This window comes from Diceros bicornis, chromosome 34, assembly GCF_020826845.1.
Source record: "Diceros bicornis minor isolate mBicDic1 chromosome 34, mDicBic1.mat.cur, whole genome shotgun sequence".
NCBI lineage: Eukaryota > Metazoa > Chordata > Mammalia > Perissodactyla > Rhinocerotidae > Diceros > Diceros bicornis.
The window spans coordinates 15,899,185-15,950,715 of NC_080773.1; the positions used below are offsets into that span (position 1 = coordinate 15,899,185).

The 51,531-nt window shown below is 45.9% G+C and overlaps 2 pseudogenes; both read left to right on the forward strand.

Annotated features, from left to right (window-relative positions):
- Positions 1–27,125: 27,125 nt before the first annotated feature.
- On the forward strand, positions 27,126–29,032 carry LOC131397990 (hormone-sensitive lipase-like; annotated as a pseudogene).
- Positions 29,033–37,509: 8,477 nt separating this feature from the next.
- LOC131397991 (carcinoembryonic antigen-related cell adhesion molecule 21-like) lies at positions 37,510–42,344 on the forward strand (annotated as a pseudogene).
- Positions 42,345–51,531: the final 9,187 nt, after the last annotated feature.

A 51,531-nucleotide genomic window follows, 5' to 3' on the forward strand; every position in this document is an offset into this window, starting at 1 on the left:
CCACCCCTCCTGCTACCAAAGAGAGCCCCAAAATAAGACCAGGCCACAAAGATCCACCCACTCCACTCTAGGTTAAAGGCCAGCCAACCGGGTACATGATACCTGGCAGTTGGTCCCCCCTGATACAGACATTAGGCAAATTTATTGTATCTGATGATGGATCCTTGGGCCCTGAAGGGATGATACAGATTTCAATGAAGAAGAGGAAAGACAATCCAGGGCCAGGGCATTCGAGCTGTAGGACTTGAGTTCATCGAGTCAACTCTCCCCATTGTGCAGCAGGCAAAGCTAAGGCCTAGAGAAACAAATCTACTCATTCACAATTCTGCTTCTTCTGCCATCAGGCCTAGAAGATTCTCCCAAGCACAGCTATCTGAGATTCCCACAACCTTCCCCTTTCCCTGGTCACAACTCAGGACCCCCTACCCCACCCACAAGCGTGCAGGTTCCTAGATGACCTGGAAGGAACAGAACCGGAAGGCTTGAGCTTTGGTACAAGTTCAGGGTGAAACTCCTGGGGCCAAACACAAGGGCCTTTGACCATAGAAAATAATAGGCCCATTGTCTGGTGGGTGGAACCAAACCACAGCAGGAGCAAGGAACCCAGCTTTGTGCCAGAGATCAGAACTTGGCCCTACAATATCAGGGGGAGAGGAGGAAGGGAGAAAGGAATACACACTTTAAGAAAATAGAGGCAATTACAATAGACCTTACCCTTGGTTTTTGGGTTTTTTGTTGCTGTTTTTCCCTCACCCGTTGCTCTGCATGGCCTCTGATTCCTCCAGGATCTAGGCGGGCCAGAAAAAGGCCTGGCTGCCTAGAGGGTGGAGGAATCAAGATAAGATTTAGATGGTTCCTTTATGAGATGATTAGTAGAGAAAGGAGCCACTCTATCCTTTCTCTAATTGTTGGGGAAAGAAAAAACAGAAAACAACAAAAAAGCCTAAGAGCTACACATCCACCCCTCAACAAAGGAAACAACGCTCCTGCAAAATACAGGGGCCTAGTGGGGGACCAGGGCCCTGCCCATCTCAGTACTGCAAGAAATGAAAGGAGGGAAAAAACAGAAAAGCCTGAGCCTTTACTTTTTTTATTTTTTATTTTTATTTATTTATTCATTTATTTATTCATTTATTTATTCATTTATTTTGTGAGGAAAATCAGCCCTGAGCTAACATCCATCCTAATCCTCTTCTTTTCCTCTTTTTGCTGAGGAAGACCGGCTCTGAGCTAACATCTATTGCCAATCCTCCTCCATTTTTTTCCCCAAAGCCCCAGTAGATAGTTGTATGTCATAGTTGCACATCCTTCTAGTTGCTGTATGTGGGACGCGGCCTCAGCATGGCCGGAGAAGCGGCGCGTCACTGTGCGCCCGGGATCCGAACCCGGGCCGCCAGTATCGGAGCTCACACTTAACCACTAAGCCACGGGGCGGGCCCAAGCCTGAGCCTTAAACAACAAATATTTCACGACAAGAACATTCTCCTCAGCCACCAAGTCCAAAGCTACTTGATATGTTTCTGAGTTGCCAAAAGGTCTTGGTTCACCCCATAAAAAGTCTCTGACCATATTCCTTGATGCCTAGAGATTCATTCCTTTGGGTTTGATGCACTGAAGTGATGGATCATTTAGATTTAAGGACAAAGTCTCATGCTTACCCTCAGGACAAAGTCTATTGTTTCTCCCTTCCTGACCTTGCACAAGCTGTTCCTCCAGCTGCAACATCCTTCCTTCTCCTGTCCTTCTCCTTAGCAAACTCAAATGGCATGCTCTCCAAGAGATCTCAAAGGGGCTCCCACAGGCAAATGAATGGTTCCCTCTCTGTGTTCCAACAGTAAACTGAACATACCCCTATTTATAACATCATGAAATAAGTATATTTAATTTTTTTATTTTGAAAATTAGGATAAAATATGAAAAAGAAAAATACCACCCATGTTCTATTTTCTACCTATAATCTAAACTTAATCATTGTTTAACATTTTGGCATATTTCTTCCAGTCTCTTTCTGGGTGGCACAGTAACCTTGCAGAATGCAAAGATTATATACTTTTTTTTTCCAGTTTTTACAGTTCTGGAGGTTAGAAGTCCAAAATGGGGGTCACTGGGCTAAAATCAAGGTGTTGGCAGGATTGTATTCCTTCTGCAGGTTCAAGACGCAAATCACTTCCTTACCTGATCCAGTTTCTAGAGGCCACCCACGCTCCTTGGAACACAGCCCCCTTCCATCTTCAAAGCCAGAAAGGGCCAGTGGAGTCTTTCTCAAGCAGCATCAATCTGACCCTGACTCTCCTGCTCCCCTCTTTTACTTATAAGGACCCTTTTGATTACATTGGTTCCACCTGGATCATCCAGGACACCCTTACCATCTCAAGATCCTTAACATCATCACGTCTGCCAAGTTCCTTTTGCCATATAAAGTAACATTCACAGGTTCTGGGGATTAGGATGTAGGCATTTTGGGGAGGCCATTACTCTACCTAACACAGGTACCCTTTCTAAATTTTACCCACAACAAAAACTTGGTTTGCCTTCTTTCTCTTTCATTTCTCTTCTGATACAGAGGCAAGAGCACAAGCTTTGAGGTGAAACACACTAGATCTGTCATTAACTGGCTGGATGACCCTGAACCAATCATTTCACCTCCCTTAGCCTCTTTTTTCTCATCTGTAACACAGGTTAACTCTTACTGCATTAGGAAATGACAGTAAAAGAGTAAGTCAAGATACAAAAGGCAGTAAACACAGTGCCTGGTATGTGATGAGTCCTCAGTAAACATTCTTTCTATCCTTTCCTTTTGCCATCCCATTTTCTCTCACTCTTGCCCATTTTCTCCTTCGTCTTCTTTCTCTTCAGTGACTTATTTTAACCTCAGTCTAACCATTTAGCAAAGAAGGCCATACTACCATCTCTTGTGATTCTGCTTCAATACTTCTTCGGATGGAGCCTGATATCTACTCAGGGCAGCCCACTATATTTATTTGGAGACCTCTGTTCTTTAAAAAGGTCCTTTTATGATCACTTACAACTTATATACACTTCCTCATAACTTAGATATGCCAGTCCCAATTCTGCACTGTTAATTTATACATTCATTTCCTTATTTCATCCTTCTTCAGTCTTTCTCTTTACATCTTATAAATAAGGATAATACAGAGACAAAAGTAAGGCCCAGGCCACAATAGGGAATTCCTTTGGCAAGATGAATGCTATTTGCAAGACATCCCTTGAAGCCTGTTTCTAGGTTTGGCTTTCAGCAAAACCATTTAACTCTAGAACACATTCCCAGACCCCAAGAGACAACTGTGACACAAGCCACGCATCCTCTTAGTCTTTCTGCCTTGGATTAAGACATTTTCCAGAATGTTGTTCATAAATTACTGCTACCCAACCCTTCCACTTCTGGAAGTTAAGCCTCCCCTATCATTTTCATCTTCAGCTGGCCTGCCAGGACACTGCCTAGAAAATGCCTTCCCACCATAGATGACCAGGGTGCCACCTTTGCCTAGTCCCAGGATTATAATAGCTCACACTTAGCACTCACTACATGCCAGGCAGTATCCTAGGGGCTTTATATGTAGCTACAGCCAAAAAAATCTCATGAGTGATATCATCCCCATTTTTACAGATAAAAAAAACTGAAACAGAGAAGTTAAGTAATTTACCCAACATCTCACAATTCCATAATTTAACCTCATCTCCCACACAAGTACATTTAATAATTTAATCTGGGCAGAGGGCACCCTAAGATTTCTAAGTTCTTCTGAATAAAATCCACCTTCCAGAATGCCGTTTGCCTCCTCCATTTTCAGGACTTGACAAACAGTCAGCATTTTCTTTTCTGTCTAGCACCTCTTCCCTAACACCACACTCACAATTACACATCCCTTCCTAAAAGTTTGCTTTTATGAACCTCGAACTCTTTGGGGAAGAAACAGGGTCAGGTACCTGGTCCCCAAGAATAGTTGTTTTTACTGAATTGTCAACTATTTGCACAGCTATTCTCTGGCCATAAAAGGGGTGCACTAGGGAAAGAAAGTGTAATGAGAAGGAAGCAGGAGGACGGAGAGTCCCTGCACTGGTCATAAAGGGGAGGAGATTCCAAAGGCAGAAACAGTCATAAGACACACCCAGACTTTGTGGCCTTTGCACAATGGCAGCCCCACCTGTCCCTTTCCATGGCTGTTGGCATCTGACTTCCTTCTCAGCCTGGCCCTCCTGGCCTTGCCTTCTTAGACAAACTAGAGGCCTGGGCCTGGGGCCAAACCACAGCACCTAGCAATGAACTGTGTGGGTGGAGGGAGCAGAGAATGGAGTAAAACGTTCAACTCTTAGGGGACCTGACTCACCTATGTACATATCCGTTGGCCAGGAAATGGATTAGTGAAGGGCTGCTCTGCAGGACTCATGGTTTAAGGAGTTTTACTGGGGAGTTACACTTTCTCAATGCTGTCTGACTGAGAGCAAAGGGCTGGGTGTGGGAGGCATCACAGCTTTCTCCCATTTGGATACCCATTGTCCCTCCGTCTCCCTCTGCTGGGTTACATTCCTTTATCCATAGAATACTTATTTACTAAGTTGGGTCCCAGGAAAAACATCTCAGTTGAATTCCTTAAAGCCCCAAGCACTCAATTCAGTTCAACAGTGTCTCTCATCTGAGTGAGGACCAGACACAAACATCTTTTAAAGGCTCTGCAGGAAATTTTGACAAGAGCCTTTGCACCACCCAAAATCCCTCTGGGGACCACTGAGCTACACACAAGAAGAGGACAGAACTTACTGTGTGCTGGGGACCTTTATGTTTGCACCTCACCTAATGCTCACAGTGACCCTTTGACACCAGGACTATTATCCCTATTTTGCAAAAGAAACCAAAACTCTAAGAAGTCAATTAACTTGTCTGGACCGAACCAGGATTCAGACTGACATATTTCTGAATCTAAAGCTCATGTTGTCACTCCACACCATCCTACCTACTAGAATTCAAAGAACAGAAAGATAACCGCTTCTAACAGAAATACTCATAAAAGGCTTCAATGAAGAGACAGGATCTGAATGGGCCTTAGGATGAAGAATAATTCAGGAGACTGAGCAAGAAGGCAAGGGTATTATAAAAAGAAGGAAAAGAATTGGAATCAATTCAGACATGAGAAAGTAAAATGTGGGTTCAGGTCTTACTATGTAAATCAAGGGAACAGACTGAGACCATGCTACAGGGTCTTTCAATGGCAGCCTAAGGAATTTGAACTTCATCCTGCAGATAGGAGTCACTAGAACACTTTGAGAAGGTCAGGAACAGGACAAAACAGCATTTTCAGGAAGATTAATCTGAAAGTATTAGGCAAGATGACTTAGGGAAGTGGTTCTCAACTCCGGCAATTCATTAATTACCTCAAGCTTCTTGCTTTTCTTGTTTTTTAACTTTTCATTTTAACATAATTTCAGACATTCAAAAATGTTCCAAAAAATAGTCAAAGTTCCCATATACCCTTCACTCAAGATCTCCAAATATTAGTGCTATAGATAACCTCAGTACAATTATCAAAATCAATAAATTATCATTGATAAAATAAAATGAATTAATCTACAGATCTCATTCAAATTCAATTGACCTTCCCACTAACGTCCTTTGTCTAAAGTAGGATCCAATCTAGGATCACACTTTGCATTTAGTTTTGTCTCTTCAGTCTCTGTAATATCGGCCAGTTCCTCAGAATTTCTTTTACCTTCATAATCTTAATATTTTTGAAGAGTATTGGCCATTTTGTATAATAACCCTCAGTTAGGACTTCTTGAATATTTCCTCTTGATTAAACTTAGGTTACGCACTTTTGGCAAGATACCACAGAAGTGATGCTGTGCATTCTCAGTCCATCATATCAGGCCCATGATATCGATATCTCTCCTTACTGGTGATGTTAACTTTGAACACTTGGTCAAGGTTTCTCCACTATAAAATGACTATTTTATGTGGAAGCTTTTTTAAACTGCCAATGCCTGGGCCACACCATAGACCAAAGAAATCAGACTCTCTGGGGATAAGGCACAGGCATTGGTAGATTCGAATGTGCTGCAGGTGATTTTAACCAGCATCTATGGTTGGAAACCACCAGCTTAGACAACGAAGATTAGAATCCTGGAAATCAGTAAGAAGCCATTTCTTGGGCCTCTCTTTTTCAAAGAACAGCCAGTTCCAGGCACAGATAAATATATCTGGACTTTGGCATGGACCCATGGCAGAGGAAAGGAAAGGCCAAAAATCCCCTGATTGAGAAAGTGAAGGGTGAGTAGACTGCTGTCCAATGAGAAGAGAAGGCAGGACACTCAGTGAAATGTCCAGCCCTCCTGGTCTATTTTCTCTTCAGACCTCAGAGAAACCTTTGCTGCAGTAAAAGCACACACCATATAATTTTACTGACATAAGCCTGACATGAGCTCCTAATTGCCACTGAGGGAGGGAATTATGGATCATGTGATATAAATATAGCACCACACATGCAAACATGAACACTTCCGGGTACCGTTGAATGAATAATTCACAGAATCTAGGTCAGAGTACAAGGCCTGCCTTTATCAACCTTGCCCTCCCAACTTGGTCTTTTGCCCCTAATCTCTTCTGAAGTAACAGAGTAACGACCCTGTTGTAAATTTCAAGAACTAGCAAAGTGTACACATCTCCTGTCACCTGGCTGTTCAAGCAATGATACTGTGCTCAACCTCATTAGTGTTATTATCTTGGGGTTTCCACAAAGAGATTTCAACAACTCCTCTCTTGGATGGGCCATCTGATAAAATGCAAAGGGAAACACAAATTTAACAAAAATCCAGAAGCAGGAAGGACGCTGATGAGAGCTAGCCCTAGAGTGTTCACAAAATACCAGGATCTAGTGCTGCTGGTGCAGAGGAACTACTGCTAGTCCCTAAGTGACAAAACAGAAGGCAGCTCAAACATCCATGGAGTACTAACAAAGAATTAACTCAATTATCCCTCAATGATTACGCAGCCAATCAGCCCTCAAGCCTCTCTATGGGGTGTCACTGAGAAGGCTGGCACATAATTAAATGCTAACACATAGGTGAAATAATTTCTAGAAGGGTGGGATCAACTAGGTCAGGAATGGTTGGGAAAGGTTTCAGAAAGAGGCAGGATTCAGACCCTTGAATAGTTAATTCTTAGGCAAACAGGGACAAGGAGAAACACAAGCACAGGGAACCAGGTGTCAGGCACCACTGTAGATGCTAGTTTTGAAGGAGATTTCAGGAATGTGAGTGGGTTTGCATATGCTATTTTATTTATTCCTCTCAACTACCATACGGGGTTATTTCAGATGAGGATGCTGAGCCTCAGAAAGGTGAATTAACTTGCCAAGGGTGATGGTGGATCTGGGATTAGAAAGTAGCTATGTCTAACTTCAAAGCCCACGCCAATACCATTACTGCTGAGAGAGGACTGAACACAGTATGTTTAGGGAAAAGGCAGAGGCAGGGAGGGCTGCAGCAGAAAGATAAGGTTAAGACACAGGAAAGTTAAGTAAGCTGGCTAACGTGGGAGCATGTGTTGTACAGCCATGAACACTAGACCAGAGACAACTGAACTTGGTCTTGTGGTTACAAAAGAGCCACTGAAAGTTTTGACTAAGGGAGTAACCAAAGTGACACCTTTGGGCAAAGACCAAATGGGATGGTGGTGAAAATGGGAGTTCTGGGTTCCTAAGCTAAAGAGATCGACAACAGTAAAGGAGGGCCACACAATATAGTGGAGTGAGAACTGGACTAAGAGTCAGACGCTTGGGTTTAAAAACCTAAATGAAAAGTTAGATGATAAAGTTATGGCTACATCAGGCAAGTCACATTCTCTCTCTGGACTTCTATTTCTCTTCATCCACAAATCGGTTGAAGTGAAAATTAATCTCTAAATGACCTCTAAAGCTTTGCTACTCAAAGTGTGGTCCACCAACCAGCAGCAAGGCATTGTCCAAAACCTTATGAGAAATGCAGAATCTCAGGCCCCATCAGAAGAATTAGATCTGTATTTAAACAAGATCCTCAGGTGATCTGTAAGCACAATAAAGTTTGAGACACTTCTCTAAAATTTTCAGACTCACCTCAACTCTGTCACTTCACAGGAAAAAACAAAAACAAAACACAAAACGTTCCCCTTTTCATTACATCTGTGCCCTTCTCCCACCTAACCTCCCCTCAGATTTGCCCACATCCAGGTCAAGGTCTTGGGAACACCAGCGGGATAGCGCCGCCCCCTTGTGGCCAAGATCAGCAAATGTACTTAATCTTACCACTCTCACCAGTAAAGGAGGGGGAGGGTTGGCGGAGGGGGTGAAGTCCAAGTCAGATTAGATAAGAGAATCACAACCACCCACAATGACCAGAAGCAACTGTCAGACAGAGCTCAGCCTGCATCATACCGTCACATTTCAAAGACCAGTTTTTATAAGCCCTAATAAAATGTGGTCTTAGTGGGAAACCTGGGCTCCATGCCAAGCTCTGCCCTTGTAACCTTCAAAAGAACTCACTCTGGCAGTTATTTTCAGACATTCAGCCCTTGCCTGAACTCTGCCAGCAAATTTGCAGTTTTCTAAGGAAACATTTTACTGTGTCAGTTCTTTCTCCTCCTGAGCCAAAATGTGTCTGATGCATACTCACCAATCCTCAACCTACTCTGTAGGCACTGAAATAAGATTAATACCTTTTCACACAACAGACCTTCAAACACTTGTGAACAACCACCATGCACCCCTGCCATCTTCCCTCAGCCATTTCCCAAATGACATATTCTGAAGTCCCTGCACCTCCTGTCACTTTCCGGTGGGCAAGTGAAGTGTGTCAACCACAGCAGAAACTCCAAATTCTAGGAGTGTTCTAACCAGAGCAGCAGAGCCACAGGACCACCCACCTCCCCATTCTGGGCCCTACACCTATATGCAGAAAGCCAAAGACCACCTCAGCTGATGTGAGGATACTGCTTTTCCTACTTATGTTGCTGCTCAGGCATCCCATACCTGTGTAGGCATATACTTCTTATTCAGTTTTATTTTTTAAGAAATATTTATTAGAGCCTGCTATGTCCTATGCACTGGAGAGCCAAAGATGAACCTGACCTGGTCCTGCCCTCACTGAGCTCTGGGTTATGGAGGGAACCCAATTCAAAGCCACCCATTACAGTCACTGAGAAACACCTTGATAGAGGTAAACAAAGACTTTTTTGGCCCATCTCATCAACCCCATGAAAATCTTCAACTCTCGGTTTTCTGGGCTCAGTTTTCCTCATTTCAAGCTCCAAGTGAAAAAACAAAAAAAGGAAAATATCTAAATGGTCCTTTTTGCAGTCCCAGTTGGATTGGACATTTCCTTCTGGCAAACCCAAGGTGCTGGAGGCTCCCACTTCATTCTGAATGTCCTCTCTCTCCAATTAGTGCTCACCACATGTGCACATGCAGCAGCCAAGCAGCTGCACACTAACAGAAATTCTAGCAAGTCAGGAAACTTGAGTTTTAGTCCTGTGGCTCTGAGGCTAACTGACTGTGTGATGTTGAACAAATCATATAATTTCCCTGAGCTGTAATTTCCACACGCATAAAATGGAGCAGTTGGATTAGATCTCCATGGGTCTATGTGTACAGCGAGAGCTCCTCAGAGACAGCATCACCCCTTACTCCTCTCGGGAGCCACCACCTGGCAAATACCAGGCACACACTAGGTGCTCAAATGTTCACTGAATGCGTGTATGAATAAATGATGATTATTAGAGCAACATGAATCATGGAATCGATCGACAAATATTTCTGAATGTCTGCTAAGTACACTGTAGAGTGGGGAGGCCAAATAACTGTGGCAGAATGGTATTTTCTCCCAACTTTCCCCTTACCTCGTTCCTGGAGGGGGTGGTCTTGGTAAATCAGATGGACTGTGCTGGCACAAAAAATGTTCTGGACATGAGCTCTAGTAGTTGTCCATATTAAGAGGAAAGTCTGCTTGTCTTGGGGTTGTTTTATATCAACGGACCTGAGGGACCAAAAGCCCCCTCCCATGGTACAGAGGACCCGACACCCCACCCCAAGTCCATGGAGGGGAAAACCAGACAGAGTGAATGGATAGGGAGCTGGGACTTGGAGAGAGCAGAGAAGTAAACAGACTGGGAGACCTGGAGGAAGGTCTGAGGAGTTCCCTGATCCTGAGCAGCCTCAGAGTGGACTAATGGCAATTCAATGGAAAAAGTAAAGCACCCCCATCAGGTTCCATGTGTACGTGTGATCATTTATAAGTAAAATCTTCTTTCTGGTAATGGACTGCATTTTCACAGGCTTTCTAACACATTAGGCCTAGTTAAAGCATTACAAAAATGTCATTCCATTCAACAAACATTTATAAAGTACTCCCAAGTACCAGGCCCTACGTAAGTTCAGGAACACAAAAAAGAACAAAAACCAGCCCATGCCCTCAATGATACCCCACAATTAGCTCCATGCTCCTTCTCTGCACTGCCCTCTTCTCTGCCTTCCACCAACCCAAACCTACCCCACCCTCGAGTCCCAGCCCAAGTTCCACTGACCCAGAGTCCCTTGAGTTACTCTGAGTCCACAGTGAACTCCTGTCACTTCTGAAATTTAGTTCCACTTACATTTCAAGATTTTATGAGGGATATGTCATCTTCCAAGTTACTCTTGAGCCTCCTGAGGACAGAGACCATTGCTAGAATTTTCCAGAGAGATGTCACACCAGTGGTTTGTATCAGACCAAGCTCACAACAAACTCAAGTCTCCAACTCCAGGACAATCTCGACTGCTGAGCACAGTGCCTGGCCCCCTGCAGTGCTTTATAAACCTTGTGTAACAAAGTCTACAATCACCTCTCTAATGTGTCAACAGGCAGGGATAATCCGAACATTGAGAGTTTAAGAAGGACCTAATAAAAATCAAAAAGGGTGTGATCATGCCTTGCCTCTTCCCCCCTCTTAGGTGAAACAAAGTCACACCACCTCTTCTCACTGCCTGCAGGCTGCTGGGGAGGACTTCCTTGTTAACTGTCCCCTCCGTCCCAACAAATATCACCCAGCACTCAAATGCAGCTCTTGTATTTCCTTAAGCATGTTTCCTAAAGTCTCTGGAATATAAGTAGAATTGAGTAAGTGCTGATGTTCTGTAATCTTAATGTCCACTCTAAGTCGTATTACCTCCTTCTTTTGCCCTGGGCTATTTCCAAACAAGGTCTGGAGCTAGGAGCCCCAGCAGCCTGGGCAAACGCTCTGAAAGGGCACCTTCCCTCCTGTGGTTCCTGTTTCTCAAACCCTGTCTCTTAGACCTGATGCTCTGGAGATCTTCCACCAACTCAGTTCCCTGTCCTTTAGGCTGGAGCAGCTAAGCCACAGGCCCCTCCTGACGAACAACAAGGAGGCCTGATGTGACCCACTGCTCCAGGGGCAGTGTTTTGGGCAAGAGAGAATAGCCTCTCCTCCTTTATCCTCTCTGCTTCCCACCTCATGTGGCCAGAGAATTGGATAATATTGTCAACAGAGTGAGGATAGGGCCACTTCCCAAACAACACTACTATTGCCGATATTGTGCCAAGGATGGGAGTGGGGAGGACAAAGAGGAAACAGATCATGTCGTCCTCTCTTTTGCCAACACTTATACTCACTTTCCTGCCAGACATTAAGCTAGAAAGTGTCACTACAAGGTATAAGGAAATCCAAGCACGCAAAAAGACTTGGGGAAGAAATCATAACACAATATGGGGTAGGGAGGCGGGAAGCAGGAGGGGAGGGAACAAGTGTCGCTGCCAGGTTATCAGTCACCTTCTTATGTTCTTAAGAATGCTTCATTTCTGTTGTTTGGCCAGTTGCACCTCCCAGATTCCTGTAAAGCACATGGTCCAACGTATTACTTAACAAGGCTATAGTCACTTCAGTATTCTCCCCTCTAATGGGAATACCGGCCTGGGATTAAAGCACAGACCACCAATCCAAGTACGGAGGCCTGAGCCATCCCAAGAAGTGGGCAGCCTCAAACTGGGAAGCTTCCACACACTCTTCAAGCAACTTAGAGCAGCACCAACAGTCACCATGAAAGTTCTAATCTCTTCCCTCCTTCTGTTGCTGCCACTAATGCTGACATAGGTGCTCTCTAGCAGCCAAGTCTAGGTAAATAAGGTTAATTTTCTATAAACGGGAAGAAGGAGGGAGAAAAGATGGCAAAAAACATGCATTGAAATGTAGCCTCTTTTAGCTACAGGGATTTGGGGCACACTAGCCTATCTCAGTACTCATTTCCTCATTTACTAAAAGGAGAAAACTGTACTTACATCAAAGAGTGTTGTGAGAGTTAAATGAGATAGTGTATATGAAAATGTCTGAAACTGTAGCTGGCAAAAATAAAATACTGGCTTAACAAAGATTTACTCCCTTACCCTATCCCCAATCCCTTTTCCGGAAGAGTAATGAATTTCCCCAAGACCCACCTTGGTGGTGGTGGTGTAAAGCTGTTGAAAGCAATCATACCTTCCTAGAAGATAAGGAAGTCCTTGCTTTTATTCCTTATAGGTCACCAGCATGCCACCCACAATTTTTAATGCTATTTAATGATTAAGTAAGAACTAGAAAAATGCTAGTTTTCCATATTTGAAGCTTTAGCCATACTAAGCTCAGTTGTAACAGCTCACCTTTTGGGAAGTTGACCTTTGGTTAGGGGTTCCCAATGGGCTCCAGTTTCAGTACAGCTCAAGTGGCCCAGCCCTTAGCAGAACAACCAAGCAGAAGAGACCTCATCCCCATGTACGTATGGTACTTGACAGAACCATCTCCTCAAGGGCTACTTTGAGGTGAAATAGCTTTATTACATCCTCAGCATTAATTCAGTGCTTAAAATCAGAGGTTCACCATACTCCAACTCAATATCAAACCTCCTCTCCCTTGTAGAGAAGAGCTCTCTGGAAGCTGCTGGGCCCCAGAGCCCTAGGGTCTAGACCACTTTTCCAGAAAGGAAAGCTTTTCCATCACCATGACAGACACCAAGGCTAGAGTCCTCAGCCTGGATTCAAAGCTCTAACCATACTCTGCCTTTCCAGTCCACCTCCTCCACTCACTAACCAATGCTCTATGCTTCACCTAAACCAGACTGTTGGCTCTTCCCTGAACAGGTCTTGTGTTTTCCCACCAGCTCTACTTTGTTCACACACCCAGCTCAAAGCCACCTCCTCTCCACAGCCTCCCTTGATTCCTCCCACAACCAAATGTGAGCTCTCCCTCGTGTAGAAGTGCTTAGCCCTAACTTGACTCTCTCTCTGCACTTACCATAATCTGAGGTACTTACATACCTTATACTGAAGGCTTTGCTGTGCCCCTCCTACCTCCACCCCCTGCCCTTCTACACTGTAATCTCCTTGGTGGCACAATCTGGTGTATGGTTTCCATATCCCTCACATTATCCAGCACAGCACACAGTAAAATTTGCTAAGTGAAAGAATATATCCTCAGGTTTCTAAGTTCAAAATGTTGCCCTTGGAAAACTCTATACCCAGGATTGATAGCAGCTCTATTGACATTTCGGGCTGGATAACTCTTTGCTGTTGAGTGCTGTTCTGTGCATTGCAAGACGTTTAGCAGCATCTGCATGGTCTTTACTCACGGGATGCCAATAGCAGCCTCTCCGTGCCCCACCCTCCACCCGTTAGGAGAGCCAAAAATACCTCCAGACATCGCCAAATGTCCCCTGGAGGGGGAAACCGCTCCGCTGTTGACAACCACTGCCTTATATCAATAGTTCTCAAACTTGGCTACACGTTCAGATTTATCTAAACTGTTAGACTCAGCCTTGAAATCAGGGGAACTGAGATCCAAATCTGGCCTCTACCTCTTACTCTGCAGCCCTGGAGAAGCTGCTTAACATTTGGAGCCTCAGTTTTATCATCTTAAGATGAATAAAATACCACTTAGCACACAGAATTGTTGTAAAGATTAAATGGTCTATCATGTGCACCTAGTAGGGCTTAAATAAACAGACTGAGTAGCATTTCTCAGCAGATCCTAGAGCACAAGGACAATAGACTGGGGAAAGCTCGCCGTGCTGCCAGGTGGCGCGATTGCAAACCACATGGGATCCCAGGTGCCTGTTCAATTCTTGCAACATCCACTAAGTCTGGCTAGAGGAAATGACACCCCCATCTACTCCCAAAAACTAAAATTTGATCTACTTCATCTCTTAAAATAAATATATATTGCTCAATATGCTGTTCCCAGGAGAGAGGGGAAAAAATAGATGACAATACATGAGAATGTTAGGAAATAAATCACTTATAATAAGAGATTACTCCTTACTTATAATATTACTTATTAATTATACAATATCTTATAATAAAAGATGACATGTGTTACGCTATCCTATGTGGCAGGCACTGTTCTAAGCACTTCACACGTATTACCTCATTCTGTCCTCACAGAAATCTAATGTATTTTTCAATTTTTAAGTTTTCATTTTACAGACTTAAAAAATGTTGTAATATAATCAGAGTTCCAACATATACTTCATTTAGTTTTTTTCAAATAACATCTTACACGACCATAATACGATTATCAAAACCAGGAAATTAGTACTGATATGATACTATTAACTAATGTAGAAGTATTCAAATTTTGCTAATCATCCCATTAATGTCCTTTTTCTGGTCCAGAATTCAATCCAGGATCCTACACTGAATAAAGTTATGTCTCCTTGGTCTCCTCCAATCTAGGGTAGTTTCTCAGCCTTCCTTGTCTTTCATTACATTGACACTTTTGAAAAGAACTGGTCAGTTATTTTGTAGAATGTCCCTCAGTTTGGGTTTGTCTGATGTTTCCTCATGATTAAGTTCAGATTATGAATTTTTGGCAAAAATAGCACAGAAGTGATGTGTGCCTTCTTGGTGCCTTATCAAAAGGCTCATGAGATCAATAACTCTCATTACCAGTGATGTTAACTTTGAACGCTTGGTTAAGGTGCTGTCTGCCAGGTTTCTCTACTGCAAAGTTACTATTTTTCCCATGGTAACTAACAAGTATCTCGTGGAGAGATATTCTGAGACTATGCAAATAGCCTGTTTCTTCTCATCGTATTTTTGCCCATTGATTTTTAAAGTCCATTGATGGGGGCCAACCCGGTGGCACAGCAGTTAAGTGCACACATTCCGCTTCGGTGGCCTGGGGTTTGCCAGCTCAGATCCTGGGCGCAGACCTACTCACCACTCATCAAGCCATGCTGAGGTGGCATCCCACATAGAGGAACTAGAAGAACCAACAACTAGGATATGTAACTATGTACTGGGGCTTTGGGGAGAAAAAAGAAAATGAGGAATATTGGCAACAGATGTTAGCTCAAGGCCAATCTTCCTCAAAAAAAATAAAACAAAAAAAATGAAGTCCGTTGATGATTCTTGCCTACAACAAGTATTACTATGGTATTAGCCAAATGGTGATTTTCTATTTCCATTATTCCTTCTATATTTATCAATTGGGATTCTAATATAAGAAAAAGTTCTTCCTTCTCTCCCATTTATTTATTCAATTATTTATTTATAGAAGTAAAGGTTCATAAATATTTGTGGATGATTATCCATTACTATCATTATTTATTATGCTGCCCATATTGTCTCAAAATTGGCCAGTGAGAGCTCCTCCAAGTTGGCTTCTGTGTCACTTTGACATATCACTTGCATAGCAGTTCCTGACTTTCTGACACCACAAGAAGTTCCAGGCTCATCTTGTACAAAATTTACTGCCCCAGCCCTGGAATCAGACATTTCTCCAAGCAACTCTGGTTCCTTTCATGGGACAATGGTATTCACAAACCATAACACTAGGTATTGCCCATTGCTACTAGGTGCTATTGCGTCTAGGCCTTCTAGTGGACAGAGCTAGGAAACAGATGTATGCGTACACACACTAACGCGCTACATTAGCCCTGTTTTACAAATCAGGTAAATGAGGCATAGAAAGGTTAAGCAACTTGTCCAAAATCACAAAGCTAATATGTAGAGGAACTGGGAAGTCAAAACAATGATAGATCTACCACAAGTCCTAATAAGTGGATCGAACTTCTTTACACATACAAGTCAGCAGAAAGCAAGAAGCCTAACATTCCAGCATAGACCCTTTCTTTGGGAAAAAACTAGAAGTCTGCAAAATAACCACAAAAACCATCATGTACTGAATACTTACTTGGGCACTGAGCACCAGGGCACTCACAGTAGCTCATTTACTCCTAACTCTGCAAAGTGGATACTATTACCCTCATTTTATAAATCAGAGAACCAAAGACCAAAGAAGCTAAGTGACTTGTCCAAGACTACAGAGTTAAGCGACAGAAAAAGTAGTTGAGCCCAAGTCTGTCTGGATATAAAGTCCATGCTTATTCCACTGTATCAGTATTTTCCAAATTTGATTTTAGGTAGAACACAAATTAGCTTTTACTTTAATAGTTATATGTTTATTTGAAGGCATGTTAAAAAAAAATCTAACCATATATCAAACCCCTAATCTCACAGATAATATTGCATAAGATAGGCTGTTTAGTAAATTAAATTTAAAGAAAAAGTATTAAGTAAATAATAGTAGAAGTGGTACAAGCTATCGTAAAAATCATAAAGGTGGTCCTTAATGCCCGAGGGTTGGGAGACATTAGACTGTAGTAACGTGCAGCTTCATTGTCAGTTACACCATGAAACTAGGGTTATCAGAGCTGCAGAAAGAAAAACAGACTAAGAATCTTGGACCTGGGTTTTAGCTCCAGATGTGTCACCATTACCTTTGTGAACTTGGGCATTTCATTTACTCTGTCTGGGCCTCAGTTTCCTCATCTGAAAAAAAAAAAGAGATTGTGAATTAGTTAATTGGCACAACCCTTTTAAAAGCAATTTTGTAACGATATCAAGAAACATAAAGCTGTTCTTAACTCTTGACCCATTAATTTCACTTTGGGAATCTTGCCCAAGACAATTAATCCAACATTTGGAAAACAGTTCTAAGCACAAAGAAATTTATCAATATCCAAAAATAAAACAATCTAAATATTCGGCAATGGGAGAATAGTTAAATAATGTGGAGCACATATACTTGTTGGGAGTGTTATGCAGTCATGAAAAATGTTATGAAGGTCACATAGTAATATGCTTATAAAGTGAACAAAAAGAAATTTGTTCACGTGCCATGATTATCACCATATACAGAAAATCATATGCAGGAAATAGGCCAAAATACCAACAGTTGGTAAGAGTAAAGATTTCTTTATTTGTATTTTCCAAATTTTCCCTAAAATCATTAGATTACATTTAGAACGAAAAAAAACTTCTCAGTGAAGGAATTCAACTAAATAATCTCCAAGATTCCTTCTGGCCCTAATATTCTACAGCTTTCCTCTGGAACTAGAAGAGGTCAGGTGAGAGTAAACTATTAGAACAGTTGGGATGGCAGAGGCTATGTATGCCTGTTTAAACTACATTAACAGCACTCAAAACGGCACATGAGAACATTTGGAAACTAGCACTCAGGGAAATGATGCAACGCCCTCCATCTGTGCAGAAAGAGCACGAGTCTGGGAAATAGGAGACTGGGATTGGACCAGACAAACTATGAGGGCCCTCTCTAGACAACTTGTCCGTCCGCTTACTGAACAAACATTTACCAAGTACCTACCATGGGTCAGGAACCACGTAGCTGAATGACTACTGAGCCACTGGTTCAGTGTCTAATGAGGCAGAAAGATTTTTAGCTTGCCAGCGCTGCTATAACAGAATACCACAGACTGGGTGGCTTAAAGAACAGAAATTTATTTTCTCACAGTTCTGGAGGCCAAAAGTCCAAGATCAAGGTGTTGGCCATTTGGTTTCTTCTGAGGCCTCTCTCCTTGGCTTGCAGATGGCCACCTTCTTGCTATAGTCTCACAAAGGATTTTTCGTGTGTGCACATACATCCCTGGCGTCCCTGGCGTCTCTTTGTGTGTCCAAATCTCTTCTTCTTATAAGGACTCCAGTCAGATAAGGTCAGGGCCCACCATAACAGCCTCATTTTTGTGTGTGTGTGTGAGGAAGATCAGCCCTGAGATAACATCTGTTGCCAATCCTCCTCTTTTTCGCCAAGGAAGATTGGCCCTGGGCTAACATCCATGCCCATCTTCCTCTATTTTACATGGGATGCCACCACAACACGGCTTGACAAGTGGTATACTGGTGCGCACCCGGGATCCGAACCCGTGAACCCCAGGCCGCCGAAGCAGAGTGCACGAACTTAACCACTACACCACTGAGCCAGCCCGCTAACAGCCTCATTTTAACTCAATCACCTCTTTAAAGGCTCTCTCACCAAATACAGTGATTCTGAAGTACTGAGTGTTAGGGCATCAACATAATTTTGTAGGGACATAATTCAGTCCACAACAGATTTCAAACAACAAACCATAACTGTGCAATAACACAGCTGCATTCAAATACAATGAGGAACCATGTGAAGGCTGACAGGAAATATCAGAAACTACTCTACAGAGGAAGCATCATCTGGGCCTAGATCTAGCTCCAGACTCTCAAGTCTATAAACCATCATCCTTGATTGTCATAAAATATTTTAGGTACAACAAAATGGGAATAAGACAGCATCAGGTGATAAGACAGACCTGAATAGAAGCCAGAAGAGAAATGGATTTGTTCCAGAGGAACAAAGGTAAATACCATCCTCTTATACTTGAACTGGGATTATCAATTCAAATACAGCAAACTTGGAGGTCAGGTGAAGACTCTGACTAGTTTATGGGATAATCTGCTCCTTGCTCTCATTCCTTAAGTGATGAAGATTTTAATGTGTGTGTTGGGGGGTGGTGGTGGTGAGGTCTTGATTGACCCACACCTTTTGCCCTCTCTTCCATCCAGAAGCCATTGTCTCCACCTACCTCCAGCTAAGTTTTTCTTTAGGCCAGATTTAAACCTCAATTCCTTATCCATTTAAAATACTCCTCTCTTGAAATACCCTAAATCTCAAAACAAAAACAGAAGAGAAATGGAACTGCAGTGACCTAGGTAGCACAACGCTAGGGGACCATTTCTGTTGGTCCCTAACTTTCCCAGTGTCTAGAAGTGACCTGTTTCCTTCCAACAGGGGTCGCCAGAGACAACAGGGGCCCAGACCAGGCTTCTGGGAGGTGGCTCCAGGCAGGTGGCCAAGAATGTGAGTGCAAAGGCCACTAACTCAGCATCAACAACAGCAATGCACCATCATGATCCCAACACTCTCCCTTGAGTCCCTCTGAGACCAGTGCAGATGTCATCTGAGCTGACCTCACCCCTGCCCCTCTCCACCAGCCCACCACATGCAGCACCAATGCTTGTTTTCTTCCTGAGTCTCAGGCAAGCGCTGGACTCCTCCAAGGTCCAGGGGAGAGCTGGCTGAATCTCCGGCCGCCCCCTCCCCCGGATCTTTTTCCCCAAGAACTCAGAGCTGCCTTCCAAAAGCTTCCTGGATCTTATTCTCAATCTTATTTTACTCACACCTGAGACTGAAATCAGAGAGGAAAAATGGCTTACCAGAGGTAAAGCAGGCACTAAAAGGCAGACACCTAGGTCTTATTTCTCATTTTCTGGTCCCCCTAATGATATCTGATGCCCCCTCCAAATCTGCCCCCAAATTCTTACCAATACAGGTCAGGCAAAACAACTCAGAACTCCTGGGGCTCATATAACTGGGTATCTCCACTGCTCTGTGTTGCCCCTTTTCCCCACCCCACAGCAATAGGAAACAACAAAGGAAGGCAAGGAAGATGGCAAGTAAAGCTCTGCCCTACTCCCTACTCCCAAACATATTAACCCTCCGGTCTAACCAATAACCCCATTATTTCAGATTGGTTCCTGAGAGCCCCTAAAAGAAAACTCATGACAGTGCCTGGGCTGCCACAGAAGCAGTGTCCCTGTGATCATTTCAAGGGCAATGTGAAGAAAACCAGTAAGTTTCAAAAGAATGGCCTTCCCTAAACCAGAGTCCCTCTGTGGAATCAACCAGAGATGAAGCAGGGGTTGAGAACAGACAAGAGAAGTGAAATGAAGACCAGGAGAAGCACACATCTCAGCCTTTTCTACTCAATGTCCACTCCTGGGGAAACAGGAAGAGGAAGAAAAGCAGGACACGATTCTCCTAACATAAGAAAGGGTTAACCAAGTTCTTAGATTTTAGAGCACCATTGTTTATCAAAGTGCAGGGAGATGGGGCTGTGGGGGACCTGGTCATTGATCTCTGAAGATGACACCAGTGTCAGTGTCAAACAGAATTTGATTCTTCCCTAGACTACCAGTTTTTAAATGTCATATAAAAAGTAAATTGGCAAATGTTAAACTGATTCATATTATGATATTATCAAGAATGGGATAAATCAGGATCCCTATCACTGTTGATGGAAGTAAAATACAATTTGGTAGTACCTATCAAAAATTTAAATGCGTGTACCCTTTAACCCAGTAATCTCACTTCAAGAAATTTTTAGTATAGAATACTTGCATGGATACTCAAAGATATATCTACAAGAATATTAACTATAGCAGTATTTGTATTGACAAACAAATGGAAATAAACAATGTTCATCAAAAGCAAATTGGGCAATTGTACAGTTGTCAAAAATAATGAGGTATATCACTATGTGTTGATCAGAAAGATAGTCACAACATATTCAGTGAAAAAAAGATACAGACCCCTTCTTCACACGCTTCACTAAAATAAATTTCAAGTGGGTTAAAGATCTAAATTTGAAAGATAAATTTATAAGGGAATATAGGAGAATATATTCAAGACCTTGGGGTATGAAAGGATTTCCTAAATAAGATACAAAAAGTAAAAGCCATAAAAGAAAAGATTAACAAATCTGACTTCACTGAAATTACGAATTTTTGTCATCAAAAGAATAAAATGACAATCTAAAAGTAGGAGAGGATATCTGAAACTTATATAATTGAAAAAGGATTAATATTCAGAATATAGAAAGAATTCCTACAGATCAATGAAAGGAAGGCAGACAACACAACAGACAAATAGTCAAAAGACTTGAATAGGCACTTCAGAGACAAGGAAATCCAAACAGCTAACCAACATATGCAATGGCACTCAACCTTACCAGTAAGTGGGAAAATGTGATTTAAAACCAAACAGATATCACTATACATCATCATATTGGCAAAAATTTTAAAGTCTGACAGTACCAAATATTGGCAAAGAGTAGAACAGAGAAACTCTCGTATCCTGCTAATGGGAGTGTAAATTGGTAAATCACTTTGAAAAAATGCTGGCAGTTATCTATTCAAGTTTAAGCTTTGTGACCAAGAAATTCCACTCATATATTTTGAGGTATATACTCAAAAGCAATGCAGGCTGATGTATGCCAGGAGACATGTACAAAAATTTCATAGCAGCATTGCCCATAACTACCCCAAACTGAAAACTGAGCAATGAATGAATAAATGGTGGTGCATTTGAATATTATATCTCAAGGAGAATGAACAAACACTTAACATTGTAAATGAATTTTACAAACATAATGTTGAGTAAAAAAAAACCAAGACATGAGAGAATAGCTAGAGTATGATTTCGTATACGTCAAGTTCAAAAACAGGCTAAATTTAACTAAATTATTTAGGAATACATAAGTAGGTGGTAAAAAAATCAAGAAAAAAATTAAATGCTTACTATAAGAGTCAGGATTACCTGTGTGAGGGGGAGAGGGAGGATAGTGATCAGAAAAGGAGGGGGGTGGCTGGCAACATTCCATTTCTAGGTCTGAGTAGTCACTTCTTGAATATCTGCTTTATAACTATTTATTGAACTTCACATATGAGTTTTTATGGACTGCTGTAGATGTATAATATTTTGCAATAATGAAAGATTTGTTAAAGGTGCAGAGCACAGCAATATATATAGTATAATCTCATTTTTGTTTTTTAAAGTAAACAATTATGTTTACATACAAAAATATATGGAAGACTATGCAGCAAACTATTAACAGTAGTTAGCTCTGGGGAATGGGGAGTGGAATGGGGAATGGGGTGGGAGAACGTCCTGTTCCTTTTTCCTGGATGTATTTTTTTATTTTAATTTTTTTCCACTGAATGAGTCTTACTTTCATATTTTAAAAGCTCTCATAAAAATTAAATTTCTAAAATGTTTTTAACACTAATCTCTCCCCTTTATTTTCACCCTAGGGCACCAAAGGCACCACAGGAAGTCAAACAAGCACTCCAGAGGCTGCCAGAAATTTCTCAAACAATGTCAGCTAGCAAGCTTTGCTCTGTCTTTATAGGAGCTCTGAGAGCCCACTCTCCCAATGAAACATTCTCAGTCAAGAAGGCAGTGAGCACACCTAGAGGACGCTCTTCTCCCACCTCTAGGTCCCCTTCCCTGTCTCCACTCCAGTGGCCTCAAAAAGCATTTTCCCCAAGATTATTGCTCCCTCTAGTGACTTCTCTCCTCAGTCTTTTCCTGTGCCCTCCCCTTACCCAGGCTCAAGCTTAATTACCTGAAAGAAACCGGGAAACTACAGTTTCCTAGTTGGTCCCAACTGACCTAAAATACAAACAGGCAAGCATCAAACAGAAGTCAACATATATTTTTAAATGTAAATAGTCCAAATCATTTCTTTCCAATGGAGTCTGGCAACTCACACTCAATCCAGATGATCCACTTTACCCTCTTCACTCTAAACCCTACCCAGATTCTACACACAATTCTCCCCACACCACCCTCACTCTCTCTCCCTCCACTGCCCAACTATTTATTCTTTCACTCATTCAACAAACCTTTCTGGGGTAAGATCTAGGTGGGCAAAGAAAGCAGGTATAGCAATGAATCAGACACGGTCTTATAAAAGATAATATAGGTTAAAAAACAAACAAACAAACAATGACAACAACAACATGGCACAGTTTCCTGGCACATAGAATGCCTTTAGTATTTATGATTATCACCATCATCATCATTAATGGTCATTGTACTCTGTGAGTTTCCAATGTAGTAGAGAGGACATATATGCAGAACCATAGGTCAAGGCTAGAGAGATGGTGTGGAAGATCTCAAATGCCACTGAAAAGGGCTTCAAGCTGTAAAAATGGGAGGACTTCATGTTTTTTTTAACATGAGAGTGAAATGATCAAAGCAATAATATAAGGAAACTAAACTGGCCACCATTTGAAAGAATGAATAAAGAAGAAAAGATTATTACAACAGTTTAGAGACTGCCTCCCCCTTGGACCCTGTCATCAAACATCAGAAGGGGAGAAAACAAAAGGAACACTCATCCAGAATCTGGCTTCTGTCATCCCAAATGAAACAGAGGACTAAGTTGGGATGTTTGCCTTAGGAGACAAAACATTTTAACTGAGTGATGAGTGGGGCAGGCCCCTATTTATGACACAAGAGGACAAGCCCCTACCCTCTGGTAGGAGAGTGCTGGGCACACAGCCTGCCCCTAATGCAAGCCCTTTTATCAGTTCCCCTACATTTAAACCCAGCATATATGGGGTTAAAACCAAAAGCACTCATGCCCTTTCCCTGCTTCTTTAAGTTACATTCATATGTAAATATCAGTTTTTTAAATCTTTGTATGGTGAACTTCACAAGGCAGATAGAAGTTAAAAATTGTTAAAAACCCAGGTGGCCTCATGCTGGACTCATACTGAAGTTTTAGCTAACTATCAGTTCTTGAAGATTGTTATAGGGAAACTGATATCCAGAGACTATCAGGAAGCTGAAGCTTCTCAGACTCCAACTCCTTAGCTTCCTGGCACCAGAATCCACCCTCCACCACAGAGACAGACAACCAAGGACACCCACCTGCGGATTCCTTTATCTTGCCATCCTGCTCCCTGCAAACAGCCTCACAAGGCCAAATGCAGGCTGGTGTGAAAGCGCCAACCTGCAAAGCCACAGGCTCCCCCTCCCTACAAGCAGCTGCACTCCTCACAACCTTTAAAACTCCTTGCCTCCCAACTTTTGGGGAGACTGGACGAATTTGAGGGCTCATTCTCTTCTCCCGGCTGACATCACCTGAAATAAAAACCCTTTCCTTGCCATAAGCTTGGCGTTCCAGTTTTATATGGCCCCTCTTGTGTGGTGGGTAAAGAACCTTTGTTTGTGTCTGGTAACACTCCTATTCCTAATCCCTCCTCCCACAGCAGGAGGCACAGAGTGCATCACTTGGCACAGGAGTGGGGGCCAGCAGTGGTTGGCCCACTTGCCAACTGCCTTAAAAAGGAAGACCAGGGACCTCCAAACGGAGGTGCCATCATGAGAAATCAATGAAGGATCTGTGACAAAAGGGGCGAGGGGGAGGAGAGTCAAAAGGATGAAGCCCAGGAGGTCAACATCTCCCTTAAGGGAAATAACAACAGTGGAGCCAGGTGCTGAGTCAGTATCTAGCCCTGACTGGGAACCTGAGCCACACCAGACACCAATCACCCAGCCAGAGCCTGGGCCAGAAAAGGCCCCCACAGCCCAGCCAGCATCTAAGACTCAATACTCAACAGCAGCCTGCACCACAGCAATCAGCTCCCACCCAAAGGGGGCCCTTCACTCAACAGAAAGCTGCCTCACAGCAGAGACCTGGGCCAGGAATAGAATCTAGAAGTCAACAGGAACCAGATTTGAGAGAGGGACCTGTAGCCCAGCCAGGACCTGGCCCAGGGGAGCCATCTCTAGCTCAACAAGAGGGCGGATCAACACCTCCACCCCAGCCTAGACTTGGGCCCCAAAAAGGACCACCTGCCCAGATAGAATCTATGTCCCAAGAGAGACCAGGACAGTCAGACTCTACTGCCCAGCAAACAGCTCCAGCCCAGGGAGCCAAATCCCAGCACGGATCTTTGACCGAGTGCAGATTTCTATCAGAACTGCAGCAGCGGTCCTCATAGCGACCGGCCTCAGAGTGGAAGACATGTTTTGAGTGGATCACAGATCTGGACTCAGAATCAGATGGAGGTCTCCACTAAGGACCGATCACCAGCCATGACGGGTGGGACAGTGGCCAAGGGAATGAAGCTGGCCTTCAAGGGCAAGCCTGGTTATGGAGTGACGTCAGGACATGGTGGGACATAGCACACGGGAAGAACAGCCAGCCAGAATCACAGACACTACCAGGACACAGGTGAGTCTGAGCCTGGGGGACCAGGAGCCTCCCAGGGACGGTCATTCATTCAGTCAGGGGTACTAAGGACCTCCAGTATGTCAGTTAGCTCGGGTGAGCTTAGCCCTGCCAGACAAAGATCCCCAGCCCCATTTGATGGATGAGGAAGCTGAGGCCTAGAGAAGAAGAGGCTGTGCCCGAGGCCAGGAAGTTAAGGAGCAGCGAGCCAGGATCCCAGCCAGGGTCGGACATCTTCCCCTGCACCAGGCTGCCCTCCATGGAGGATCGGGGGGAAATCACAGAGAAGTGGGAAAGGGCTCTGGGCTAGGGGCCAGGAAACCGGGGAAGCTGCCCTCCTGCCAGTATTCATCCACCCGTCCCCAAACCACCCAGCACAGCCCTGTGGCAGACAGTGCCACAGGCACCAGCAACACCAGGCTGACGTGGACCTTTACCATCGGGGGTTCCATCCGGACTGTGCAATCCTGAGCTCCCAGGAAAGACACTTGCTCCCCGCCAGGCTGCCCCCTCAGGGGAGTCCCAGGCCAGCCAGGCCTCATGGCTTTGGGGGTGTTCTCAAGAAGGGGAGCCTGGGAGAGGGGCTGTGGGGTCCGCCAAAGTCCCGGGCAAGGTGGGGGCTGGATGGAGAGTTGGGGGAGCGGAAGGGGAGGGTGACGGGCCCAAGACTCCGCGGGCCGCCAGCACTCCCCCCCCCTCCTCCGCAGCAGGCCGTGGGCCCCGGGGTGCAGCTCCAGCTCCGCTCAGGCCCCGACCCTCCTTCTCTAGACTCACAAGCCCCGCCATGCAGAGGGCAGGCGCCCGAGTTTCATCCGCGGAATGAGGGGTCCCTGTTGAAGGGGCCTGAGGGAAAACAGTGCAGCCCAATCCAGAAGCTGCGGGCGCTGTAGGGCCGCTCATCCGCAGGCCGGCAACGCTGGTCTCGGCCGAGGCCTGTGCCTCCCGGAAGGGCTGGGCGTCTCTCTCGGGGCTGAGGAGAAGACGGGAGCGGGTGTCTCTCTGGGCTGGTCGCCCGCTTTGGGAGGGCAGGGAGGAGCGTCGGGATGGAAAGAGAGGGTCCCAGGTCTGCTTTTTCCGGCGCTGAGGATGAAGAGCTGTTTCTCTAGGTTTCCAGAACCCAGTCTCAGGGGACACCCTCACCACAGCGCCGCGGCACCTGAGGCCGCCTCTCCTCAGGAGCCTGAGGCAGTTGACTGTGTGCGCATGCGCGAGCCTCCAGCCTCTTCTGTTTCCCGCCTTTTTCCAGGCACGCGCCCTCCCTCTACCTCAGTTCCTCCCTGCGTCCGGCCCAGGGCTTGGGGCTAGTGCGCTGGCGCCGACCATTCTCCCTCCCCTCCCTTCCATTCTCGAGGGAGGGAGAGGGCAGAGAAAAGAACTCTGAGAAAAAGCAATAGAACTAGGAGACCAGGGGCAGGGAGAAGGCGGGGCTTCCTCCTCCAATGGCTTGCAGGCAGAGCCGCGCCTCCAGTGCTGGCGCCCCGCTCTGGCTTTGAATCGCCCCAGGACTTGGCCTCCCTCTCCCCCACCCCTTGCCCCCAAGCAGAGGCTCAGCGGCGCCCTCCACGCCCCCTCCAGAGGGCGGGCGCAGTCGCGTTCTAGGGAATCCCTTCCTGGGAAGGTGAGTGGGAAGGCGAGGCTGAGAGCCAACACGTGAGAACATCTAGGCTTCCCGGCTGGGGTGACACAGCGAGACTCCCTACTAATCCTGCCAGAAGGACGCTTTTCGCTGTTTCCAGGGCTGCATTTTCGTTGGTCGCGGGCCCTTTAATGCCTTGAGTGGGCGGGGCCAGGCCGTAGGCCCTAGCGGTTGAGGGTGGGGCCCGGAGGTGGAGTGAGGCCCGGATTGCTCAGGGGGCGGGACCCAGAGAGGAGCGAGCCCAGGATTGGGTGGTGTGGTGACCCGGCGGTGGTGTGTAGCAAGGACTGGCCCTCGGGGCGGGGCCTGGCGGCTGGAATTGGCCCCCGCGCGGACACCGCGGAGAGTTGATGGAGTCCCACCGGGAAACGGGGCCCCACCTTCTGTTTCTCCAAGCACATCCACAGTGTGGAGTGAGGTCCAGTCATGCTGGCCGAGCCTCACCCGCCTCCTTCTCCCTCACCCCCCAGAACAGTGAGATGCTCAGCGGCCTGGCGAAGTCCGAGGGTCCGCGGAGCCTGGAGCTGAGCCACGCCTCCAGCAGGCACCCCACTCCCGGTCCCTGGTGGTGCATATCCACGGCGGCGGCTTCGTGGCCAGACCTCCAAATCCCGCGAGACCTACCTCAAGAGCTGGGCCCAGGAGCTGGGCGGCCCCATCCTCTCCATCGACTGCTCTCAGGCCGCCGCGGGCCCCTTACCCTGCGGGCTGCAGGTGTGCTTCTACCCCTAATGCTGGGCCATCAAGCACTACCCTCTCCGTGGAGAGCCCCACCCAGCCTCTTATTGCCACCCACTCCCGGTTCCTGCCCCAGCCTGTTTCAGCCCTCACCCCGTACTGCAGGGGGAGTGAGCCATCCAGTGGCTCAAGCCTCAGTGTCGCACACCAGCCTCCCCTTCCATCTCCTACCACCCAGCTCTCTGCCACCTTTTCGCCTCCCACCACCCATCCCACTCCTCCATCTCTGCCTCAGCGCTTTCCCCCACTGCCCCACTGCTCACTCCACCTTCTCTCTCAACCACTTCCTCCTTCTGCCTCCTGCTCCCCTACTTTAGCCCTGATGCTCCATCCCCTCCACCTCTCCCTCTCCTCTGACCTTTTCTTTCCTCCTCCTCTTTCTCCACCCCCTGCTGTCCTGCTCTGGCCCAGCTCCAGCCCATTCTTCCAGCTCCTCTGACCTCCCATTTCCACATCTTGGGAGTCACAGAGCACAATGGGGCCACACCTCAGGGCACAGGGCCTGTGGCCCTTCTGTGCTGTCAGCCTGATCCCTGGCCTTCCATCTCAAGGCCTCAGATGCCCCTCCCTCCTGAAATGGGCCCTTGGTCTCTCCTTTCCCATGCCTGTCCTCCTTGCTTCTAAGTTCCACCCTCCCAAGCTTCCGCAGAGCTTCCTGATCTCCAGGCCTCTCCATGTCCTAAGTCAGCCTGATCCTCTGACCACTGTCCTTCAAATGGGTCCAAATCCTTGCCTCAGTTTAGCAGTCTGTAAAATCAGTTGGCTAGACCTTGGGTTTGGGGCACCCATGCCCCACGTCTGAGAGCCCAGGGCTCCTGGCCCAGAGCTCAAGATCCTCCCTGCAAGGTGTGACCAAGCCCCCCTCCAAACCAGGCTCAACAGGTAAGGGGATATGCCTCTCAGGGGACAGTGTAGGCAGGAACCTCTGCTTCACTGTGTCCCTTTGGGCTGCAGCCTATGGGGTGCGGGTGCCAGATGGCATCATGGCAACCTACCCAGCCACAATGCTGCTGTATACTGCCTCTCCCTCACGCCTTCTGAGCCTCATGGACCCCCTGTTGCCCCTCAGCATGCTCTCCAAGTGTGTCAGCGCCTATGCTGGTAAGGCCTACACCCACAGAGCTGGGTCCTGGGGGTGCTTGGATGCCTGGGTCCTGCAGGGACAGGGGCTACAGCCCTGGCTTCTGGGTCTGAGGGAGGAGAGGCTGAGGAGAGGAATCTGAGACTCCTGCTGAAGCCATCAGATATTCTTGGGTCCCTAGGGACACAGATGCCTAAAGTTCTGGGTGTTGAGAAGGGGCCCAAAAAGAGAAGAGACCAACTCAAAGCCCCACATACACTCCACAGGTGGGGAGACAGAGGACCACTCTGACTCAGACAAGAGGGTGATGGGGCATGACGGGGCTGATGCAGTGGGACACAGCCCTGCTCTTCTAAGACCTCCGCCTGGGTGCCTTCTCTTGGCTCATCTCTTCCTGGAGCTGCACAGGCACAAGACCCACACCAGCTCGGTGCCCATGGCAGGTGAGTGAAGCCCTCCCCTCACGCACCCATCCAGAGTGGCCAGGAGGGACAGCCTGACACACCAGAAGTCCTGGGGGAAGAAAGGGTCTGTGCCCTGGGCACCCAAGGAAGCAGAGATCACCTTCCAGGTTCTGCCCCGTATCTATCCCTGGTCCCTACCACAAAGCCTTGATTTGCCACCACAGTCCACATCTGGAAACTCCAGGACTTCTGGCCCCCCAGGTCATCTCAGACTCCCAGGAACTATATGATTTAGCTTTCCAAACAGCCTCTCCCAGAAAAGCACCCTGGGAAATACTCAGATGGCCTGCCACATGTCCTAATTCTCAGTCCTCAGAATCCGGGCCAAATCCCTTGGACCCTCAGGTGGGAGTCCAGCCCTCCTAGATTCTCTCCAGACTTTTAACTGAGACCCATGAGGGTAATACTCCCCTCCATGGGTGGCCTAGGAGCTTGGGGTGGGAAGCTCAGTAGACTGGACAGACCTCGGGACATAGAGGAGGTTCCCAGCCTTGGGTGGGTAGCAGGACTCTCAGACAGATGAAAATCACACCCATCCAGGGATCCATTTTTTTCCCACCTTTTTCTAACATTTTAAGAACTTTAAAGCACAATGAACTCAACTTATTTTCTATCTGTAGCAAATCAACACTATTTTCTGTTAATAGGATTGTATGTTCAGAAGTAGATGCAGTTCCTATTCTTCAGAAAATTATTCCAATTGGATATGTTTTATTTAATTCAAGTTTTTAATTTTAGGATATTTAAATGGATGCAAATAAATAAACACAAAAACAAGTAAAAGGAAATTGAATTTTAGGCATGTGGACCATTGAGCACTGGGGATTTCCTTGTAGGATAAGGTGACAAGTGCAGCCTCTAGAGGCACACACGTCAGTCTAGCTCCTTACAGCACCAGGTACTCACTAGTTGCTGGGTGATGTGGGCAAATATCGGTATCTGTGAGCCTTGCTTTGCTCCTCTGTGAAATGGGTACAATAAGAGTACCTGCCTCATAAGGATGTTGTAAGGACTGTGTATACCTCTTTGTGTCAAGCACCCGGCACAATATCTAGTACACAGTAGGTGCTCTTAGAGCCCTGTGACTCTTGTCAACAGTTCTGTCCCAGTGACCCTCTGGGTCATGGTGCACTTATGTAGTTCTTCTCATATCATCTTGCATTTTACCTCCATGGATTTATGAAGACAAGTGAAAAAACTGAAAATGTAGGGTCCTGGCTCTAGTGGTAAGCAGCGTGGGTCTGATAAAATTAGTTTGTATCCCAACTGGAGCAAGAAGAACAGCTGTGCAATATGCAAAGAGAATCCTCCCAAGATGCACGTCCAGGTGAGAATCTGCAGCTGAGAGTTCTGGCAGGTGACCCTTTAGTTCATCACTCTCCAAGGTGGGAGCCACTGCCTACATGTGGCTACTGAGCACTTGAAATGGGACAAGTCCAAGTTGACATGGGCTGAAGTGTAAAACACACACTGGATTTCAAAGACTTAGAATGAAAAAAAGAGTGTAAAATATCTAATTAATAGTTTTGTGTTGGTTACATGTTGAAATTATAATATTTTGGATCAAATTAAATTAAATTCATCTGTTTATTTTTACTTTTTAAGTGTAGGGTATTAGTTTGCTACGGCCGCCATAACAAAGTCTCACTAACTGGGTGTCTTAGAACAAACAGTAATTTATTGTCTTACAGTCCTGGAGGCTGGACATCTGAGATCAGGGTGTCTACAGGGTCGGTTCCTTCTGAGGGCTGTGAGGAAACATCTTTCACCTCTAGAAAACAAATCAAACAACAAATACACAAACTCTTCAGTGACCTCCTACCACGCTCAGTCTAAAGCACAGACTCTTCATGTGGCCCCCAAGGCCCTACAGGATCTGGCCCCCAGGCTTCAGGCACACTGGCTGCTCCCAGTTTAGAGGGGAGGTGGTGTGGGTGTGAGTAGGGAGGGTGGGTCTCCAGGTCCTTTCAGTCCTTGGACTACATCCCCATTTCCATTAATTTTGTTGTAAGGTCATGAAGACTAAAATCTCCTGAGCATTTTCTCCAGTAAGACTCCTTTTGGTGTAACTATTTACACACACCAGCCCTGCCCAGGATCATTAGCAGGGACTGTTCCAACAGCTTGAAGAACTGGTTCCTAACTTTAGTCCAAAACAGAGCTGTCGATCTGGCTGCCCCAAAGAGTGTCAGAGTCTGTGATACATGCTTGTCTGAAATCCCCAGTGTGGGAGAATGGGGAATAGTAACTTAACTATGATCTTTTTCTGCTATTTTTTGAGGGAGTTCAGAGCTTCAGGTGATATTTTTACCTCCTAAGATTCCAGGAATTTCTACATAATTGATTACATAATACTTGAGTATTTTGGTTTAGTTTTATAGATTAGGATAAGGAGACCCGAACTGCAAATTGCCTGTAACCTACAATATGACCTATCCTAGTGGTAGAATCTCTCAACTTACTCTGTTTAGGAGGGCCGGCAGGTGCGTCAGAGGGGTGGGGGGCCAGCTGGGAGGAGGGAGGGCACCAGGGAGCTGGGTGCTGATGTCGAGGAAGGCAGTCTATACCCAACAGAGAACACATCTCTCTGCAGCAGCTGCACATACAGAGGGTTCTCTGGCCAGGCTGCCAGTGCCTTGGCCCTAATACCAACCTGTTCCGGCGTGTGTAATTTGCAGTCTGTGCCCCAAATGGGTGGCATTGAGGTTGATGGTGACATGAAGGGAAACCTATAATTCCAAACTCAAAGCCTGTCCTACAAAATAAGAAAATACCCACGCATTCTCTATTAAGACCCCAGAGCACACACTGCCCACATCTAAATTACCAGGAAGTTCTCTTATTTCCTGGGTTCCTCCCCCACAGGTCCACTTGCAGACACAAAGGGTGGCTCACAATTGTCCCTGCATCTCTCCTTTGTTCAGCTACTGCCACCTCCTGGCAGATGATTGATAATTAGGATGATGGAACTTGAGAGCCTTGTCCCTCAGCTGACCAGGAAGGCAGGACTCGGCCTCCAGACTGGTGGGGACTCGGGGGGGGGGGGCGGGCACTGACCATTCTGAAGACAGGGTATCGGGAAAGTTGGGCAGTCAAACAGAGCTGCCTAAGTGTGATGGGGACAGAGAGTTGATGTAGGACAGGGTCAGGGAAAAGAACTGAGGGGCCTCAGCCAGAAGATCTGAACTGGGAAGTACTTGAAACTTTGCAGGGAAAAGTCTGGATTCTCCAGAGGAAATGACTTAACTGCAGCAGCTAGAGGGCTGTACACTCCTGTCTGCCCACCATCTACTGCTCCTCTGTCCAGGAGTAATGACCTCTCCTCAAGTCCACTTGCCCAAACTCACCTGTGCCCCTTCACTGTCCAACTCTACATGAAGGGAGTCTGGGGTCCCTTTCCTGCGCTGCAGGGGTGGGGAAGGGAGGCCCAGTTCCCCACAGACAGCCTAGCAATGGTGTCCTGAGAGGTGGGGTCGGGCTGGACCTCACACTCCCCACTTCCTGGGTCCTGATCTGGAGTTGATGGTGAAGCCCAGACACCACCGGCTCCCTCAGGCCCTGAGAGAGGCTGTGCCACAGTGAATGATGCATCTTTCCTAATTCTTCTGGGGAAGAATCAGGCTCTTGAAATACCTGGGAGGATCCATCTCCTGCTGCAGCAGGCCCTGTCTGTAATATTCCATAGCAGCCCACCAAGGCCCACATGCACAAATCCTAAGAGACATGGCATTTGGAGCCGCAGGCTCATGGCCATTTCCCCCAGTGCCACACCAGGACAGGATCATCTGGGACCTGAGTGTCCAGCCTACACTACCCACTATGCCGGGAACCATCTCCCATACCAAAGACTTGGGCCCTGAGGTTGGTTCCAGGTCACCAGCCTATGCTGCCACATCCTCCAGTGGGAGGTTCTGCCCTGGGGACAATGATGTCTGTCCCAGGAGCTTCACTCAAAGCAAATCTAAAGAGTATTTGAGGGCCGGGGGTTGTGGCAGTAGAAACAACTGCACTTGTCTCAGGTGATGGAAAAGGTCCCCAGGAGCTCAAGGAGGAGCGTGAGTGCCCTCTAGTGGATGGTTCCTGCTGGAAGAAGAGCAAAAAGGGGCAGAGAGCAGACCTTGGACCTTGGGCTAAGGGCAGGTTCAGGTTCAGAAAGAGGCATATTTCGGGGTGATTATCTTATGGTTGCTTGTAGTTCACCATCTGGAAGACTGTGGTTTTTCAAAGGGTGTAACCACAAGTCAGAATGACACCACTGGGTCATACTGCAAAGTCAGATGATGAAAATTCTGTAGACATTGAAAAGGAAAAATACGTGATAACAAATCTATGTACAATGTCATTAGACAGTCTACTCTGATGTGCTTCCCATCTTAAGGAGCATCTTAGCAATAAATGCAAAGTCATTTTATCATTAGGAAAAAACATTAAGAAGACAATTATATCATAGGAGTTTATTTTCGGATTCGTACCTTGGCATCATTCCTTAAGTATGAATCTACACCCAAAGAATGGACTTCATCAGAGACTGTCCAGTGTCGAGGTCTCATTCCCAGCACCTGTGGGCTGAGAGTGCCCTGCCCCCAACCCGGGGACCCTCTCTGAAGCACAGGAGCCGTTGATGCTCCCTTGTTGGGGTGGGTGAGGGAGTCTCTTTAGTTCTTCACCATTCATCCACCCACTCACACACTCTGGGCAGAGTCCCTTTTCTATCTTTGATTTGATATTTTAATTACCAACCTCTATTTCTGTCTGTCATCCATCCAAACGTTGTGACAGGCCAAGAGGTGCCTTCTGCTGATGATTGTGAGGAAAAAGTTCTCAAAAACAGTTTCCTTCACCTACCTTAAACAACCTCCACTTCAGTGCCAAAATCGTTACCTAGAAGGATTTGGGCACTTTTTTTTGGTTTCAGATGCTTTCCAGCTCTTAGGGGAAAATGTGACTCTGTCCACAGGATGACCAGTAGAAATGGACAAAGACAAATCACATTAGTGTTCACAGAAGATCTATAGGAACTCATGAGAGCTTAAAATCCTACGAAAGCCAGAAAGAGAAAGACAAACAGTGCATGATTTCATTCATATGTGGAAGATAAACCAACGCACGGACAGATAGAACTGTTTGATGGTTACCAGGGGCTAGGGGGCTGGGGGGTGGGCACAAGGGGTAGAGGGATGCACTTATATGGTGACTAATAAACAATAATGTACAACAAAAATTTCACAATAAAAAAAAATTCCTATGAGAGTTCACACAAAATCGACAGTCCTGTGCTGAAACGTGGATCCTGGTCAGCTTTCACCATTTCCCTAAGTGATAAACTACAAAAGTGTTATTAACAATGAACTAGAAGAATAAAGCATCACAGTTATCGATAAAACTAAAATAGTTATTTGTTTTTCCTTAAAAGAGCATTCCAGTACATTATGTTCCTTTTCACAATGATGTAAGTTCCCTTCTGTCAACAGGCTACCTACAATTTTGTGACCTGGTAGAAATGACTACCCTTTTCCCTTTAAATCGCAAATACAGAACTAGAGGTGGCTCCTGGGCCCTCTCACAGATCCCACCATCTGTGACCAGCAGCAGGACAAACTGGGCTCGGCTTCCCTGGTCCTCAAGACAGTGGGGGTGCCCTGGGCTGTCCCTGCGCCCTGATGTCACCATATCCCCAGACACTGATGGTCGGTGCGGGGCCCACGGCCAGAGAGTCCAGTGCTCTCTTTGTGGCTCCATGCCAACCATCTCTAGAACCCTGCGCTCTTCACCACCAGCTGTGTCCACAGACATCAGGAAGTTCTGGAAGCGCATTACCTACTGGAAAGCACCAACCTCATGCGCAGCTCTCACAGGCAGCTCTTGGGCATGCCGAGACCCTGCAACCACTTGCCAAGATGCCACCAGACAGACCTGCCAGTGCCCACAGCTGGTGGTCCCTGAGGCTTGGAGGCACTTTCTCTGGAGCCAACGCAATCCTATCACCTGATGCTTCTCTCCGATGCCGGGAGCATCATGTGAGGTGAAGGGTTTGGTCGGCTGAACACCCGAGAGAGTCCAGACACCAGGGAGAGGGTGCTAGGATGGGAGGAGGACGTTGGACAAGAAACCAGAAGCGTGAGCAGGAGGCAGAGTCAGGACACAAGCCGCCATGAATAATCCCTGATAAGTGATGTGGACATCGAGTCCCTTCCTTGTGCTCAGGGGGGACTGAACAGAAGCCTCCACTCTGGCGACCATGTATGTGAGGATAAGATGGAAGCCAAGCCAAATATCCAGCCATCCCTGTCTGCACCCAGTAACAGAAGCTTAAGAAATACTCATTAAATGGATGAGGGAAACCACACAATGGAAGATTGTCACTCCTGAGTGACATTTGGGGATCAGAGCATGTTCCGTGTAGACACAGGGACACTGACGTCAGCATGGGAGGAGGCCAGCAAGTGCTCACGGTTGTCCTGGAGAGGCGTCTTTACTCCTTGTAGTGTCAGGAGGGAGGACAGGGCCTCCTAACACTGAGGGGTCAGATCCCCAGCCATCCCAGGAAATCACACTCCCTCCCCATCTCTACCTTGTGAGTGACTTCTCTCCCCAGACTCCCTGGGCCAGCTGCCTGTGGCCTTCTTCTTCTCACAGAGACCTGTCCTGGCACAAACTCTGGATCCTCCACCCCAAGTAAAGTTACCACCAGGGGAAAAGGGAGCCTAGCCATGACCTCAAAAGAATCATGGGGCAATTCCTCACCCCGAGGTTCGCCAGTCTGTGGAGACATCTGGCTCTGGTCCCCTGAAGACATCTCAGCAGCCCAAGGCATCTCAGTGAATGAGGGAAACTTCCCATGCAGGATGGGACAGGAGAACCAGGATTTGCATTAGCTTCCTTCTCAGAGGGACTGAGGGTCCCATGGGTGCCTCCTCTTTCCTAATAGAGGAAGCCACAGGATCCCCTGTTTGAGTCTCCACTGGAGCTGCTCTAGCTCCTGGGCCCTGTGGGGAGGCCTAGAGCAGAAGACAGACAGGAACACAGATGACTCAGATGCAATGCCCCAGTGCTGTGATGGGAGAAACCCAGACCATTCTGGGGACCAGCCCCCCAGGCCAGTTCCCTCTCCCAAAAGCAACAAGAGACCCCTCACTAGGTCCTTCCTTTGCAACCTCAGGGACAGAAAGCTCCTCTGAGGCAGCACATCCACCAGGCAGCACAGGACACTGGATCAGGATTCCTCTGGACATCGCCTGTCCTCTCCCTGGGCTCACCCAGCACTGGGTTGGAGTCAGGCAGCCTGGGGACCTGCAGTGACCAGGATCCAGTCTGACTGGCTCCTGCAACCCAGAGGTCAGAGCAAACCTCTGTCCAGGGCTCAGGACCAGCTCACACCTTTTGGAGCCTGGTCAACATCCCTGGTGCCTCCCCTGACATTGGCCGCAGGTCTCTTCATGCCCTCCAGGGGGCGATATCAAGACACACAGACAACACATGAAATTAACACATGAAAGTGGCTTTGGCTAAGGATGTGGAGAAGGAGCCTGCCTTTCATCCCTTGCTCAAACAGACCCTTCTGGTTCCTTCCTATCTTCCTGGAATGCCCCACCCATTCCTTCTAGGGGCATCAGAGCACCCTACTCTGTCAGGAGTCCCTTTGCAGCTCCCCACTCCCTGCCTGGCACCACCCATGGGGAAGGCAGAGTGACCACAGGAAAGGCAACCATGCAGAGCACGGAGGCCCCAGGATGGTCAAGGAGCACATGGACAGGCTCTGAGCCACAACTCAGCCAACAGACATGCAGAGGGGAGTGGTGTCCCTGAAAGCTTCCCCTGAGGACCAGGGAGCCCACAGCCACCTGACCTCCCACCACCCCGGTCCTCTCACCCAGGACACACAGGAAACCGCCCACTTCACACCTGGGAACTGCAGCTCCTTCTGACACACCCATACTGGCTGTCTGTCCCTGGAAGCAGAGGTCAGGTTGATGACACTGGAGATGGACGGCGGGTCCCCTCACCAGCGATCACTCAGCTTGCTCCTTTCTCACCCAAGAGTCGTCTCTGTGACCTTCCCGTTAAGAGTAAATCCAACCTTTCCAGAGCATTTGAAGACACTGGGAAGACCCTGGTGCCCAGATGGGTTTCTGTGTCACAAGCGGAAATAATCCCCCCAGGTTTGAGGATTCCTGGGTCTCTGTGTGGTGCTGACACACCCCCAGGCCAGGACACAGCAGAGGCCAATGCTGGGGTGAGTGGATCATCCTCTCAGGGAACAGGGTTCCCCATCAGCCTTGCTATTGAAAGTGTGCTCTGCAGGTCAGTGTGTTCAACATCACCTGAGAACTTGTTAGAGGCAGACTATTGGGTCCACCCTACATTTCTTGGGTCAGAATTCGCATTTTAACAGCATCTACAGACCGTTCCTGTGCACAGGAGATGAGGAGAGGCTGCCCCATCCCTCCCATCATGGGGTCTCAGCCTGGTAAGGCATTCATGTTACCAGGGCAGCTGCTAAAGTAGCATTTCTAAGGTGTCACCTGGGCATTCACAATCTTTATAAAGTTCCCCAGGTGATTCCGATGCACAGCAGGGGTGACATCCCTGTGATAAGAGTTCCTGATGTGGCCCCTGGCTCCTCCTCTGAATGGAAAAGCCAGAAGTGGATGAGAGAGGGGGAGTCCGACTGTGCACACCAATCAAGAATATGGGGATTGCCCAGGACAAGACACCCCAGGCTTGTGCTAGTCCAAACAAAGGGGTGTGTGTGTGTGTGTATGTGTGTGTGTGTTGACAGAGACCTCAGCAGTTCCCAGGAAACAGAAATACATGTAGAAGGGAAAGAGGAAGAAGAGGATAAGATGGCAGGAATGAGGGGAGGGAGAGGGAGGTCCTGGGCAGAGAACCTGCCCCCAGCCCCTGTGACTTGGAGAGGCACCCCTCCCCCTGGAAGGGGATCAGGAAGAGGGAGGAAGGACAGCAGAGCTGAAGCATCTGGGCAGCAGTGCCTGTGAGCATTTCTGGAATAGAAGCTCTTCTCACAGAGGGACACACAGAGCAGGCAGCAGACACCATGGAGCCCTCCTCAGTCCCTCCCACAGAGGGTACATCCCTTGGCAGGGGTTCCTGCTGGCAGGTGAGAGGGGGATATCCTATGAGGGCAGGCAGGAGATGGGAGAACAGAGACTGGCTGAGGTTCCTGGGGAGGACATGGTTCTGAGAGGAGACAGAGGACTTCTGTTTGGCCTTGAGGGGAGCAGACACAGGAGAAGGGTAAGATGGGGGAAGGGGACTCAGCCACAGGAACTTCTCATGATCTGGAAGTGGGGAGGGGCAGGAATATCTCAGTTGCTGTACCTTTCCAAGTTAGTCATCACACAATGATTTTTGAAAATTGATGATAATAATAATTTATTTGAGGATGACACTTGAGCCGGGCAGATGCTTGGGGAAGAGTATCGGGAACAGAGGAAATAATAAGTTCAGAGGGGCTGAAGTAATGGTGGTCATGCTGCTGACCTTGGCCAGTAGGACACACACACACACACACACACACACACACACACACACACACACAGACTCAGACTCCAAGTCTAAGAGATGAAGAGACCTGCTCAGAACCCAGGGCCTTATCTTTCCATCCCAATACATAGGTACAAATATTGATCTCTCTCTCTTCCCTCTTAGTCTCACTCTTAACCTTCTGGAACCTGCCCACCACTGCGCAACTCACTATTGAGTCGGTGTCGTCCAATACTGCTGCAGGGAAAGATATTCTTCTACTTCTCCACAATCTGCCTGGGAATCTCGCAGGCTATGTCTGGTACAACGGGACTACAGTCAAAACATCACATTTGCATTATATGTAATAGACATACAAGAAATAACCCCCGGGCCTGTATACAGTGGTTGAGAGATAATGTACCCCAACGGATCCCTGCTGTTCCAGAAGGTCACCCAGAAGGATACAGATTACTACACCCTACAGGTTATAAAGAAAAGTTTTCAAAATGTAGTACGAATTGTACAGCTCCACGTATATAGTGAGGGATTCCTCTCTGACCTCTGGGTGTTGGGTGGAGTGAATTCTACTTCACATACACAGGATTGAACAGGCCTGCACTGTGCTTACATCCCTGTCTGCACTATGTCTCATGTTGGGGTTTGAGCATTTAGGGCAGGACACAGACAGTGGAGACTTCATTTGTTTCCTGATGTGCTGGGGTCACTCCCACTGGAGTGTAAAGGAAGGACTTTGCCTTCTCACCCCCCACTCTACACGTGCAGCCAGCACATACTGACACTTGAGAAAGTCTGTGCTTTTTCCAGACATAGAGCAGGCAGCCTTAAGTTATCTGAGTGCTCTGATCCTCGTGTATTTCTCTTGAGATACACAAAGCTGCCTTATTCTTTTAAGGACTTGGGTTGGTTGAGAAGTGAGAGATGCCAACTCTGATTCAAGATTCGTGGGAGGAATCAAGGTACCACACAGGGCAATGTTCTCTGCTACCTGCACAGAGGAGTTACCCACAGCCGTCATCACAACTAGCAGCTCCAATGTCGTGGAGCACAAGGATCATATAGTGTTAATGTGAACCTGAGACTCAGAACACCACCTACATGTGGTCAATCAACAGTGAGAGCCTGGAAGTAATAGGTCATATGGTATTTCTGTGTTAAATGTTCTTAATAATCACCATACCATTTTCCACAGTAGCTGCACCATTTTACCTTCTTGTCAACAATGCACAAGGATTCCAGTTACTCCATATCCTCTCCAGCACCTGTTTTCTGTTTTTTGACAGTAGCCATTCTAATAGATATGAGTGGGTATGTCATTGTAGTGTTGATTTGAATGTCTATTCAAGGGCTTTGCCCACTTTTCAATCAAGTTATTTGGTTTTGTTGTTGTTGTTGAGTTTAGGAGTTCTTTGTGTATTCTGCATATTAACCCCTTATTGATATATAACTTGCAAATTATTTTCTCCCATTCCATAGGTCAACTTTCACTCTGTTGATTGTATCCTTTGATGAACAGAAGTTTTTTATTTTGACAAAGTCCAATTTATCTATTTTTTCTTTTTTTGCCTGTGTTCTTAGTCTCATATTCAAGAAATCGTTGCCAAATCCAATGTCATGAAGTGTTCCTCCTATATTTTCTTCTAAGAATTTTATAGTTTTATGTCTTACTTTCGGCTTTGATCCGTTTTCAGTTAATTTTTGTATATTGTGTAAGGTAATGGTCCAGCTTCATTCTTCTGCATATGGATATCCAGCTTTTCAACACTATTTGTCAAAAAGACTATCCTTTCTCCATTGAATGGTCTTGGCTCCCTTGTTGAAATCATCTGATCATATAATCGAAGCTTTATTTCTGGATTTCTCTTGTATTCCATGATGTATAAGTCTGTCATTATACCAGTGCCACACTATTTTGATTCTTTAGCTTTGTGGTAAGTTTTAAAATCAGGAAGTGTGAGTCCTCCAATTTTGTTCTCCTTTTTTAAGATTGTTTTAATTATTCAGTGTCCCTTGAGATTCCATATGAATTTGAGGTTGGAGTTTTGTATTTCTGCAAAAAAGTCACTGAGAGTTTGATAGGGATTTTATCCAATATGTCGAGAGTTTGGGGTATATAGGCATCTTAGCAATATTAATTCTTCTACTCTATGATCATGGATGTCTTTCCATTTATTTGTGTCTTCTTTAATTTCTTTCAAAATGTTTGGTAGTTTTCAGTGTATACATCTTTTACCTCCTTGGTTAAGTTTATTTCTAAGGATTTTCAACTTCTGATGCTATTGTAAATGGAATTGTTTTCTTAAAATATATTTGGGATTGTTCATTGTTATTGTATATAAATGTAACTGATTTTGAGTGTTGATTTTGTTTCTTACAACTTTGCTGAATTTATTAGTTCTAACAGTATTTTTGTCTGTGGGTGGACCTTTAGGGTTTTCTACATATAAAATTATGTCTTCTGCTAAAAGAGCTAATTTTTCCTCTTCCTTTCCAATTTGGATACATTTTATTTCTTCTTCTTGCCTCATTGTTCTGGCTAGGACTCCTGCATTATGTTGAATAGAAGTGGTGACAGCAGCATCCTTGTCTTCTCCGTGACTTAGAGGAAAATTTTCCGTGTTTCACCATTGCGTACTATGTTAGCTGTGGGCTTTTCATTTATCTTTGTCGTATTGAGTGGTTTCCTTCTATTCCTAACAGTGCCTGTCTTTTGTTAAAACTGTAACCACTTCTCTAGAGATTTCCTTCACTATGATATTCAATCCACAGCTCAGGAAATAAAAGTCCTGTTCAGAGTGAAGAAATCTTTAGCTAGAAGCTCTCCAGGACCTATGGCTGTGAAGACTGGGCAGGGCCATCCTCATTCCCTAATAAGTAATATTTAACAAGAAGTAAATGCTTTCCCAGTTTATGTAACATACCCTTGGCCCCAGACATGGATGGGGCTGGCAAGCCTGCCTTCCACAACACACACAGAAGTGTATTATAAGGAATGTGGCCTGATCTTTTTTGAAGTCAAAGAAAGTTCTAGGAAAAAATCAATCAAGTGCATGAGAGAAAAATTTCAGCTGATGATGAAGTTGTAGGGCATGTGAGAGGAGAAGAGTTTCCTGGTGCTGATACTACAGAGATGTGCAGGGGGACTGATCAAGGCTCAACCTGGGGTGATATGGGTGTCAAAGGGGGAGGTGCAGCCCTCACCTTACAGATCATCACCTGAACAAACACATTTGACCTTCTGCTGACGGTCAGGACCATCTTCTGGGTCACCTTTACAGGATTCACTGTGGCCCTGTGAGTGGCTGAGATCTCTGAGGAAGGAGCAGGGCCTACTCTCGGTCAGTCACCTGCTCTGTTTCTCCAGAGAACTAGTGGCACAGCCCTCCATCCAAGCCAGCAAGACCACAGTCAAAGAACATAAAGAAGCCATGGTCCTGACCTGCCTCACAAATGACTCTGGGATATCCATCCAGTGGTTCTTCAATGACCAGAGTCTCCAGCCCACAGAGAGGAGGAAGCTGTCAGACAACCGACCCTTACCAAAGACCCCATCAGAATGGAGGATGCCAGGGATTATCAGTGTGAGGTCTCCAACCCAGTCAGTGCCAGTAAAAGTGACCTCCTCAGGTTAGATGTGAAATATGAGTGATCCTCTTCCCCTCCTATACGTTGTTAAACTCTAAATAGAATCTTTTTCTTATCTGTAAAATGATGGTCATGATGTACTTTATTTATAGAGTTTTTGTGAATAGGCAATTGAAAAAGGTGGAATAATTGAGTCAATAAATGTTCAAATATGTGAACTGACATTGGCATTATTGTTGGCTTAAGGTCACATTCCACTCCAGATCCCAGCTCTTGTTGCTCTCCACTGTACCATCTCCTCAGTGGAAGGACGGGTAGCGGTCGTGGGATGAGGGGTGGGAGCCCATGATAAACTCTCAGGAATCACAGCTCTATCCCTCCTCCAGGGGGAGGTGTTGATGGTGCCTGGACTCTGATGTGGACAGTGAGAATAGGCACGGGAGGACACCCACGTGGATGGGAACACAGAGACGAAATGCACTTCACGCAATGCCATCTGCCTGCATCGTCCTGGTCAGAGGTGGGAGAAAAGGGTTTGGAGATCCCAGGCTTTAAGCAGAGACCCTGGGACATGGCACACCACTGAGTTAAGAGATAGTCTCGAGGGGGCTTCCACCTACATCTACAGACCCCAGCCCACCTCAGTGCACCCATGTGGCATCTCCCTGAAGGCAGTGTGTGAATCAGGGTCAAGAGTCTTCTTTAGGGAGAGGGAACTCCTGGGCTCAGACTCAGCAATAGAGGGGCACATGCAGGACAAGATCTCTCTCCACATGAGGTTCCACCGTCACCCCAGAAAGATGCACTCAGGCACATCTGCTCGTGAGGGACAGAAGCCCAGGCTGACTCATGCTAGAGGTGAGCTTCAAAGCCCTGAGACCTCCCCAACTCTCCGTGCCTACACCAGCCCCTATAGGCCTTGCCCTCTTCGGCCAGCAATCCCCTAGTCTCCAGGCTCCAGGGAATGGCCTTCACCCCTATCTCCAGGGATGTCCCTGTGTCCTGGAATCCTTGTGCTTCCACATGGCCCATCTCAGTATGCCAGGCCCTCAGTGCAGAGTGGGTCCTATACCACAGACCGGCTGAGGGGCCTCATTCAGAGAAGAAACAGCACTGAGGACCCCCAGGACAGGAGTACCTAATTTTGCCATCCAGGCAGGTGACTGAGTGAACACACAGGGTCACTCCTGTGGCTGAGCTCTCACTCTGTCCCTCAGGCCTCCCTGGAGAGGACCCAGGAATCTGACCGCATCTCTGAGGAGGGCTCTCGGGGAGGCAGTGTGAGGTCAGGAGGCTGTGATGCCGAGAGGTGGCCATGGAATTTGCTTGGTGGGATGGAGGGGTCGGGAGAGAGAAGCTCTCTCCCGACAACAGGGCAAGACCTGGGTTTAAGGATGCACAGGAGCAAAGAGGGGAGAGGTAGGTCTGAGGAAAGCAGCCCCCTCATCATCGAGGGTGATGGAGACGATAAGCTCTGAGGGAAGTGGCTACACTAGGTCCATCCGGGGCCCCGCTGGCTCTCCCTCCCAAGGGCATGTCCTAGGGACACTGTCCAAATAGAGGTGCCTTTGCTTCAGCCTGGCCCTGCAGGCACTGACTGACCCCTGCCTTCCCAGCTCAGGCCACTTTCTATGTCTTTCTCTGGCCCTGGCATGGCCAGGCCCCTCATTGACATAAGTTTAGGGAGGAGCTGAGGCCCTGGGACACATAACTGAGAGACACATCAGAAAATATCCCTCATCCACAAGACTGCGAAAGGGGGGATGTCTCCCCCCCGTGTTTTACAGGAGGTGCCTACCCCAGGTTGCCATGACTACTGCCCCCAGGCTATCTACAGAGAGTCCATCCTAGTCACCCTGGAGCCACAGTGAGACCCTGGGGTCCAGGCCCTGCTGGGGCAGCACAACCTGGGCAGAGGCTATGCCCAGGAGAGCTGATTCTCTGTGCATGGGAGACCGGGCCCCGTGGCTCTGCCTCAGTATGTTAAATACTTGGTACTGGATTAAAAATGTATTTTTACCAAAAGTTATGGGATGCAGCTAAAGTGCTGTTCCCAGGGAATTCATTACCTTAAATGCTCATACTAGAAGGGGTTGATTAAAAAGCAGTTATTCATCCAACTTAAGAAAGTGGAGAAAAACAAAGGGGAGAAGAAAAGAGATAATAGATTTACAAGTAGAATATAATAAAATAGAAGATAAATACAGAATCAAGAAGATCCACACACTCAAAATTACTTTTTTGAAAAGGTTTATAAATTTTTAATCCCTATGGAAAAATTCATCAACAAAATAATGCAGGAAGCACAAATAAGCCCTGTTCACAGTGGGACAGAGTGGACATAACTATAGCTGCATCAGGCTTGAAAAGCCCTTGAAAATCTTCATGGCAATAACGTTGATAATTTAGACAAAATTGACACCGTTCTTGGAAAATTAGAAATAGCAAAAACTAACTCTAGAAGAAATAGGAAACCTGACTTGTACCATAATCACCAAAGGAAATTTAAACAAGAGCTAAAATATTTTCATACAAACTGATACACACACACACACTCGTGCACACACACACATATCTGCACACATTTGTGCACATTCACAAAGAACACAGATGGCTTTAAAATGAATATGAATATCACTATAGAGGAAAAAATATGAATTTAGACCCTAACTCACACCATACAATAATCTTCTAAAAATTGATACAATTTGTTAAAATTAGAATTTCTGTTCTTCACAAGACACCAATTTTCTCTCTCTCATACATATACAAATTCTATATATGAGTGTTTTCGTATCATCTGACAAAGAGGCCACATCCAAAGTGCATAACAAAATCCTACAACAGCAATAAGGAAAAGACTGACGACCCAATTTTTTTAAATGGCTAAAAACTTTAAGACACTAAGCAATAGAACAGGGGGAAATGGCCAATAAGCATAAGTAAAGCTGAATTGGCTTTACTGTTTATTGGGGAAATCCAAATAAAAGCCATTATGAAATGTCATTTTAACCACAAAAGAAAGCCTAAAATTAAAAGGACTGACAATACCAGGAGTTGGAACATCTGACCATGTAAACATTGCTAGTGGGAGTATAACTTTGTTCAACTATCTGGAAGGAGAATCCAAAATTTATATATATTTTAGAAGATGTTACAGCAAATGCAATGATATCTACCCCAAGGAAATGAGTTAGATACATGAAAATACATGTATAAGAATATTCATATCAGTGTTATTGAGAAGAGCCAAAATGGACAATCCAAATGTCCAACAGCACAATGGATAAATATTCTGGAGTATTCAAACAAAGGAATATTATACAACACAGAAAAAGGAATGGATTACTGCTGCACACAACAACATGGATAAATCCACATGCACAGACTTGAATGAAAGTAGTCAAATGCAGAAGAGAAAATAAAGAATGATTCTACTCACATAAAGCTCCCAAACAGGCAAAACAATTCCCTGGTGCTAGAGGTCAGAAAGGAAGTGACATCGGGGGTCTTATCGGAAGGGAGGCGCATGAGAGCATTTCCTGGTGCGGGCAGTGTTCTGGACACTGGTTTCGTGGGCACACACATAAGCAGAAATTTGTTGCACTGTTCACGTTACTTTACAAACAAAGGAGTGTAAAATGCCTTGAGGCTAAACAAACAAGAAATAGCCACAAAACAATCAAAGACCAGTTCATTCCAACCTTACACAACTCTTCCAGAGAATAGGAAAAGTAAAGAACACTCATTAGCTCATTTTATGTGGCAGTATAACCCTCTTATCAGAACCAGACCGAGAAAGAATGAGGAAGTAAAAGTGCAGGCCCTTCTCATGAACAGAGATGAAAAATCACTAAACAAAATGCTAACAAAATGAATCAGGATTACCAAGTTGAGTTAGTTCCCCAGGAATGCAAGGTGGGTTTAACAGTCAAATATCAACCATTGCCTTTTGCCACATTAACAGAATAACTTGAAAATAATTTATAATGATGAGAAGAGAAGCAAAATGGCCTTTGATGAAATTCTCCATCTGCTCAGATTGACAATCCGGAAACCAACGGCAAACTCTGAGCGGAGGGAAGGTCCTCAGCCTGATGACGGTATCTACGAACCTGCAGCAAGCACCATGCTTACTGGAAAATCACTGAGAGCATCACTCACGTCAGGAGTGAGGCAAGGCTGTCTGTGTTCACCACCTGGACTCCGGGCCCTGGGCATTAGCCCTCCTACAGAGGCTCTCCGTTGGCCACACACATGGGGACAGCTCAAGGACAAGGACAGAGCCACAGTTGGGGCTGGTGAGCAGAAGCCCTCTTGGGGTCAGAGCATCCTGAATAGACCTGGGCCTGAGGGAGGGCAGCTCCCCTGAATGGGAGAACCAAGCTCATGGCTACAACCTCAGACCTCAGCGGGAGAAGCTGGTGTCCTGGGCCTTCCCTAGGGGCGACTCTGAGGGACCTCCGGCCTGTGACACATAGAGGTTTCCTGATAAAGGGGACACCCGTAGATACTCTTCTTGTGGCAGATAGGGAGAAAACAAGGAAAACATGCCAAGCCTCCTATTGTGTGGCCCGGAACTGACCCAGATCTCCCCCTGCAGTCCATCAGCCTGAGTGAGTCATACAGCTAATCTGGAGATAATGGGGGAGTGGGGGTGCACATGCTCCTCTTGTAGTGGGAGCAAATGCAAGGTCACACACAAAGGGTGTGGATGTTTCAGTCTACTATGGGGAGGGCAGGGACAGTTAAGAGGAGTGATCCAACCCTTAAATGACTCACAGTCATTTCCCCCAGTGCCCACACATGGTGAGGCAGGGGCACATTTGGGCCCTGAGTGTCCAGTCTTCATTGCCCACTGTGCCTGGAACCATCTCCCTCCCCAATGACTTGGGCCCTGGGGTTGGTTCCAGGTCACCAGTCCATGCTGCCACATCTTCCAATGGGTGGTACCTCCCTGTCTGTCCTAGGAGTTTCACCCAGAGAAAATTTAGAGTATTTGAAGGTTGAAAGTTGTGGCAGTAAAAACATTTGCATTTGTCTCAGGTGATGGAAAAGGTCCCCAGGAGCTCCAGGAGGAGTGTGCGTGCCCTCTAGTGGATGGTTCCTGCTGGAAGAAGAGAAAAAAGAGCCAAGAGAGCTGAGGGATTAGGGCTGACCTTGGACAAAGGGCACGTTCAGGTTCACAAAAACTAGAACCAAAAATGCAAGATGAGGGGGGACTGCAGGTGGGGGGTATGTTGGGAGAGATGGGAAAGAGCAGGGTGAGGGGTTGCCTTCTGGGAGAGCTGGGGGAAGGGCGCACAGCAGGGCTGTCACTCTCACCACTGACACTGGGGCTGATAATTCTTGCTGGGAGCTGTCTTCTGGACTGTAGGACGATTAGCAGCAGCCCAGGCCTCTACCCACTAGATGCCAGTAGAACTCTCTACCCCCTAGTGTAAGAACATTTTCTCCTGACATTGCTATATGTTCTTGGGAAAGGGGAGAGGAGGGGCTACAACTGCCCCATGTTTAGAACCACTCATCTATACTAATCTCTAATATCAACTAACCAAATGAAACCCCATACCTCTTGCTGTGTGAATAAGAGAAGAAACAGACATTTCTGATATCTATCAAAAATTACTTTTAAGGAATCATAAGTTGATTTATCAGTGGAAGGCATATGTAGAGGTGATTAACTTATGGCTGCCACTATCTCACCAGCTGGAAGACTGGTTTTCATAGGGTGTAGCCACAAGTCAGAATGACACCACTGGGTTATACTGCAGTCAGGTGATGAAAGTTCTGTTGACACTGGGATGAAAAAAATACATAACAAATCTACATGCAATGTCATTAGACAGTCTCCTCTGATGTTCTTACCACCTTATGAGGCAATGAATGAAAACTCATTTCTATCATTAGGAAAAATTATCTTATTGAGAAGAAAATTATATCATAGGGGTTTCTCTTTATTTTCAGAATCATATACCTTAGCATCATTCTTTAAGTATGAATCTACACTCCGAAATTGGACTTTGTCAGAGACTGGCCTGTGTCAGGGTCTCATTCCCAGCACCTGTGGGCTGACAGCACACCGCTCCCCAATCTGGGACCCCTCTCTGAAGCATGAGAGTCTTTGATGGGGGGAGGGAGTTCCTTGTAGTGTCCTCACCATTCATCCATCAACTCTCACACTCTCAGCAGAATCTCTTGTCCACTCTTGGATTTGATACCTAAATCACCAACCTCTATTTCTCTCCTTCATCCATACAACATTGTGACAGGCCAAGGAGGTGCCTTCTGCTCATGATTGTGAGGAAAAAGTTCTCAAAAACAGTTGCCTTCACCTACATTGAACAGACCTCCACTTGAGTGCCATCATCATTATCAAGAAGGATTTGGACATATATTTTTTTTCAAGTAGTCAGATGCTTTCCAACTCTTAGTGAAAATTGTGACTCTCTCCACGGGCATGACCAGCAGAAATGGACAAAGAGAAATCACATTCGTGTTCACAGAGAAGGTGATCTGTATGAACGCATGAAAGCTTAATATCACAGCAGAGTCCACATAAAATTGCCAGTGTGTGGTGGTTAAATTCACATGCTCTGCTTTGGTGGCCTGGAGTTTAGATCCTGGGCACAGATCTACGCACCACTCGTCAACCATGCTGTGGCAGCATCCCATATACAAAATAGAGGAGGATTGGCACAGATGTTAGCTCACGGACAATCTTCCTCAAGCAAAAAGAGGAAGACTGGCAACAGATTTTAGCTCAGGACCCATCTTCCTCACACGCACACACACACAAAATATCATAGGAGAGTCCACATAAAATCCACATTCCTGTGCTGAAACACAGACACGGTCAGCTTTCACCATTTCCTTAAGAGGTAGACTATAAAAAGTGACATCAATAATGAACTAGAAGAATAAAACATGCATCACGGTTACTGATAAAACTAAGTTCTTTGTCCTTGAAAGAGCATTCCAGCACATTATCCTCATTCTTACCACGCAGAAAGGGAATGCCTTTTCATCAGTATGTGTTCCCCACCATCGTAAAGTCGCTGGCTATCTATAATTTCATAACATGGTAGAAAGTATTATCCTTTCTTCCTTTAAATCTCAAATACAAGACTAGAGGCAGCTCCTGGGCCTTTTTTCCAAGATCCAACCACCTGCAACCAGCTGCAGATGAGCAGAGGCCTGAGTTTCCCTGGTTCTCAGCAGAGGTTTGTCTCTATGATGCCTCTGTGCTCAAGATGTCCACTGTGTCACGTGTCGGTGGGGCACCAGCCTGGAGGATCCGTAGCACCATCATACAGCCACAATGCCAGCTATCACCAGAACCCTGCGTGCCTCACTTGAGCTGCCTCCAAGAACTTAGGGAGCTTCTGGAAGCTGAATCCCTGCTCACAGGCACCCAACTCGCCGCCTGCTTCTCTAGGGCAGCTGCCTGTGTGCACCCAAACCAGCACCACACCCAGCATACGCACCGTTGTTACTGGACACAAACACATGTTTGTTTGTTCGTCACAAAGTAGGGCCAATAACTGAAACATCAGGCTTGTAGCAAGGAAAGAGGTTTACTATCAAAAGGCAGCTGTGCAAGGAGATGGGAGTTAAAAGTCAGATTCACCTCCTTGAAGGGCAAAAGGTAAGGGTTTTTATCTGGGGTTTTAGGTAGGGGAGGAGGAGCATGTGGCCTTGCTGATTGGCACCTTCCCACCAGCCTGCATTTGGCCTTGAAGACTGAATCTTGACATCTTGACGTCTGGACCTTGAATTTCTGGGAAAGACAGCTCACTCACATACTAAGGAGGGACAGAAAAACATGGTTAGTTTTGAACAACAGTTGATTAACAACTGCAGTTAGCAAAGTTTATCTTAAAGTTTTTACTTAAGGGAAGATTTTTTAACCATTAGTTCTTGGTTTCATTCCCCCACTGTCAGTTGTTCATTCCAAAATCTTGTGGGATTAAGGGCGTCATCTCAAATCTGGCTACTGCCGGCTGAATGGAGGCATCCTAAGGGGATCACGGAACGGAACAACTAGACCTGTCTGGTAAAATGACTTTTAGTGGGTTTTTTTGGTAGGGTCTTTACAAGGCATTGTAGTAACATATGTTGTAACTTTACGTATAAGTTGTACCAACAATAGACATCACAACAGAGACAAATACCAACAAAGATTACAGTAATCAGAATTATCAGTAACTTTTTCCCCACCAGGTCATCCCTGAACCCCCAAACCAGGAAGCACTGATGATGTCATCACAGGTTCGGGTATCTTTTGAGTGGTTTACATAGAAATAGGCATGTTATCATGGTGATCTCTCTTAAGTTTATATCAAGCTTTTGTTTGCAGGGCTTCAGGAACAAGGGTGTTTTCAGTTTTCACTGATTGGAAATGAAAAGGACAAGAAAAAATTGACAACCTTACTTTGGAGATTTGTAGCCAGATATTTCAGGAGACTAGAAGAATTTAGGACCTAGTCCAGTTTACAGGTAGAAAACAAAACCTTAAAGACAGTTAACAGAACCAAAATCCAATATCCACAAATGTGTATTATAATTTTTATTGAAACATAACTTTTCTCTCTAAAATCACCCTCATTTTTACAAAAGACAGCCAAATTAAGACTCATTGGTTAGTAAAGTAAGTCTAGTTTTAATAAACTTGGCCCAATTATTTACATAAGTACAGCAATAATAACAATCGATCAAATAGGCTCTTTTAAATCTGCTTTGCTGGAACTTTTTATAAGAAATCTCATATTGAACTTTAAGGGCCTCTCAAGGCCAGGAAAATCAGGCCAAGGACATGGCATCAGACTCTGCCTGCAATACCTAGGGATTTGGGTGAATTCCTCTTTTCTCAAGGTCCCCAAAATGTCCTGAGATTCTCTGCACCTGCCAGAGAAGTGACATTATTTACTCACCTGGTAAGGTTTCTGGGAATCCTGTAAGCAAGGTACCAGGCTAATATTTCCAAGCGGCTTTATTCCATAAGTCAACATTTGTCCCTTAGCTTTCTTGTCATATCTGAGTTGGCATGTTTTTCTCAAGTATGAGATTCCAGTCAAAACCTTTGTAATGTAACCAATGTTTCCAATTGTGTCCTGCTATAAGGAGAATAGATTCTTATTGAACTTATGTAAATAACTATATTGCCATGAAAATAAGAATACTTATTCAAGAGTTTTTAAATTCTAGAGGGATCATATAGGGAGAAAAAGATAAATGTTTCATTTAATTCCGTTTACAAATTGCTATAAGTCATTGTTCCTTAAGAGAAAAAGATTTCCTTAAATCTAGAAAAACAAAACATTTAAAAGATCACCAATATTTTAAACAAAAAGTCATAAAATTATAATTATCCTCTTCAATTTA